This window comes from Siphateles boraxobius, unplaced genomic scaffold (assembly GCF_051911475.1).
Source record: "Siphateles boraxobius isolate OS27281-9 unplaced genomic scaffold, OSU_SipBor_1 77, whole genome shotgun sequence".
Taxonomy (NCBI): Eukaryota; Metazoa; Chordata; class Actinopteri; order Cypriniformes; family Leuciscidae; genus Siphateles; species Siphateles boraxobius.
In genome coordinates this window covers 11,348,747-11,420,835 of record NW_027509205.1, presented here as the reverse complement: position 1 = coordinate 11,420,835, position 72,089 = coordinate 11,348,747, and positions in this window count along the sequence as shown.

The following is a 72,089-nucleotide window of genomic DNA, read 5'->3' as shown; positions in this document are numbered from 1 at the left end:
GAAGGACTATAAAGCGTTAAGAGCTCGCTCAAGTACTGAGGAGCTAAACCATTTAGTGCTTTGTAAGTAATCAGAAATATTTTAAAATTGATACGATGTTTAATAGGAAGCCAATGCAGTGTTGACAGAACTGGGCAGATATGGTCATACTTCCTGGTTCTGGTGAGAACTCTAGCTGCTGCATTTTGGACCAGCTACCATAATGGCATTACAATAATCTAGCCTTGATGTCATGAATGCATTAACTAATTGTTCTGCATTTGTCATTGAGAGCATATGACATAATTTAGATATATTTTTAAGATGGAAAAATGCGGTTTTACAGATACTAGACACGTGACTTTCAAATGAAAGATCATTTTGTCCGATTTAAAAATTTTATCATCAAGAGTCATTCTTCTCCTACCCGTTTGAGTCAAACCGCATAGGTTATTATAAAGTGTGGGAGTTGCATGACAATCTTAATGTGGCCAGGCTCCAAGATATTAAGTTGAAATATTTCCTCTGTCCTGACAAGAATGTCTTCATTGCCATGCCACTTATCCATATGACTGTGGCGAACAGGACGGCCGAGGGACGTGAGAGAACGGCGCGAGGCCGGTGGTGCGATTGATAATGACAAACAGGGAATCACATGACAGACATGACATTAGGCTTGTTCGACTTCATGCAGCTCTGCGCAGACCGATCGGTGGCTGACTTGAAGCAGTGCATGCCGGTTAGAAATTTTGTCCAACTTGATGCAGCGCCGACGCCACATGACTGTGACGTATGCCATTAAAATAGCGCGAGAGCGATTCGAGAGCAGCCGCATGAGCTCTGATGACAACACAACTGTTCCACAATTGGCCGGATTCACCGCATGACAACGATCACTATTCTCGTGCACTGACTCGTTCACTAAGCCGAACAGCCAATCAGAGTTCTCTCTCTCACCGACGGCCCGAAGCCGATTCAACGTATCGCTGTTACAAAGCCGACGAGGACCAATTTCAGCCCACGGTGCGGAACACACTGAGAAAACTTAGTCGGCCGACGCACAAAAACTGCCCGACGGCCGACCGTCGGCTTGGTGTGTTCCTGCCTTTAGAGTCAAAACAGGGGCTTGGCCCAACTTGTACTGAGGGAACTTCTCCTGAAACATACTCCGTTGCATCAGAGTGACTTGTGAGCCGGTGTCCAACAGTCCTGTACACTCAATGTCTTGAATCATGACACTCACCATTGGACAGCCACCAATGAAAGAAGAAATAGTCCTTGAATTTTCTGATGATCTTGCTGGCCCCACCGCCTGGACCTCTGCAGCAGGGCAAACTAGTTTAAATCCCCATTAGGCAGCACACTTTCCTTGCAATACCCCGATATATGTCCTGACTGTTGGCCCCTACTGGCAGATCAGCCTCCCCTCTGCACATCCCACATATTCGAGGAAGGCTGCCCCCCTTGTCGCCTAGAAAAAATATTTTGTGGCTGGAAATGTACATAATTAGGTTATGCATGATTTGATTGTGCGACTGGACTAGACTAGTTCAGCTCCTTCATCACCTCCTGTGTCAATTCTCGCATCTGTCCTTTAACTTCCTCCAGAATTTCTCACTTTAATTCAGCTTTCCAGTCAGTCCCCTGTGAGTGAGAATCAATCCTACCAGGCCCACTGACGGCAGCACAAACCAGTTCATACCTTGGTTGACTGTATTCTGCTTCCAACAGTAAAGCCTCTTGATGCAGATCTGCAAACGTTCCTTCTCGATTTCGCCGTGCATACGTTCTCAAGGCTCTCAAAAAGGTTACATCCTCCAACCCCTACAACAACAACTGCTCTTTCATTTGATCTTCAACAAGGACCCCTTCTGGACTACGTTGCTGCAACCTGCAATAAAGCTCTCGTAATCGCAACACAAATGTCTTAAAAGACTCATCTTGCCTCTGTCTGCAACTGAAAAAATGTGATCTAAGGACCGGAAGAGGGATCTCTCCAGCATACAAGATGTCTAGATATTCAAAAATCTTATTGGCTTTATCCATATCTCCATCAGGCAAAACAGTTCCCCCGGATTTAATCGGCACACTGCTAGATGAAAGTCAAAACTTACTCACAGCACGACTGGATAGCAACCCTGCTATCCAGTCTAATAAATTCACGGAAGAAGAACCACGTCAATTTTCACTCGACTCCTCAGCACTCAGGGTAGTTCCTCGCAGTCGGTCATCAACCCGTCTCACACACTACTACTCCAACAGTGCTCCATGAATCACCGCCTCTGTGTTTTCTCGTCTACAGTGTGGTACAGCCATAAGCCATCTCACCGCAAGTGAAACACTCACTTCCCAATGCAGGCGCAAGTCGTAAACGTGGTTCCTCCCGCTCTCGCTCTTGTTGTGTTGACTTCAGTTGCAAATGCACGGTGCTGCCCTCCTGTCCCAGTCACGGTTATTGCACTTTTATAGGGGAAAATATTCACCGCTCTACCTCATGATTTCCATTACACGAGAGTAGATGTTAAAACTTCATGCTGATTTGTACTCGGCTTTCGCCAAGTTAACCACCAACTAAGACATAGCTGACATAGCTGCTTTCCTGGTGCTCGTGTTCTTGATGTCGCTGCACAGATTCCCGAGATCCTGAACGGTGACGAGCGCGTCGGAGCTGTGGTCCTACACGCCGGGACGAACGACATCAGGCTGCGGCAGACGGAGGTTCTGAAGAAGGACTACAGAAGCCTGATCGAGACGGTTCGCAGCACATCGCCTGAAGCAACGATCATCGTGTCTGGACCGCTTCCCACGTACCGACTAGGACAAGAAAGGTTCAGTAGATTATTTGCTCTAAATGAATGGTTAATGTCATGGTGTAATGAACAGAAACTGCTCTTTGTAAATAATTGGAATCTGTTCTGGGAGCGACCTAGGCTCTACCGCGCTGATGGCCTGCACCCCAGCAGAATCGGAGCGGCTGTTCTGTCGGACAACATCTCCAAGACGTTACACACCATATGACTAGTAAGTCAAAGTCCAAATCACAGTCTTTGCTGTCCCAACTTAATTGATATAAGTAGTGTAGAACATTATATAGAAACTGTGTCTATTCCTCGCTTAGTGAGGCCAAACAATAAATCTAGTGTAGGATCTAGCAAAAATCTTATTGTAATTAAACCAGAAAATCTAAATATCAGTGAACAAAAACAATTTCTAAAGCTAGGTCTTCTAAACATTAGATCGCTCACACCTAAGGCGGTTATTGTAAATGAAATGGTCACAGATAATAGTTTCGATGTACTTTGCCTTACTGAAACCTGGCTTAAACCAAATGATTATTTCGGTCTAAATGAGTCCACTCCACCAGGATACTGTTATAAGCATGAGCCCCGTCTGATCGGTCGTGGCGGCGGTGTTGCAACAATCTATAGAGATATTCTTAATGTTACTCAGAAAACAGGTCACAGGTTTAATTCGTTTGAAGTACTTGTGCTAAATGTTACGCTCTTAGATGCAAGAAACAAATCCATATTATCTCTAGCCTTGGCTACCCTATATAGACCTCCAGGGCCCTATGCTGATTTCCTAAAAGAGTTTGCATACTTTCTCTCAGATCTATTGGTCAATGTCGATAAAGCAATAATTGTTGGAGACTTTAACATACACGTAGATAATACAAATGATGCGTTAGGGACTGCGTTTACAGATCTATTAAACTCCTTTGGGGTCACGCAAAACGTCAGTGGTCCCACTCATCGTCTAAATCATACACTAGATTTAATTATATCATATGGAACCAATCCAACTGATATAAATATTATACCGCAAAGTGATGATCTCACTGATCATTACATGGTAACTTGTATAATACGTACTGCTGAAATTTGTCACGTTGCGCAACGTTATCGACCAGGCAGAACAATCCTTCCAACCACTATAGATAGATTCTCAAATAGCTTACCTGATCTATCTCAGCTGCGCAGTGCACCCAAACAAACAGATGAACTAGAGGAAATGACTAGCAGTTTGAGCACCATGTTCTCTAGTACACTAGATATTGTTGCACCAATTAGATTAAAAAAGGTAAGAGAGAAAACTAAAGCACCATGGTACAACAGTGCTACGCATGCAATCAAGAGAGAAACTCGTAACTTAGAGCGTAAATGGAAACAAACTAATTTAGAGGTCTTTAGAATCGCGTGGAAAGACAGTATGTCACGTTATAAAAAGGCTCTAAAAGCAGCAAGAGCTGAGCATCTCCGCAAACTAATAGAAAATAACCAAAATAATCCAAGGTTTTTATTCAACACCGTGGCTAGACTAACAAATAAACAAACATCACCAGAGCAAAATATTCCATTACAATATAGTAGTAATGATTTTATGAATTACTTCAATGAGAAAATAGAAAGCATCCGAAACACAATTGTAAATATACAATCCTCTATGATGTCTTATGATTCAGCCTCAATTATGGCCCCTCTAGAACAACTACACCGCTTTACAACTATAGGACAGGAAGAGCTAAATAAACTTATCATTGCATCGAAACCAACAACATGTTTATTAGATCCAATACCCACTAAACTACTGAAAGAAGTGTTACCTGTAGTCGAAGAGCCTCTTCTTAATATTATTAACTCGTCTTTATTTTTAGGTCATGTTCCAAAAATATTCAAGCTGGCAGTAATAAAACCTCTCATTAAGAAACCGCAATTAGATCCAAATAACTTAGCAAATTACAGACCCATCTCAAATCTTCCATTTATGTCTAAAATACTAGAAAAAATTGTGTCCGCTCAATTGTGCTCTTTCTTACAAGAAAATGATATCTATGAAAAATTCCAGTCGGGATTCAGACCGCATCATAGCACAGAAACTGCGCTAGTTAAAATTACAAATGATTTACTTTTAGCTTCTGACCAAGGCTGTATCTCAATACTAGTTCTACTCGATCTAAGCGCTGCGTTCGACACTATCGATCATAAAATACTCCTGGATCGACTACAAAACTACACTGGTGTTCAGGGACAGGCATTAAGCTGGTTTAGATCTTACTTATCAGACCGTTACCATTTTGTCTGTCTAAATGGGGAAAAATCAAAGATAACGTCAGTAGACTATGGAGTACCGCAAGGATCGGTGTTAGGCCCTCTGCTATTCTCAATATATATGCTGCCACTTGGTAATATTATAAGAAAACATGGAATTAATTTCCACTGTTATGCTGATGACACTCAATTATATATCTCATCACGACCAGATGAAAACACTAACTTATCTAAATTGACAGAGTGTCTAAATGATATAAAATGCTGGATGACGTGTAATTTCCTGCTATTAAATTCAGATAAAACGGAGGTATTACTTATTGGTCCAAAAAACTACCCACAAAATCCCTTACAATACAACTTTAATTTAGAAGGATGTCCTGTTACTTTATCCCCTACAGTAAAAGACCTGGGTGTTATACTAGACCGCAACTTGACTTTCGAAAATCATATTTCATATATTACAAGAACAGCCTTTTTCCACCTTAGAAACATTGCTAAGCTACGCAACATGCTATCAGTTTCTGATGCAGAAAAGTTAGTTCATGCATTCATGACCTCGAGACTAGATTACTGTAATGCTTTATTAGCTGGCTGTCCTACATCCTCAATCAACAAGCTACAGTTAGTGCAAAATGCAGCTGCTAGAGTTCTTACTAGATCAAGAAAATATGATCATATAACACCTATTTTATCATCTCTACACTGGTTACCTATTAAGTTACGTATCAATTACAAAGTATTCCTACTGACCTATAAAGCCCTAAATGGTTTAGCTCCTGTGTATTTAACAGACCTTCTATCGCCATACAATCCATCGCGCTCTTTAAGATCACTAAATTCGAGGCTTCTGGTCATTCCTAGGATATCTAAGTCCACTAAAGGAGGGAGGGCGTTCTCGCATTTAGCTCCTAAACTCTGGAATAGCCTTCCTGATATTGTACGAGACTCAGACTCGCTGTCCCAGTTTAAAACTAGATTAAAGACGCATCTCTTTAACCAAGCATTCACTTAATGCTTAACCTTTGATACTGCTGAATCAGTTCGAATGCATTAACATTATGAACATCAGCTATGCTAATTATTTCCCATCTGCCTTTCTGCTGTTATCTCGGGACGCTAGTCCCGAGGTAAATAGCGTTCGTCAGCTCCAGTTTGTATCCAGCCTCTCACGGAGACTTCAGATGCCCCAACGCCTGTGAAGAGACGACTCGACGCCTGTGAAGAGACGACTCAAAGCCGGCGATATGTTATGCCATAAATTAATACTTGATTAACTAACTGTATTTTTCTATGTACATTTCCGAAATGCAATTTCTGTAAAGCTGCTTTGAGACAATGTGTATTGTGAAAAGCGCTATACAAATAAATTTGAATTGAATTGAATTGAATAGCTTTAAAGTAACCTATGCTTCTCAATCCATTTACGCTTCTTTCCATATGGTGATGTAAATCTCCTATCTAGTGTTAACACGCGTCACACAACGGCTGCAACCACAGTGCGGTCTCCCCATGACAACCGTCTGGATTGAGCTGAGTAGGGGACATCTATAGGGTCTTCAAGTGGGCACCTTCCGTCCTCAGTGTTTTGTCGACTAGCCCACGACACCTCAAGAGGGCTCGACAGTGACTCTGGCGTCCCAGAGTCACACCCCTCCGTCCCCCACTCAACTCAGCCCAGCTTACTGATCTCTACATCCCTCCTGCTGCTGAGACCTAACCACAATCTCACAATCTCTCCGCAACCCAACCATACGCGCCAACCCGTTTGACTAAGGCTGTCAAGCCCCACTGGTGCATTAATATGCAGTTTCAGTGGCAACCTTTCCGTATGGCATACCACCTACCGCAAATACAATATCTGCCCAACCACCCGTCATTCACGCAATATACACAGGAACGCAATGACTGTAAATACTATACAACCTATACAAATAAACCAACAGACTCTTCAAGTTTTCAAGAATTCTACGAAACCATAGCTTGGCGGCCTGTACACAGCCAGCTAGAATCTTTCCGTCTCAACCACAGCCAGTTGCTGCTCCTTTCTGCTGCTTCAGATAAGTTCTTTACTGTGCGACGCAACTCTTGGCCACTGAATCCGACGTCTCTGAGGAACCAGGTTGTAGAGTGTGCCACAAAACCTCGACAACCCACTCCCACTGGATAAACCTGGACTCTCCATCCTCGCTGTTCTGCTTCAGTGGCCAGATGAGCATACCGCAGTTTCTTCCTCTCATATGCCTCATCTACCGCATCCTCCCATGGCACTGTTAACTCTATCAGTTGAACAATGCGTGCTGATCCAGACCACAAAACAATATCTGGTCGTAGGTTAGTGGTGGCAATCTCAGGTGGAAAAATAAGCCGTTGATCAAGATCAGCCAGCATCTTCCAGTCCCTAGCAGCTTCCAGTTGTCCTGGGCGAGAATTGGTGTTAGCACCTTTTCTTGGTGGTTGCTCACCTGGGCGGAGGAATATTGTCTTCTGCGTGTAATGTTTTGCTAGAAGAGGCGGCAACTTATTGGTCATACTACGCTTGCCTTCCAATGCTAAAGCCAAACATGGCAATACTTGGTGTAGCCATAATCAGATGATCAGCGCAATCATGTGGATTTAATCAACTAGATTCTAATTAAGTAAACACTCCTCCACTCTTCAGATTGTGACAAAAACAGATGTCATGGGACTTTTTAAGTTACCAATTCACACACGAAGCAAATGGTGCTGGGACTTAATTAAATTACCGATGCCAGAAGTGCCCCCGCGGCGTTTCTCTCTGATAAGTAATCACAGGATCCTCTGTCTTACCAGGGGCGCCTCTCTGGCCGGAGATCCCGTGGTGTCCCCTCTGCACGACACCTCACCAACACAGACAACCTTGTGTAATCGAACCACACTGGTCATTGTTATCCAGACTTAAAACTCATCAAATCCGAAGGACGCACACACATACACGGAACTGAAGACGATCAGGAGTCCAACGCGTGACTGACCACGCGACGAACTCTGAATACACACATACACACACACACACACACACACACAAAGAGACAATCATTCTGAACCACGTGTAGTTAAACGTAACGTTTCAAATGTACAAATGTTTTCTGGTTGTTTTCAGGATTCCCTTGTGACTTAATTGATATAACTGTAAGCTTTTATGATATGTGAGCAGTCTGACATTCGTTTAATCACGAAAAATCACGTATCTGCATTTTACTAGCCCTAGGAATGCCGCGAGTGGAATGATTGGGATCAGAGAAATCAAATAAGATCGAATCACTAACCCAAAATGCAGTATGAGGCATACTTTATTAAATCCTAGTTTAGAAGTGTATTATTACTAAATTTGTGGTCTCTATGCACATGACCCAGAAGGCGTTTACTTCGCGAACCACGAGGTTTGCCGACACGCCTCCTCCCAAACGATTGGATCAGACGCGTACGAAAGGCGTGTCTCGAGCGCCTTCAAAACCAGGAGCGCCATGTCTCCTCTGTGCTAGCAGTCCTACGCCAGAGAGAGGTTCCCTTCTTCAACAAGAACTCCAACCGGAGCTCTTCGTTTGCTTTCTAAATTTCGTTTTAATCTAAGTTTTCTTTCTGTTATCTACCTCAGTTGATAGTTTTCCTTCGTTCAGTGCACTCACGAACGAAACGAATTTAAGATTAAGCATCCGTCGTACGAGCTGAAGAGATCGCAACATCTACCTCCGTCCAGCGAAACTTCAGACATTCAGCCTACGTTTCCTTTCAAACCAGCTGCACAAAAGGGGCCATATCAATGCAAGTATAATCTAAAATAGAATGCTGTTTTTAAGGTTGTCTAGAACTTCCTAAAAAACCTTTGGGTCTCATTTTGAAGTAACTGTTTGAACTGTTCTGTCCTGAGAAGATTTCTCTTTCTTTCTCTCTCTCTCTCTCTCTCTCTCTCTCTCTCTCTCTCTCTCTCTCTCTCTCTCTCTCTCTCTCTCACCCTCTAACTTTCTCTCTCCAATATTTCGTATTGCCATCATTTTCTGTTTCGTTGTAATTGTTTGTTTTGCTATGCATATTTACTCCTGCGTGATTTTAAGTAGTTTATGTAATCTTTAGTCTTGTTTTATTAAATTCCATAATCCTTTGAATTGAATCTGTCTCATGGTTCCATACTTGAAGTCCCTGAAAATGTCGATATAAGCTCCAAGCTCTATTTGGTTTAACTATTAAGTATCTAAAGTGCCTGACACGAAAATATCCTTCCTTGTGGCCACAGGAAAGTGTGTTTTCGTTGTGTACCGGCAAGTAAATTGTGATAAAGGAAGTCTTCTCCTACACGTCCGCTGGACGAACAGGTTGTGTGATAACTGAACTTGAATGATATCAAAATTTACTCGCATAATTTATATGAATTTACCGACCTATATTAATAATTAATACGAACAATCGTGTTAATTGTTCATATACGGTGAGGTTTAGTCTATTCCCTATTTGGGATAATTTAATGTATGTAGACAATGAATATTCATGATCTGATGAATATTATTCCCCATTTAAGCTAATAATTTCCCCAAAACAAGTCATTGTCGCTACATATTATGGTGGAAGAACGGGGCATTTTCAAACTTCATTTTGAGACCAATATTCAGATTCATATTCATGTGTGTTTTGAGAGTTTAATATTGCGTACGTGCGTCTGCATTGTGTAACGTTATAGTCGACTCAAAAACTGAGCAAGGCAAAAGCCATGCCACACCGATAGTGCTGGAAAGAGGTCTAAAGCATTTCTTTTTAACACTACTGGATGTGATGAAAACGTCTCAGGTTACGTATGTAACCCTGGTTCCCTGAGAGGGAATGAGACGCTGCGTTGAGACGCGGTGGGAACGCTCTGCGTGATTGCGTCGTGAAGCACGTGTATAATCAGTCCAATGGAAGAGCCAGACGTCATAGGCGGTGACGTCATAGACCAGGAAGCTATAAAGCACACCAGAAAACAGACCGCGACAGCTTCTGAAAAAGCCTGAAGCAAGTCGATCAGGGCATGCAGGAAGTATGGCGGGAGAACGCAGCGTCTCGTTCCCTCTCAGGGAACCAGGGTTACATACGTAACCTGAGACGTTCCCTTTCAAGGGAACTCGAGCTGCGTTGAGACGCGGTGGGAACCCCATACCCACTACGCCATAAGACAAATGCCCGTTCTGTGTGAAGTCCTTGCGCACACTAGAAGCAAGCAACCTAGCCCCGGGAGTGGAGAGGTGTAGGTCATAAAATCTGACAAATGTATGAGGTGAGGACCAGCCTGCCGCATTACAAATATCCTGAAGGGAAACACCCGAAATTAAAGCCTAGAGGCAGCCATACTCCTAGTAGAATGGGCCTGAACAGCCACAGGTGAACGCTGTCCGGCCGCTTCATAAGCAAGTGAGATAGCCTCAACTACCCACTTGCTCATTATCTGTTTAGATGCAGGGCAACCTATCTTAGGTTACCCGAAGCAGACAAATAATTGTTCTGATAAACGCCACTGAGCAGCTCTGTGGACCTAAGCATCCAAAGCCCGGACAGGGCATAGCAGATTTAAGATTTTCCTGATCTGGGGTATTAAAGGTGGAGGACAGAAGGCCTGGAGCACAAATGACCCGCACATTTAGTAGGGACCTAGAAATACAACCCGATCTGGGGTGAAGAAATACTACCACCAACCAGGTGCAAATCCAAGTACGTGCAGGCCTCAGCCTCATGTACCACGGAGAAGACGAAATTAAGGATCTCTCCTCAGAGATAGCCCAGCAAAGAAACATTCATTACAGAAATCAAGTACTGTACCAAAAGGGCAGAAACGAGATTCAGAAGGCGTTCTCTGCACCAGGCAGAGAACAGCATATTAGTCTTCTCGTGGAGGGAGCTCTAGACTGGAGTATGGTCTCCACGACCTCGGTCGAGAAACCTGAATCTATGAGCTGGGCCCCCTCAGAGGCCGAGCCCACAGTATCCACAACTCCAGAGCTCCCAGGAGCAAAGATATGGGGAAAAGCGTATAGGTGTAGTGGCAACCACACCTATTACATTACATCCAGTCCAAGCGGAGCTGGATGCGTGAGGGAGAAACACAAGGGCAATGCATTGTACAAGCGATGTGAAAGGTCGACTTGTAGTTTGACCGAAGTTCTCCCTAAGAAGCTCCACCACCTCGGGGTGAAGTCTCCATTCCCCGGGCCACAGCCCCTGCCTCAACAGGATATCTGCTCTGATATACGAGACCATCAGTGTGTTGTCCGGACCCTTCGCCGACCAACCACTCATGATTTCCCCCGACTTGTGAGGGAAACATCCGTCGATAGCATTATGCGTCGACAAGAAGCCCCCAACACTGGGCCTGGGCGAGGAACCAAGGTTCTTCCACATGACCGAGGCACGAAGGCATAGCCGCGTGACCTTGATCATGCGAAAACGGATTTCCCCTCGGAGAAAACCCCTTGGTCCCGAGCCACCACTGCAGGGGTCTCATGTACAGAAGGCCAAAAGTAACTACGTTGGACGCAACTGCCATGAGCCCCAGCCAAAGACCGTTCACCGAGCGGCCACTCATGACCGCCCCCCATCCTGTGAGGGAAGCATCCGTCGATAGCGTGACGCGTCGACAAGAAGCACCCAGCACTGGGCCCTGGGCGAGAAACCAAGGCTTCTTCCACATGACCGAGCCAGAGCTGCATCCACGCATATTGTAAAAGGTGTGGGGTGATAACCTAGGCCGAATGGAAGAACCCGATACTGGTATGCTTCGCCCCTGAAAGCAAACCTCAGGAACCTCCTGTGATGAGGATGGATAGATAAGTAAGCGTCCTTTAAGTCTATTGTGACAAACCAGTCCACGGACTGAATCTGTGACACAATAATATTTAGCGTAAGCATAATATGCTGTTTAATTGACGCAGGTCTAGAGTAGGATGCAACCCCTCATCCTCTTTCGGAACAATGAACTAATGGCAGTAAAACCCTGACTGTCTACAGCTCCTTTTGCAGAAGTGTCAGTACTTCCTGCTCCATAACCAAAGCCTGCTCGGGGTCCACCACAGTGGGGAGGACCCCTAGAAATCTGGGCGGACAAGAACCGAATTCTGAACCCTTTTCTATAGTGTGCAGGACCCACCGAGAAATATGTGGCAGTAGTTTCCACGCTGCCAGAAATTCTACTAGGGGAACCAGTCTCTCAAGACTGGCCTCTGGATTTGGTTGAACAGTCAGTACGGTGCCCTGAAGCGGCGAACCGGCAGGGAACAACCGAACTGACCGTTCTACGACCCTCCTCGGAGGATCGTATGGGGACGCTGACACCTCGGTGCCCTGAACGGCGAACTGGCAGGGAACAACCGAACTGGCAGCGCTGCGACCCTCCTCAGAGAGTCGCACCCCAGAGGGCGCCGAGGAGAAACGATTTCTCAAAACCGTCCCTGCCCCGGAGGAGCCCTCAGAAGCTTTATTAGAGATGACAGTCCTCAGATCTTGCCTCCCTTTAAATAAGTTAGTTCCAATGACCCTCCTCGGAGGATCATTGGAAAAAGCAGGCACCTCGGCACCCTGAAACGGCGAACCGGCAGGGAAACCGAACTGACTGCTCTACGACCCCCCTCGGAGGATCGTTTGGGGACACTGACACCTTGGTGTCCTGAACGGCAAACCGGCAGGAAAACCGAACTGGCAGAGCTGCGACCCTCCTCAGAGAGTCGCACCCCAGAGGGCGCCGAGGAGAAACGATTTTCTCAAAAACCATCCCTACCCTGGAGGGGACCACCCTTTAGAAGCCTGATAGCCTCGGCATCAGGGCTTCCTATTGTCCAAGCTTTTTTAGAGATAAAATAGTCCTCAGATCTTGCATATCTCTAACTGGCTAGACTGCTACCGCCACCCAAGTCCCCTTTGATTGTGGAGGAGCCCAAATGGCGATGCTCGCTGTGCTGCGAGGAGCTTAGTAGACTGAGACTGCTCCGCCCAGCAGTCTCAGGAACATAGATTGGTGAGGAAGAAATCTCTGGAACGCCGCTGAACGGTTTATTCTTAGTTTTTTGAAAGCGGAGCATCCAGAAGAACAGATATAATTTTATCTTATTTTTCTTTACTTTTAAATCAGAAAAACGTATATATATATATATATATATATATATATATATATATATATATATATATATATATATATATATATATCAGTCCGTGGCCACCAGCAGGAAAACAACCGAACTGGCCGTGTGCGACCCTCCTCAGAGAGTCGCCACCCAGAGGACGCAGAGGAGAAACGATTTCTCGAAACCGTCCCTCCCTAGTATAGTTTATCTGTTTTTGCACGACGCAATTCTCGAATAGCGTCAGTGCTGACAACCTCACATTCATCCATGTCTTTATAATTTACCCACCAGCGTTGCCTAATAAAAAATTTTATTTAGATGGCTGGTGGGTAACGTCGGGGTTAAAAATTATGACGCCGACTCGGGAGAGAGAAAGCTAGCAAGCGTCTCTTTAACCCGAGGCACTGTCATACCATGATACTTAATACCCATAGCATTACTATAGTTAGACGTAGGGCATTAAACACATAAAATAGAAACCGACTTATTCCACGATCTTGACACCTCAGTGTGGTGAGGAGATAGGGAAAAACTGCAGTCCCCGACGAGGAGGCTGAGATACAGAGTTTTTCTGTTTTTAGATTTATTTCATCTAATAAACTCCTTATTTTCACTCTCATAAAGTTCAGCTGGCCAGAAAATATTTAACTAGCAACAGCACTAGATAAACCTCCTTTTAAAGCTCCTCTTTATTCAACAGAGTTATGAGCTGACTTATTTATTAATTTATTGAAAACTCAAACATCTGCCTTTTTTTAATATCTTTATTTGTTTTGTTCTCTTTTTCTAAACAAAACACTAACGATACCAATTCCTCGGAACTGGAAATCGCCAGCACTGGATCTGGCAGGTGAAAGCTGAGATAGGGTGGAGCCCGTCCCAACCCCCGCTGTCAGATCCGTTTGCGAACCCCAAAATGCGAGTCGCCGCCGTGCATCGGCAACAGCGGGACCCGCGCGGGGAGCGCGAACCGAACCGTCCTCCTCGAAGAACGCCCGGCGGGAGCGGAGCGTCCTCACGGACAGTTTCTCGCAATGCTCACAGTCAGCCCCCTTGAGAACTGACTGTGGCATGCTCCACTCCCAAATAGTAACAAAAAGCTGATGTGTGTGTCCCCACCCGTGATATAACGTGGGCAGGGAACAACACAAAAGCTGCTTGCTCTCTTTTGCCATAATATATATATATATTGCAACTTGACAGACAACAATAAATATGACAAGGACAAAATACACAGATCGCTTGCTGAAGGCAACAGAAGCTGTCGCGGTCTGTTTTCTGGTGTGCTTTATAGCTTCCTGGTCTATGACGTCACCGCCTATGACGTCTCGCTCTTCCATTGGACTGATTATACACGTGCTTCACGACGCAATCACGCAGAGCGTTCCCACCGCGTCTCAACGCAGCTCGAGTTCCCTTGAAAGGGAACTGCAGTCACAATATTTTAAAAGGCCCAGGTTAAGGAAAAGAAAAACATTTCTTTCGTTTGCCTGTGGTACGTTAATATCGTTCGAAGTCCTGTTTGAACGAAGAAATCTTCACTCAGGCGTATTACCGGTATATTTTGTGAACTGCGGGAGCGAGAATCCTCCCGTCAGTAAAAGATCCTTATTTTATATCGTTAGCAACGATAACTTCGGGTTTCAAAACGCTGGCTTAGCTACCCGGTGGAAAATCCCGTTTCATTTTCTGTGCAGACCGAGCACAAAGAGATCCGCCGTGATCTTCGTAAAGTATACTTGTCGAATGTGTGTATACTTGTATCGTGTAGAAATCTGTATTCTGTACGCGAGGAAACTTTGGATTTCCTTCACTCTATCACTCTTCTGCTCAAACTCACTCGGTCTACCTTTCACTATTTCTATCTGTCTCGATGACTCAGTTCTGTTTTATTTTTATTTTATTTTTATTATCGTACTAATAAATTCAGTAGTATGGTGATTTATTATCAGAAATCATTCTGATTCCTCTGCAAAACAAACTCTTGTTTCTCCTTCCCCAGTGTATCTAGAGTTGATTTGAAACAATTATTATTATTTTATTTTTATTTATTTTGTTTTCCTCCACTATAAATTTCTCACATTTCAATCATTAATAGCCCCCTGAAAGGAAAGACGCCACCTAGTGGCAGATACCCTTCTCAAGCCAGCTATCAGCCTTCTACTGAACTTAAACTGTATGAAATCATTTTCATTTATGCTTTTCCAGAGGATTATTTTATAATCATTACGAATGACTTCAGTGTTGTTACGATTATTATAAGAAATCAGTCTAATCCTCTTTCAATCTCCCCCAGGCTCATTTGGATTTAAGTTAAACCAATTTTGATTTAAATTTAAATTGTGTCAAACAGTCCAGGTGAACCACAGAGAGGAAGTGCGCCCCCTTGAGGCTCCAAACCCACTACAGCGACCTACCGCTCCCATTTCCGGCTTCCACCTGCATTGAGTTATTGCTAACTTCCAATCGGGTTAGGTTATTTTTCAATAACTACCATCCTGTCTAATATATTTCTGTGCTATCATCAGTTGGCAAAAGCCGTTCATCTTTTATTTTAGTTTTCCTGTCCAGGTAAATTAGTTTTTCTAATTTTGTTACTACCTTACCCCTCCTCAGGTTTATTGTAGTTTCTGTTTTACATACCTAAATTACTCAATTTGGTTTAAGAAGGAAAATCTTAATTCCCTTTAAGCTCCCTTGTTCATTCCATTTTTTTGTTGTATAGGTAAAAACCTCAGCATCTGCGGTGAATTGTGGGAGTCCTGGTTGATCTCGGTGGGCGAGTCTGCTGACTGGCGTCGCCGACACTGACCGTGCGGTGACTCTCGAGTTCTTTCATCTCTGCCACGGTTTGCGGCACGCAGTAAGTGACATCAGCAATCTGGTGCTTTGTAGGGTCAACCATCAAGCCATCGCACAAGTCAATTGTTGGGAACGGTGCACAAACCATAGGCGAAAGCGCCACGCCAGTTCGCTGGTGGGTTCTGGGCCCCGCCCACCTTTGCAGTGCGGTCGGCCGGTTGATACCTCGGAGATTACCAGGTTGTGTTTACATGTCACGCGCTGTTTGAGAGGGCGTAACCGTGACCAGAGCAACGAAGAGTCCGGAGTCACGGCGGTCAAGTGTTTGGCGGCGCCGGAAAGTTTGACCACGCTTGCTGGGTCCAGCTTGGTTCGACCTCAGTTCACCTCAGGTAAAAAAAAAAAAAAAACTGATTTGTATAAAACCCTGACACTTAATATAAGCCACAGAATATCAGACATTCCCCCGGATAGACTTTCTAAGCGTTTGGTTACCTCTTTCCCCCTAAGACACACCCTCTTAGTTCTTAGAGGTTACGCTACAGAGCAGGTCAATTCACTTTTATTTTCACTGCGATATTTTGATTTTGCTTTCCCCTCTCAATCTTCTTTTCCTTTGTTACGTTTTGTTCTGTTGTGATTTGTTTCTTTCAGAGACCCCAAGGAAGTTAAACAATAAGAGTGACAACCAGGCAGCCTCTATTTTCGGGTCCCACGCTGACCTGCATAAATTGGCCCACCTAACTGTCTACGGCAGTTAGCCAAAATTTCTATAGACGGCACGGCCGTACTACGGCTCGTTAGCCTCAAAAACAAAACAAAAGCTTGGATTGGCCCTTTTTGTGTGTGTTGTGTTTCTCTCGCCCTACAGTGAGCAAAAATGTCACGCGCTTCCAGTCCTGCGGCCCATTGGAGCAATCTGGATGCTTGGTTAGGAGCCATGACAACCGGCTGCCTGCCCAAGGACGCTGGCGACCCAAAACCCCTGACCCGACAGGAACTGGACGCCGAAGTAGACCAGCTAATGTCCAATGACCCCACGCAGGCCTACAGCTCAAAGGAATGGAGCCGGATAATCGGAAGCCTAGCTCACAACTTAGCGGCACAGGCACGCTTGGCGGAGGAGGACAACGCCAATCTGGAAAAGGAAATTGCAGGACTAAAGACTCAACTAAAGGAGGCCCGCAAAAAGAAGGACCACACGCAGAAACGTCTGGATCAGCTACTTCAGGAGGCTGAAGCCAAGGACGAAACGCGCCCAGAATTACAAGAGGAAGTGGAAAGACTGCAAAAGGCCTTGGAGGATCTGCGCACGGACACAGACAAGAAGTTGCAGTCGGAAAAACGGACCATGGAGGAACTACAGGACAAACTGCTACATGGCGACGCTCTGCTGAAAAGAGCAGAGATTGAATTAAAGGACAGAGAGGCCAAAGCCAAGGCCTGTGAAAGACATTTGCAAGCAGCCCGAGCTGAAATTAACAAGCTTGTCCAACAGAGACAAGATCTAAAAGATGAACTTGACATTGTCCACAGAGAACTGAAACATTCTTACAGACTGCAGGGCAACCTGGAGGGGGGAACACCCATCACTCCGTCTCCCCTTACCAGCGAGCCTGCACGTTTCAGCCAATCCCCCAAAGCTGAAGGAGGGGAAGCAAGCCCACGGCGCGGCACCACTCTAGCCAGCCGCTACGAGCTCCCACCAGCTGAAGAGGAGCAGGGCCCCAGACCGAAGGGCAAGGCCATCGGTCACCACACGGCCCCCAAAGAACTGGACAAGCTTGCTAGAAACATCCCGACTTTCACTCCCAATCCAGCAGGAGGTCACGATGTACACTCTTATTTAAAAGACATTGATTTTCACTTACAAACTGTGGACAAAGCCACTACTTGGGATAAGTTGTATCTTCTCAGGATCACTTCAAGCCGTGACGTGAGAAGCTTCCTCGACCGTCAACCAGAAACTGTCAAGATGGACTACCAGCAATTGCGGCAAGCTCTGATTCGTGAATTCTCCGATCCAGAATCTGTCATGAGTCTGGTAGTCTCCTGTCTCCCTCTTCTGGTCACACACACCCATTACCTCACGCACCTTCAGTACTCTCAGCTGTTTCTAGTTATACCCTCATTACACTCACTCCTTCACACCTGTTCTCTCTTCTCCCTGATTGTTTGTGCTATTTCCTGCTCTCCCTTTTCCCTGTTTCTTTGCCAGATTATTACATTCTCTACACATGCAAGAGACAACTTACTACCTGCTGCATCCATCCTGTCCGAGTCCTGTCCGAGTCCTGTCCGAGTCTTGTCCGTGTTCTATCCGCCATCCAGTCTGGCTCAGGTCGGTCTTTTATTTGTTCTCTATTAATCTCTGCTCTACACTCTGTCCAGCCCGCCTGCTGCAGACGATCGCCCAGAGCATTCATCTCTACTATCTGTAGTACGCTCATTCTCTCGAGGGGATCAGAGAACAGCGTCCGCCGGTTCCTGTTCACAGACTGTTTGCTGCTGTCTACTTTAAGGAGAGACTCTATTATTTTCGTTATTGGAGCGCCAGCATCTACGGCTACCTTTCTGTTGTTTATCTTGAGGGATTTTTCTGTTGGACTGAGTTTATCTCTCGCTATTAAAGAGACTGTTATCTGCAAATCGCTTTTGGGTCTTACCTTTCCACATTACAGAATAATCTGGCCAAACATGGACCCAGCGAACACGAGCCCGATTCATACAGCCGTTGAACTGCAAGGAGCCATGCTTGGCAAACATGATGAGGAGATTACCGCTGCACGTCACGCGGTTCAGACACTGACTGCCCAACTCACTGATCTGTCTCTACAGGTGCAGCAGCTCAGGTGGGATCCTCCGGTTCCTCCAAGGTCATCAGAAGCACCAGAGCCCAGAGTAAATAACCCCCCATGTTATGCCGGTGAGCCCACTCAGTGTCGTTCGTTTCTCACGCAGTGTGAGGTTGTTTTCTCCCTTCAGCCGACTACTTACTCGAGGGAGCGAGCCCGGGTGGCTTACGTCCTCTCCCTCTTGACCGGACGCGCTCGTGAGTGGGGCACCGCCGCCTGGGAAGCTGAGGTAGAATTTACCACTTGTTTTGATTTATTCAAGGAAGAGATGATACGTGTGTTCGACCGTTCTGCTCATGGTGAGGAGGCGTCTCGCATCCTTTCATCTCTCCGCCAGGGAGGACGGACTGTTGTGGATTATTCTATTGAATTCCGCACCCTGTCAGCCACCTGTGGATGGAATGAGCCAGCTCTTGTCGCACGTTTCTTAGAGGGGCTGAGTGCAAACGTCAAGGATGAGGTAATCGCCCGCGAACTCCCTACCCGTCTTAACCCTCTCATCGAGTTAGCCATCCGTGTAGAGAAGCGGTTTGATCTCCGCCGTCGCACCAGAGGATCGGATTCCTTCACTCAACCGGCTGTTTCGACTATCTCCGCTCATCTTTCCACCAACCCAGAGCCAGAACCTATGCAGCTTGGTGGTCTCCGCATTTCTGCCAAGGAAAGGGAACGCCGCGTCATCAATCGTCTTTGCATGTATTGCGGGGCGGCCAACCATTATGTTTCTACATGTCCGGTAAAAGCCAGCGCTTGCCAGTAGAGGAGGGATTACTGGCGAGCGCTACCTCTCTGATCTCTCCATCGAAGTCATGCACCATCATTCCTGTAATCCTGCACTGGTCTGACTCCTCCGTTTCTTGTAACGCTTTGATAGACTCTGGTGCTGAGGGGAACTTCCTTGACGAGACTTGGGCACTTAAACAAGGTATTCCTCTGAAGAGACGCGAGGAGGCCACTCCTCTTTTTGCCCTAGATGGTAGTTCCCTTCCTGAGGTTCATCTGCAGTCCATTCCCTTATCTCTCACTGTGTCAGGCAACCATCACGAGTCTCTTTCTTTTTTAATTTTTCACTCCCCTTATTCCCCAGTTGTACTAGGACACCCCTGGCTAGTTAAACACAACCCTCACATTGACTGGTCCAATAATAATATCCTCTCATGGAACCTGTCTTGTCATGTCGAATGTCTATTGTCTGCTAATCCTCCTGTTTCCCCCGTCTCTGTGTTTCAGGAGGAGCCGGGTGATTTGACTGGGGTTCCGGAGGAGTATCACGATTTGCGGGCGGTCTTCAGTCGTTCCAGGGCCACTTCTCTCCCTCCTCACCGTCCCTATGATTGCAGTATTGATCTTCTTCCCGATACCACGCCACCCCGCGGCAGGCTTTTTTCCTTGTCTGCTCCCGAGCGCGGCGCGCTAGAGAAATACCTTTCTGAGTCGCTTCGCGCTGGTACCATAGTTGCTTCCTCCTCCCCAGCCGGCGCAGGTTTTTTCTTTGTTAAAAAGAAAGACGGCTCTTTGCGCCCCTGTATTGACTATAGGGGTCTCAATGACATCACTGTTAAGAATCGCTATCCCTTGCCGCTGATGTCATCCGCCTTTGAGTTGTTGCAGGGGGCAAAGGTCTTCACTAAATTGGATCTGCGTAATGCATACCACCTTATTCGCATTAAACAGGGAGACGAATGGAAGACTGCGTTTAATACCCCGTTAGGTCACTTCGAATATCGGGTTCTTCCGTTCGGGCTGGTAAACGCTCCCGCTGTCTTCCAAGCCTTAATTAATGACGTCCTAAGAGATATGCTTAATGTCTTCGTCTTTGTGTATCTTGACGACATTTTGATCTTCTCCCCCTCTCTCCAGGTTCACGTACAACACGTACGCCGAGTCCTTCAGCGCCTTTTAGAGAATCGTCTTTTTGTGAAGGCGGAGAAATGTACCTTTCACGCTCGATCAGTCACCTTTCTCGGCTCCGTTATTTCGGCAGAGGGCATTGGTATGGATCCCACTAAAGTGCAGGCGGTCACCGATTGGCCAGTTCCTGATTCTCGTGTGGCGCTTCAGCGTTTTCTTGGCTTTGCGAATTTCTATCGCCGTTTCATACGTAACTTTAGTCAAGTAGCTGCGCCCCTTACTGCTCTCACTTCTGTCAAGTCGCGTTTTAAATGGTCAGAGTCTGCTCAAGAGGCTTTCGATCATTTAAAGTCACTATTTACATCCGCCCCCATTCTTGTGACACCAGAGATTACTAGACAATTTGTGGTCGAGGTCGATGCGTCTGAGGTAGGCGTCGGAGCCATTCTTTCCCAGCGCGTTGCTGCGGACGGCAAGATTCACCCTTGTGCTTTCTTTTAACACCGTCTCTCGCCCGCGGAACGCAACTATGATGTCGGTAATCGGGAACTACTCGCCATCCGTTTGGCTTTGGGAGAGTGGCGACAGTGGTTAGAGGGGTCCACCGTTCCATTTGTTGTCTGGACTGACCATAGAAACCTAGAATACATCCGCTCCGCTAAGCGTCTAAACGCCCGACAGGCGCGCTGGGCTTTGTTTTTTGGTCGTTTCGATTTCACGATTTCCTACCGCCCAGGTTCTAAGAACATAAAACCCGACTCTCTCTCTCGCCTCTTCGATTCCACAGACGTCCCCTCGACTCCCGAGGTGATCGTTTCGCCAAGTCGAGTTATTGGTGCTGCTATCTGGGGAATCGAGAGACTAGTTAAGCGCGCTCTGTCCCGCTCCGTCGCTCCGCGTAACGTTCCTAAGAATCTTCTTTTTGTGCCTGTTACTACTCGTATGGCAGTACTTCAGTGGGCTCACTCCTCTAAATTGACTGTCCACCCCGGCGTTAGGGGCACACTCTCTACCGTTCGTCAACGATTTTGGTGGCCCACCCTCAAACGAGATGCTCGACGCTTCATTGCCTCGTGCACCGTTTGCGCACAGACTAAGTCTAGTAATTCTCCACCAGCTGGTCTCCTTAGACCTCTTCCTATTCCGTCTCGTCCGTGGTCTCATGTCGCTCTTGACTTTATTACTGGTCTTCCCTCGTCGGCCAATAATACCGTCATCCTGACCGTCGTGGATCGATTTTCTAAAGCCGCACACTTCATTCCTCTCGCTAAACTTCCCTCTGCCAAAGAAACAGCCCAGATAATGGTCACTCACGTGTTCAAGATTCACGGTCTCCCTTCAGACGTCGTTTCGGATAGGGGTCCTCAATTCACCTCTCAGTTCTGGAGGGAGTTTTGTCGTTTAATCGGTGCGTCCGTCAGCCTCTCTTCTGGTTTTCACCCCCAGACTAACGGTCAGGCTGAACGCACCAACCAGATCGTCGGTCGTCTTCTGCGTAGCTTAGTCTTCCGCAACCCCTCAACTTGGGCCGAGCAACTGCCCTGGGCCGAGTATGCCCATAATTCTCTGCCGACGTCCGCTACTGGCCTTTCTCCGTTCCACTGCTGCTTAGGGTATCAGCCTCCTCTGTTCTCCTCTCAGGACGCTGATTCTAATTTGCCGTCTGTAAAGGCTTTCATCCAACGTTGTAAGCGCACCTGGAGAAGGGTTAGATCAGCCCTCTGTCGTTCGAGGGTTCGCACTCAGAGAGCCGCAAACAAGCGTCGTGTCAGGAGCCCTAGATATATTTGTGGCCAGAGAGTGTGGCTTTCCACCCTCAATTTGCCTCTCCAGGCCACTTCCCGCAAGCTGGCTCCTCGTTTCATCGGACCTTATCAAATTTCTAAGGTCATCAGTCCTGTCGCCGTCAGATTGAGACTTCCCCCTAATCTTCGTCGTGTTCACCCCGTTTTTCATGTCTCTTGCATCAAACCAGTCGTGCGCGCCCCTCCTCGCACCCCCCCTCCTCTCCCGCTTCGTGTCGAAGGAGCCCCTATTTACACCGTTCGCAAGCTCCTTGATATGCGTCGTCGGGGTCGTGGACACCAATTCCTAGTGGACTGGGAGGGGTATGGCCCTGAGGAGAGAAGCTGGATTCCTTCCCGGGACGTCCTGGACCGCTCGCTCATTGATGATTTCCTCCGTGCCCGCCAGGCCCCTCCCTTGGGAGCGCCAGGGGGCGCTCGTTGAGGGGGGGGTACTGTCATGAGTCTGGTAGTCTCCTGTCTCCCTCTTCTGGTCACACACACCCATTACCTCACGCACCTTCAGTACTCTCAGCTGTTTCTAGTTATACCCTCATTACACTCACTCCTTCACACCTGTTCTCTCTTCTCCCTGATTGTTTGTGCTATTTCCTGCTCTCCCTTTTCCCTGTTTCTTTGCCAGATTATTACATTCTCTACACATGCAAGAGACAACTTACTACCTGCTGCATCCATCCTGTCCGAGTCCTGTCCGAGTCCTGTCCGAGTCTTGTCCGTGTTCTATCCGCCATCCAGTCTGGCTCAGGTCGGTCTTTTATTTGTTCTCTATTAATCTCTGCTCTACACTCTGTCCAGCCCGCCTGCTGCAGACGATCGCCCAGAGCATTCATCTCTACTATCTGTAGTACGCTCATTCTCTCGAGGGGATCAGAGAACAGCGTCCGCCGGTTCCTGTTCACAGACTGTTTGCTGCTGTCTACTTTAAGGAGAGACTCTATTATTTTCGTTATTGGAGCGCCATTATCTACGGCTACCTTTCTGTTGTTTATCTTGAGGGATTTTTCTGTTGGACTGAGTTTATCTCTCGCTATTAAAGAGACTGTTATCTGCAAATCGCTTTTGGGTCTTACCTTTCCACATTACAGAATCAGACCAAGGTATCATAGCGGCAATGGACCTGAAACAAGCCCGGCTCGAAACGCCACAAGCGTACTACGGCCGCCTCCGACAAGCCTACTTCGGATCACGCAATGAGCCAGGCATGGAAGAGGACTGGAATTTCAAGACCCTGTTTCTGCGGAATCTCCACCCTACCCTCTCCCATCATCTGGGAGTCTTGGCTGAGCCAAGGACTATGTCAATTCAACAATTGCGTGACTTGGCTCACAAAGCATACACCAAACAAAGAACTATCTCTGAAAAGACTGTGAGAAACCCCACAATCTGCCCCGTCTCTGAGCGCCGCTCAGAGCTGCCCCTAGAGGGCGCACAGCACCCCACTTACAAACCTGTCAACAGAGAGTCAAGACCGTTTCAGGCCAACAGAGGTCAGCGCGGTCGTGGGGGTGCTCGCCCAAGGCAACAGAACGACCACTCTAGGCAATTCTGGGACCGGCCCCGCCCCTCCCACAACCAAACGGAAGGGGGCACCTGGGAAGCCGGCCGGCAACCCAGAAGGAGCCGACCTCCATCTCCCCGAACACTAAGCCCAGAGAGCCGGTCGAAGGACCCCTCTCGACGTGACACTGATAAGCTGCGGTTGGAGCCAAAATCCAACAAAAACAACACAGCCACGGTTGAAGCTGCAGAACTTCTGAGCGTGCTGAGAGAGTTTCTTCAAAAGAAACCTCGCAAGGATGACAAAGATAAACCAGACACCGCATGACTAAACCTTAGGCCTGAAGCCAACTCCACTCCCAACGTTCCTCCCACTGACAGCCCCACAGACACTGTCAAACCACAGACTATGGAACTCGCTGTTACATCACAAAGTGACAGCTCCACTCACTCCCTCCAACTGACAGCCCCCCAGGACACTGTTTGTCTGACACAGACTAGTGAATTCATCGTTGCATCACCAACTGACAACACCCCTCACTCACTCCGGCTGACAACCGCACTTCCTGAACAAAACGCTGCACTTCCTGAACAAAACTGCAGCAGCGCTCACACAAAGGTACCAGACAGTGCTGTCTTGTTGATCTGCACCCACAACGAGCCACACGACACATACCCGCACTGTTTATCGATCAACACGCAAGACCCCACACCAAAACTCCTGGGGAACCTGATCGAAAAAGGAGTGGCACGCAAACTCTACCTAACCATCACTTTGGAAAAGGAGGTGAGAATCGAAGCCATGGTGGACACCGGCTCCGATCTCACGCTAATTTCGGCTCAACTCTTTGAAAGACTCAAATTTGAAGCTCTAAGACAAAATCGAACTCTTAACTTCCACACTTGTGAGCTGAACGTGCAGTCATACAGCCAAAATGACATTCAACTAAGAAACGTAGCTCCCATTCACCTGGCAATTGGTCCTATGAGCCTAGTACACCCTGTCTACGTTTCGCCAATGAACATTTATCCATTTCTCATAGGCAAAGACCTGCTGGATCGATTCGAGCCGTTACTGGACTTCAAACACCTGCAAGTTTGGGCTCAGGTGCGTGAACCCCTCCCCCTCCAGCCACACATGTCTGCTCAGCCAGAATGTCAGGTCACAGGGTTCACGGGAATTCCCTCAGCCAGACATGACGACCCAGTCACAACAGCTGATCAGGGGTCAAGTTCACTACTCTGTACTTTCAAAACCAGCCGAGGCTCTGATACCTACTGCCCTCAGGTCAGGACTGACCTACAACTGCAAGATATAACCACAACAGACATTATCCTAGCACTATGGGCAGACAACTCAGCCATCAGTCTCTCATTATTCAATGCAATCATTGACAAAACACCGGACCTGCCTTATACCAGCAAATGCACACGTTTCCCTCTCAACGCACATCCATCTTCCATGATAGCTGCAAAAGGGATCTGTGCTTTGAAATTAAAGTGGAATAACCGGTGCCTGACCCATTACTTCCTGATCCTACCGGATCCGGTCCACGATGTCTACATTGGAGCAGACGTTTTGCTTCGTCTCAAAGCTCATGTGGACATGCTCAATGAAGTGGTATGGGCCCCAATGACTTTACAACCACCTGTTCAAATCGATCATGAAAATCTACTGTCAGGGCAGACCATCCCAGAAGTCTGCACCCTAATTAACGAACAGAGAACAGTGATACAGGCCTATACTAAAGGGGTCACTGTACGGCTCATCATGCGACGTGGCCAAACCTTAAACCACAAGCTGGCTTTCTTCCAACCTTCACCTGAATGTGGAAACCTGGGACTCACACTCGAAGCCACACCCCTCACAGAAGTGTCATCTCGGGTAGTCTACATTCTGTTCAACAACTGCACAGCAACGAACATCAACATCCCCAGATCCTACAGGCTAGGATGGCTAGTGAGCCACGACTTTCATGACTTTGAACTTGTATTACCTATCATCGGGCCCATCCCACCTGCACTGATACCTGAAGGGCACACTGACAACACAGTGTTCACAGTACCCTTCCAACTCATTGCTATCACATCTGTCATGTCAGTAGCCAAAGACCAAATGTGCAGAACTGAGCTGAAAGAGGACCAACACCTCGCAGTGTACACAGTCACTCACCAGCCTGTCAGTGAGACTAATGCACCTGCTACACCTTTAAAAATCAACCCGACCGATGACACACCGACAGAGGAGCCATATCAAGGCTTTGAATCTCAAGTGCAGCAAATTCTACAAGATGCTGATGCGCTTCAGGACGACGCAGACCGCCAAAGCCTAAGACAAGTCCTTTATAAGTTCAAAGACTCCTTTGCCAAAGACTCGTTAGACTGTGGCCTCACCCACCTCCACACGGTGCGCATCCCCACGCATCCTGAGGCTCCTCCCACTTTCGTCAAGCAGTACAAAATTCCCATTGCCTCGCACGAACCAGTGCAGGAAATCATCGAATCCATGCTTGAGAAAGGTGTCATCCGTCTATGTAACAGCACCTACTCTGCCCCCATCTGGCCCGTTCTCAAACCGAATGGGAAATGGCGGCCCACCATTGACTATCGAAAGCTGAATCAACAGGTGCCATTATCACGGTGGCCCATGACACAGCTGGAACAGGAAATACCCCGAATCAGAGGAGCAACCATCTTCTCTACACTCGATGTGGCCTCTGGATTCTGGACTATTCCGGTGTACCCAGAAGACCAACACAAGTTGGCATTCACATTTGGCAACCGACAGTTCACCTTCAACAGATGCCCGTTCGGGTATGCCAACTCACCAGCTGAGTTCAACATCTTCCTGAACAAAGCCTGCCCAGACGCCAGGATGAGAGGTAACCTGATTTACGTAGACGATGTTCTCATGAAGAGCACGACGGTGGCCGACCACCTGAAAGAAATAGACTATGTTTTGAACCAGTTGTCCGCTGCTGGCGCTAAAATAGCGTTACACAAGGGACAGTGGTGTCGTACCAAGGTTAACTACGTGGGCCTGCTCATCAGACCCCATGGCATTGAACCACAATCAAACCGTATCCATGCCATTCAAAACATCAAGCCTCCCACTAACGTCTCCGAACTACGAAGTTTTCTAGGGGTATGCAATTACTCTCGACAGTTCATCGAAAACTATTCAGACATCGCCAGGCCCCTCACGGCTCTGCTGAAGAAAGATTGCCCTTTCGTCTGGTCAGACGCTCAACAACATGCCATGACAGAACTAAAAAGACATTTATGCACAGCTCCTTGTCTCGCTTACCCCGATCCTCAAAAGCAATTCTACCTGGAAGCTGGGTTTTCTGACCAATGTCTCAGTGCTGGCCTATACCAACGGCACGACCAAGACAAAAAGGTGGTCGCATATGCCAGCAAGACACTTCTCCCTCCAGAATGTAAATTCTCAGACTGCGAAAAAGCTTTGCTCTGCACAGTATGGGCCGTACAGCGTTTCTCCAACTACATTGGAGCACAGAAAGTTATAATAGACACTTGCCACCAGCCCGTAATGTTCCTCAACAGCCAACGCATCCGAGATGGTGTGGTAACCAATGCACGCATAGCCACGTGGTTAATGGCTCTCCAAGGACGAAATGTTGAGGCCCGATACGCACAAAATCACAAGTCGGCGTTGGGAAACGGCCTGGCTGCATGTCAAAACTGCTCTGACAACTCCACTGCTGCGATGCTGGACACACCAGAACCCCAACAGCCACAACTGACCTGTCACAGGTACTTTGACAAGAATGTGTGCGAAGGCATGCCCACAGCTTATGTCGACGGATGCTCCTACAACCACGAGGGCATACTACAGGCAGGTGCAGGGGTACTGTGGGTTGACAACCACCCATGCCCACCACAACACTTCAAACTGGGCCCCCAGTCATCACAATATGCAGAGGTAGCAGCAATTCTCATAACTCTGCGAGTCGCATCTGCCCATAACATCAGAGACCTTCTCATCTGCACAGACTCTAACTATGCCAGACTCAGTTTTGTATGCCATCTCCCAATCTGGAAACAAAACGGTTTCAAAACGGCAAACAACAAGCCTGTCAAACACCAACACCTGTTCCAGGAATGTGATAACATCACAAAAACACACGATGTCACCGTGTACTGGAAAAAGGTAAAGGGACATTCCAAACTACCAGGCCAAGACAAAGACCTTAATGACCACACCGATGCGCTTGCCAAAACCGGCGCCCTCCACGGTGAGCTGTGGTCTCCCCCAAACCCCTTACCCACCCCCGCCGTTGCGGTACTCACCCGCAGCAAACGGCCCTTAACTACTACTACACCAGCTTCACAAATGCTATCGCTAACTCCGCAAATTTCCAATAACGATATTGCGGATATGCAGGCCACAGACACTGCCATAAAGACAATTCTTGACCACCTCTCTGACCCCGCCTGCCACCCGATCTCACCATCTGACATCGATGCTGACTCATACCTCAGACATCTACATAACTCCAGACATAGGCTGCGTGTGCTGGACAACATTCTATGGTTTGGCCCTGATGACACCACACCGCCTAGACTCGTGGTGCCACTGTGCCAAAGGGGGGTAATGCTAATGCACGCCCACAACACACCCTATGCTGGACACCACGGTACCAAAGCCACGTATGAGACACTTAGACAGGTGGCATACTGGCCAGGCATGCAACAAGATGTGGCAGAGTATGTGAGAGAATACTTGGTCTGCTGTCAATTCCAACCATCAAACCCAAATCACAGAGCCCCACTGCAACGCAGAGGAATCACGTTCCCGTGGTCAGACCTCCAAATTGACTGGGTAGGACCTCTGCCCAGGTCAACAAGAGGCAACAAGTACTTTCTCACGGTGGTGTTTCAGTTTACCAAGTGGGTAGAGTGTTTGCCAGCACCTAACGACACTGCCCAGACAACAGCATATCTCCTGATGAACCACATCTTCTCCCGGTTCGGATTGCCACTAAGAGTCAACTCAGACAGAGGTACCCACTTCACTGCCGAGATCATGCAAAAGATCTGGAGATGTCTAGGGGTACAAGCTAAACTTCACATTAGTCAGCATCCAATCGCGTCTGGTCAGGTAGAGGGATCGAACCGAACGGTGGTCCACATGCTAAGAAAGTACGTATCGGCTAATCAGAAAGACTGGGATGTGAAACTCCCCCTCGTGCTGATGGCCCTCCGAGCCACACCACAGGAATCAACACGGGTGTCCCCGTTTGAACTCATGACCGGGCGGCAGATGACCCTGCCATTACACCTGCTGTATCAACCGGGAGACCACAACCTCGTCACCGCCTACACCACGTCCCAGTACCTGGACGAGCTCCATAAACACTTGAAAACAACTTTCGCTTTCGCCCAGCAACATCTGAAAACCAGCGCTGAAGGGCAGAAAGCATATTACGACCAAAAAGCATCACACCAGGAACTCAACGTGGGCAACAAAGTCCTGTACTACAGTTTCGCCCTGCCACCCAAGGGGTTGTCAAAGAAGTTCATGCCCCACTGGACGGGACCTCACGAAATTGTGAACAAACTCTCCCCCGTTGCATACCAAATCCAGCTAAAACGGGGACAGAGAGAACCAGTTCTCAAATGGGTCCACCGCAATCAGATTAAAAGACATGTGGCCTCTAGTAGGGACAGACAGGAAGGGGCCAATGAAAACTAAAACTCAACCGCCGTCATCGCAGGGAAAAGATGTCCCACACAACCCGGGACAAACCTCGCTGACCTGTGCCTTCTCTCTTTCCCCTTTTCCTCCATACCTCTCTCTCTTGCCTGTAACAGGATGCTGCTGTGGATTGCCATCATGTGCCTTCAGTCGACCAGAGGCCAGCCGCCAGCCGACGTCATCTCACCAGGACTGGCCTCGGGCATCGTGTTGAGAGAGCAACCGGGACTTCTGATTACTAACTGCCGAACGCACACACAGAAGGTGTACGTGCGACTCGACCCTCGAAATGTCTACCGTATGCACTACCCAAGAGCGGTAGCCCAGTACAGCTGGGCAGGTGCCCGATGGACAGAAACCGCCCTCAACCACGCCGAAGCCGATGTCGAGCACATGCTGAACCAACTTGAGAAGATGACCGTCACCCAAGCTGAATTGGGAGGACACAACAAACGTTCCAAGCGGTTCCTGGGAGCATTGCTCGGAGCCGCTGCCGCCGTAGGCACGCTGTTCAACATTGGTATGTCCAGTGTCAACGCTGTGAACATAGCCACGGTGCGACGGCACGTGGCCGAAATTCAGACTGAACTTCCACAGTTAAAAGAACAACTCACCACACAAAGTGCATACCTGCAAACCATTGGCAAGACACTGAGAGGAACTGTGACAATCCTCAACACTCATAGCGTCATGCTAAATCAGACTGTGAGCTCCATGAAGCAGCTGTTCACAGTGTTCCAGAATGACTTTGCCCAAACACAGTTGGTCACGGCATTAATGACCGACATGCTCCGAGAAATAAGTTCCTCCATTGACAGCTTAGCCATGGGTAGGATCCCGCCATACCTGATACCCCTAAGCCTGGTGCAAACCGTGCTGGCTTCCGCCATAACAACACCCACTGACCCATTACAAATCCACCTTGCATACTCTTTGGGCAGTGCCATTCCACTGTATGTTGACCCTGCACAGCGAGAGGTAGGCTTCCTCTTAAATCTACCCATCATAGAGTCAAGCCGGATCTACCGACTCAAAGACATTGTCAACGTGGGATTTTGGCAGAGCAACACTTATTTTAGGGTACGGACACCTTAGGTGCTAGCCTACCACGACAGCAATACACAGCTGTACTTAGCCCCGAACCTGCACATGTGTACCCTCACCAAAGACATTCACTATCTCTGCCCTAGCAAACCGTTCCTCAGAGACAACACGGATGGGATTTGCGGCCTGCAACATCTGGCCAGCGACGCACGCTGCCCTGCAGATGCGAAGCCTCGCAGCCAAGTCACCGAGACGCAAGCCGAGATTGTAGGGGACCGGTGGCTCGTCAACACTCCAGTACGGTCAGCGACACTGACCTATGACCAGCACGACACCGCTACACGTGTCAACCTGCTGAACCAAACCATTAGGATTCAGGTCCCACGAGGAGCCATCCTCCACCTGGACAACCTAGCCTTGTACCACCTTCCGAGTGAAGAATACCAATCCGAGCTAGAGATTCCATCCTTCTTTAAGGATCGCAACTTCACTTTCGATCCAGAACTAGAAAAATGGATTGAGGAAGGGGGGTCACAGATCATCGACATCGCTCCCCTTGACACAGCCCTCCAAGCATTGTCCAGAATGCCCATCCTGAACGCTTCACCTGTCGTCCAAGCATGGACCGCCGCTGACACCGCCCTGTGCATTTCAACAATCATCGGCCACACCCTAACCCTGGGCCTGGCCTACATCCTGTACCGACGAATCAACGAGATGCGAACCTCTACAGCCAAGCTCACAAAAGCTGTGTCTGTAGGTTTCCGGAGAGGCCCCCGGAAAGAGGACTCCCCATCAGAGAATGCTGCGGACCTCATCGAGCTGAACCCTCAGTCCTAACAACCACCTGCAGCAATCTACCTACATGATTTACCTGCCACCTGACCAATGCGGTCGTGATGGTTCAACGAGGCCCACCCACACGGGTCCTGCCGAACCATCAAGGGGGGGAATGTAGCCATAATCAGATGATCAGCGCAATCATGTGGTTTTAATCAACTAGATTCTAATTAAGTAAACACTCGTCCACTCTTCAGATTGTGACAAAAACAGATGTCATGGGACTTTTTAAGTTACCAATTCACACACGAAGCAAATGGTGCTGGGACTTAATTAAATTACCGATGCCAGAAGTGCCCCCGCGGCGTTTCTCTCTGATAAGTAATCACAGGATCCTCTGTCTTACCAGGGGCGCCTCTCTGGCCGGAGATCCAGTGGTGTCCCCTCTGCACGACACCTCACCAACACAGACAACCTTGTGTAATCGAACCACACTGGTCATTGTTATCCAGACTTAAAACTCATCAAATCCGAAGGGACGCACACACATACACGGAACTGAAGACGATCAGGAGTCCAACGCGTGACTGACCACGCGACGAACTCTGAATACACACACACACACACACACACACACACACACACACACACACACACACACAAAGAGACAATCATTCTGAACCACGTGTAGTTAAACGTAACGTTTCAAATGTACAAATGTTTTCTGGTTGTTTTCAGGATTCCCTTGTGACTTAATTGATATAACTGTAAGCTTTTATGATATGTGAGCAGTCTGAAATTCGTTTAATCACGAAAAATCACGTATCTGCATTTTACTAGCCCTAGGAATGCCGCGAGTGGAATGATTGGAATCAGAGAAATCAAATAAGATCGAATCACTAACCCAAAATGCAGTATGAGGCATACTTTATTAAATCCTAGTTTAGAAGTGTATTATTACTAAATTTGTGGTCTCTATGCACATGACCCAGAAGGCGTGTACCTCGCGAACCACGAAGTTTGCCGACACGCCTCCTCCCAAACGATTGGATCAGACGCGTACGAAAGGCGTGTCTCGAGCGCCTTCAAAACCAGGAGCGCCATGTCTCCTCTGTGCTAGCAGTCCTACGCCAGAGAGAGGTTCCCTTCTTCAACAAGAACTCCAACCGGAGCTCTTCGTTTGCTTTCTAAATTTCGTTTTAATCTAAGTTTTCTTTCCGTTATCTACCTCAGTTGATAGTTTTCCTTCGTTCAGTGCACTCACGAACGAAACGAATTTAAGATTAAGCATCCGTCGTACGAGCTGAAGAGATCGCAACATCTACCTCCGTCCGAACGAAACTTCGGAAATTCAGCCTACGTTTCCTTTCAAACCAGCTGCACAAAAGGGGCCATATCAATGCAAGTATAATCTAAAATAGAATGGTGTTTTTAAGGTTGTCTAGAACTTCCTAAAAAGCCTTTTGGTCTCATTTTGAAGTAACTGTTTGAACTGTTCTGTCCTGAGAAGATTTCTCTCTCTCTCTCTCTCTCTCTCTCTCTCTCTCTCTCTCTCTCTCTCTCTCTCTCTCTCTCTCTCTCTCTCTTTCTCTCTCTCTCACCCTCTAACTTTCTCTCTCCAATATTTCGTATTGCCATCATTTTCTGTTTCGTTGTAATTGTTTGTTTTGCTATGCATATTTACTCCTGCGTGATTTTAAGTAGTTTATGTAATCTTTAGTCTTGTTTTATTAAATTCCATAATCCTTTGAATTGAATCAGTCTCATGGTTCCATACTTGAAGTCCCTGAAAATGTCGATATAAGCTCCAAGCTCTATTTGGTTTAACTATTAAGTATCTAAAGTGCCTGACACGAAAATATCCTTCCTTGTGGCCACAGGAAAGTGTGTTTTCGTTGTGTACCGGCTAGTAAATTGTGATAAAGGAAGTCTTCTCCTCCACGTCCGCTGGACGGACAGGTTGTGTGATAACTGAACTTGAATCATATCAAAATTTACTCGCATAATTTATATGAATTTACCGACCTATATTAATAATTAATACGAACAATCGTGTTAATTGTTCATATACGGTGAGGTTTAGTCTATTCCCTATTTGGGATAATTTAATGTATGTAGACAATGAATATTCATGATCTGATGAATATTATTCCCCATTTAAGCTAATAATTTCCCCAAAACAAGTCATTGTCGCTACATTGGTCATGGCGCCAAAGTCCATCACTTATTAGTTCATTGAATTATAGGAAATAGAGGCGTGGCTTGGGAATACTGCTTGCAAACATAACAAAAACACAGCAATCCACACTAAAACAAAACACAGCAATTCAAGGTGAACGTGCATATATATATACAATGCATTGTGCAACACATTTGCTCCACAACACTTCCTTATTAGAGAGAAAACACAGGTGCATCCTTTACAGAAGTCTCGTGTGTTTGACATAAATGACGTGCAGTCGTGCATATATCTTTTTTCTGTTTTTTTGCATGCTTGTTATTTGCATTTGATTTATTGTTACTGAATCTAATAAGATATATTAATTTAAAAAGTTATTAGTGTTGAAATAAACCGCTCAGATAGCAAGGTGACATAGTGACATGTGGTGTTTTCATCCAAACCATAATTTTGACTGAGATTGAAATTTCAAAGTTTGATTTATGTTGAATCAATATTGAAATTTTGATAAAAGCCAAGAGCCAAAATGGGTGATGTCGACATTGAACTAGTATTGATTTGTAGTTGATGAGCATTGGTGCTTCTTATTTCCTTAATTGTGTATCCTTTATTGAGGAGGCTGAAGCTCAAGAGCATTATACATTTGCTCAAAAGATTTGCTCATTATACATTCTGCACCCCTTTCAAATATGTAAAATAATTTTAAATCTTCAGTTTAAATGAACCATAAATGTAACATTTTTAAATTTACTTTCTTTGAGATTTATAAATAAAAAAAGTAGTAATTAATCAAGTTTTACAAATATAAAAACAGAAGTGCACACAGGTTATAATAAATAAACAAATAAGTAATGCTTGAGTGAGGAAGGATATTTCAATTTATAAATAAATTTGTTCAGTCTCCTCCATCCTCATTTTATACCCTTTTCGTGCATGCTAGGTTGGAATTAGGATATAAGGAAAGGAAACAAAAGAGAGACTCGAGGATGCACATTAGTTTCATTGATAAGTACCCATGTGTTTTTGTTTTCTCGTTAAGAGAAAAACACAGATGCATCCTGGCCAATGTTTGATGAACGGCCTGACATTCTCTTGCACAATTTCAATCATCTACTATTATTTTTATGCTCCTTTTTTGTTGAATCTTTATTGGCTAGTTTTTGTGTATGTTTGAAATTGTACTGTTACTGACCGTAATTAAATACATTAATTTATATTAACATGTTTGTATAAGTCCATTTTCCCTACCAATTAAAAAGTGCATCATGAGTTTGTCTTTAGCCTTGATTAATAAAATTCCAACAATATTTAGCTGATCTCTAGAAGCCCATGAGCATGAATATTAAACTTTCCATAGCCTATGTTCCCTTTCAGTCGATAACGTCAGACGTAGTCGACGGTCGACTGAAATGGGATCTCGCTAGAGAGCCTATCCTCTTCGAGTACTATTGAACGAGCCAATGTAATTGGCGTGCGTGATTCGCATCACACACTCCGCCCCCGCGGCGCGGTTATAAATACGGAAGTGGATGCACGCACTAGTTGCCTTTCGCTGAGGAGCCGATCGTTTGATGTCTCTGAGAGTGCTGTTGTCTACAACGAGCGAGTGTGTCGGTGTTCTTCAGGAAGACTCTCCCAGTGCTGGTGTTCTACAGCGCGAGTGCAGCGGTGATCGCGAGCTTTGAGCTCTCAACTGCTGTTTTAACAGCAACAAATTTCTAAATGTTTGTGTGTGTTGATGGCTGGTTAGAGGGCGGAAAAGTGAGTGCTTCACTGTTTCAGTTCTCTGTTCAGTGTTGCCGCGGTCATTCCCCTGTGTGCTCCGGCACTGGTGACGGTCCTATTTTCTGAAAGAGCAACGTTTGCGTCTTTTTCAAGATGTCATTCCGCCCGTGCGTTTCTGGGTGCGGTCGTTCCCTGTCTCTCTCTGATACCCCTTTTCCACCAAAGCATTTTGAGAGCCGGTTCGGAGCCGGTGCCTACTCACGAACCGGTTCTTTGTGTTTCGACAGCCAAAGAACCGGTTCTCGGCCAGGAAAACTGGTTCCAAAGCGGCACCAACTCTTTGCTGGACTAGAACCAGAGAACCGTTCTTTTACCACCGTGTCATGCTTACGGCGGGGCTGGAGGCGGGTTTAGATGTGTCCTAAACATATTTTATGACCGCAAAGCCAGGAGAAACATTTGCAGAAACACGATGTAGTCCACCATTGTAATTATTATGCTTGAAGTTGGCGCAAGCGTTTCTAGCTTTTTTTAAATTTTATTTTTTTATTGAAAACATTATGTAAGCAAAGAAGAAAACAGTCAAAATATAGAACAAATAAACGGAAAGAAAAAAAGACACAAGACAGAGGTACATAACTAATCAGAAATGATTACATATCAAAGGAAAAGATTAAAAGACTTACTTATTTCAATTGTTTTTAAAGCCTTCATGGTACACAAGTTAGAGATAATCCCAAAATAATGTACTTGCTAGCGTTTCTGTATGGCGACGTACACAGTGACGTAAAGACGTCGTTCGCTGGGCGCTCTAGTCAGTGGGAAAACAAACCGGTTCTGAGAAGGTTCGCAAGTTGAACCAACTCCGAACTAACTTTGAACCAGCACCAGTTCCGAACCAGTTCTTTTTTGGTGGAAAAGGGGTATGATGGTCACAACTGTTGTGTCACGTGTGTGGGCTTACAGCACGCTGAGACAGCTTTTGTGGACAGCTCATGTTTTCACTGTGGGAACATGACTGTCGCAGTGTTGAGGGTGAGACTCGCCTTCGTTCGCGGAGAGCGAGTCCCCATTACCATGCCCCACCCTCGGGTGCTGTGTGGGATGGGTGACCGGAGGATAGTGTTGGATGTCCCGCCCGGTAACCATTCCCTGTGGGCTCCTCACTCCTCCCTTCCACTGCAACCACTGGAGCCTCCTGTGTTGTCTGCTGGTCCATCTTTAATGGGTGGGCCAGCGGTTTCACTCGGGGCTCCCCTGGAGGACAGGACGCCGATTGCAGCATCGGAGGGTGAGCTGACTTCTAGAGATGATGGCTCGGCTGCATTGTCTCCCTCCGGGAGTTCAATGTTGCCCGAGCCGGATCCAGAATTATCAGCTATGCTGAAACGGGCCGCCGAGGCTGCCGGGCTCGAGTGGAACCTCCACCGTATCCCGTTCAGTCTCGGTTGGAATCTGGAGTTTGGTATCTTGGGGCGGGCCGCGCTGGTTCTCAGCTCGCCGCCCCAGTGCCTTTCTTTCCCGAAATGCATGGAGAGCTTATCAGGTGGTGAACAGCATCTTTCTCTGCCAGAAACTGCCTGAATAGCTTTTCCCCCTCATTACCCTTGATGGAGGAACGGTGAAGGGTTGCGAGGTGTCCCTCCATTGGAGCGGTCTGTCGACACAGGTGCACCTGTGTCCGGCGGCTGCCGCCTTTTGGGGGGATCCTCGCAACCCTTCACCGTTCCTCCATCAAGGGTAATGAGGGGGAAAAGCTATTCAGGCAGTTTCTGGCAGAGAAAGATGCTGTTCATGCTGTCCTCGGGGATCCTTGCACAGCACACTAACACCACTCTCTCTACTTTGCTGCCCCACCTCATGCTCGGCTACCCCGCTCAAGTCAGTGATAATCATCACATTAGGTGTTGAGCAGACGTGATCCTGAAAATTCAGTGATATTCATCACACCGAGTGTTGAGCAGTGCTCCTGACTTGTGCGTGCTTATCTTATCCTGCTGGCGAAGGATTTGATATAGCCGCTCCTCCAGCCGGTACGAAGGGCAGTTGTAAACTCGTTCTTCGTGCTACTAGGTGGTGGGTCGTGACCATCTTGGCCCAAGATTGGTCTGCAGCTCCGACCTGAAAGACATGTGCTTAAAAACAGATCTCTACCTTCCGCACCGCAGGCCATCCTGTGGGTTGCGTGTAAGGGTGGAGTATCAGTACAGTGTCCTTCCCTTCGAGTGCTCCAGAGCCCGTTGGGTCTTCAGGTCAACTGGAAGAGAGTAATCTCGCCCACGGACTGAGTATCTCTTTTTCAGTTTTGGAGATGGACTTGGTCTAACACGTCTCTCCAATGAGAATGTGTTCAGCTGGTGCTTGAAGTGAGAAAGGGTCCCACGGAAAGAACTTTCAGAGGCTCCTGGGGTATATGGTAGTTGCAGCGATTGGCTTCCTCCATATGTGACCGCTTCAGCGCTAGTTTCACGATCGAGTACCGAGGTGACCGTGGCAGAGCAGCTCACCCTGTGTGACTATAGTTCATCCCGGTCTGCTGCCAAACCCTCTTCAACAGAGGGGCCCTGTACAAAGTGTGTTTTAACGGGGGCCTGGGCGACCCTCGACTACACGGGCATTCGTGCCTCGTGTTGTTAGACATTGCGACCGTTGCGCAAGCTTCCCTTGCATGTCACAACTCACCCGTGACCTCCTCCTTGGAGTCAGAAGCTTCTGAGGACGCTTTGTTCCACTCTTCCCGCTCTACTCAATAGTGCCGCCATCGAGCCTCACGACAGTTATAGCCAGGGCAAGTGGAGACTTCATCCCCAGGGTCCAGCTGGGTCATGACCATTCCGGGGCCGCTCAGTTGCCCCTCCGGTTTCGTCTTCCTGCCAGTGTTTGTATAAACCGAGCGGACTACCCTTGGACAAACACTGGCTCTCAGCTGCCCCAGGGGCCCGCAGAAATGCGTTTAACCCCAGTTAGCCTTCTAAAGGCGACTGCGACTCATGGTCGCCTTGCGCCTGCTCAAGTCAGTGAATTCATCACACTTCATGTTGAGCAGAAATGCTCCTGAAACTCAGTGAAGTTCATCGCACTCAGGTGTTGAGCAGCAATGCTCCTGTAGCTCAGTGAGTTCATCACACTCAGGTGTTGAGCAGAAATGCTCCTGTAGCTCAGTGAATTCATCACATGCAGTGCTGAGCAGAAATGCTCCTGGTGCTCAGTGAAGTTCTTCGCACTCAAGTGTTGAGCAGAAATGCTCCTGAAGCTCAGTGAACTTATCACACTCAAGTGCTGAGCAGAAAATGCTCCTGAACCCCAGTGATCTTCACATGTTGTGTTGAGCAATGCTCCTGTCTTTTTGCGCCCGTCGCTTGCACCTACGTGCCAAGTCAGGAGAGGAACAGGTCTTCATAGATCAAGGTTATTATAGTTTTGCATTTTTCATTAGTTTTTATTTTTATTTCGTTTTGACTTTTTGTTTTCAAATTCAGTTTAGTTTTAATTAGTTTTTAAAGTGGGTTTGCTAGTTTAGTTTAGTTTTTAGTTTTTGAAAATGCTTAGTTTTAGTTTAGTTTTTATTAGTTTTAGTGTTAGTTTTAGTCTTTTTTTGTAATTTTGGTTATTTGTCAGGGGCAAGATTCAATAAGGTCCGAAAAAAGTATTGTGTAATAATAACTCAACAAAAACATCATACAATTTTAGAAATATGTATTCAACAATAACACCAGTAGCTACATAAAATGTACATATGTGACCCTGGATGACAAAACCAGTCATATGGGTCATTTTTTTGAAATTGAGATGTCCATTTATGTTCGCGATTGTGCTGCATTCACTCACAAAAAAAAATGTTTTATACATTTACGGTAGGAAATTTACAAAATATCTTCATGGAACATGATCTTTACTTAATACCAGAACCAGGAAGTACGACCATATTAGCCCGGTTCTGTCAACACTGCATTGGCTCCCTATTAAACATCGTATAAATTGTAAAAAAATTCTGATTACTTACAAAGCACTAAATGGTTTAGCTCCCCAGTACTTGAGCGAGCCCTTAACGCATTATAGTCCTTCACGTCTATTGCGATCTCAAATTTCTGGCCAGTTGATAATACCTAGAATATCTAAATCGACTGCTGGTGGTAGATCCTTTTCCTATTTAGCACCAAAACTTTGGAACAATCTTCCTAACATTGTCCGGGAAGCAGACACAGTCTGTCAGTTCAAAGCTAGACTAAAAACACATCTCTTTGACCTAGCATTCACATAACACTCTATAGACTTCTATAATTCAATATTAGGCTGCTTAGATTAGGTCAGCCGGAACTGGGAACACTTCCCTTAAATCCTGATGTACTCTTTACATCATAAGAAGAATGGCATCTACGCTAATTTTAGTGTCTTTGTTTATCCCGAGGTTTTCCCGCAGCCTGCCGGATCCAGGCCGTTTCCAGATCTGACGAAGGACTTTCGCCTGGACCCGATGACAATGCAGTGCTGAAGTGCCAACTAGCCTCTCCCTATGGAGGATCCCTATACCACTCTACAGATAAAGCGTTGTGTATTTTTTTGGTTCGCGTACCTACCCGAAGTAATAAGATAAAATAAAATTCTGCATAAAAATTTATAGACAAGACAAGTAGTTTGTTTAGGCATGGTTTGTAAGGAATTACAAACCTGCGCACATATATTAAAACGCACATAATTATAGAATCAATTCTTAATGCGCATGTGAACGCCATCAGCGTCTATCACAGGTTTGCGTTTAAAGTCTGTTTAGAGAGAACGGTGTTGTCTTAGCGGCCCCTAATTTAATAACAAATGATCATTTAGACGGAAGTGAATCAATCAAAACTAACTTTAGCTGGAAAAAACATTTTTCAAGAACCACTATAAAACCAAACCAATCTCTGTTACCTTAAATTATATGTTAATCTCTGTAAAGCTGCTTTGAAACAATCTATATTGTTAAAAGCGCTATATAAATGAGAATGACTTGACTTGACTTGACTAATATCCTAGTGATTTTTGGCATAAAAGAAAAATTTGTAATTTTGACCCATACAATGTATTGTTGGCTATTCCCACAAATATACCCGTGCTACTTAAGACTGGCTTTGTGATCCAGGGTCACATATGAGCACAAATATGTAAATAGTCTACACAACACTCCACAGTAAGTGCAACATTTGTAAGTGACGTGTGCCAGGAAAAAACCTAAATAGCCAACAGACTAAAGAAGACACACATGAACGGCATGTATCAACACATTTATGAGCCACACAAGACATTGCTAGGAGCTCAATCTCTTTACCTCTACAAAATCCACACGCCATACCAAAAATCTACGTTACACATCTTCTATACATGAATATCAGTCACATGACCTCTTACGTCATCCGCTCTTTTTCCAGTTGACTGCCGCCATCTTGAGTACCTGCCGAGTACTGTCTACAATACTGACGGCATTAGCTAGGAAGCAGATTTTCTCTGTTTGTTTCACTTTATATATAACCAACTTTGTTTATGTAAACCCTGTGTGTATTTGACAGTATTCGTGCAATAAGACTGGAAAGATAACTTTGTTCAGTAACCTGTTGCTGTTGTTAGACAGGCTTAGTGCGCGTGCGCTTCGGGTGTACGCGCTCAGAGCGTACATCCGAAGCGCTCGTTAGAACCGCGCATCAACACGTGAATGACTTGTTAGCACATGCAAATAATGAACTTATGTGAACTGCATTGTCCCGTTCCTTTGCGTTAACATTTGATGTGAATATACGAATGCACGATACTACGACATTTCTTCAAAAGCAGATGGTGGATATATTTTAATCCACGATCATAAATCGTGATATCGCACACCCCTAAGCTAGCGTAAGCTCATTATCATTTACATCCACTCACCACAGACAACATGAACACTGCACAGAGAGTTTGCACACATAAACCACTGTTATAACATAAAAGCAAGCAGCTGCGTGCATGGTTGGGCATGATATGATTGTATTGGATTTTGACTGAATGCGCGCAAAGTGCGCTCCCTTAATAATTCCTAAAAAGCTGACATCAGTTAATCGCGATCTCACATCTCTGTTAATATCAATTAAGCTGACTGCACAATGAATCTTTCATAATATATACACTTTGTTTGTTACAATTAGAGGATTTGTCAGCATACAGAGCTCTGAACAAAAAGTCTGTTTTGAGCAGTGAGGGGAGTCTATCTTAAATGCTTCTGATTGGCCTTTGCGTTGAAGAAATCAACACATTTGTCTGTGATTGGCTACATCGCTCAACGTCTGCAAAAATGTATTAGTTTTTATATGTTTTATTCATAGATATTTCTAGTTTGCGGGAGTCCTGCGAATCGTTTTATTCTCCCTGCAACGCGCACACACACACACAGAGAGTGCATTGCCGCTCGCACACGGCCATCAAATCTAGTCCCGCGCCGCACTCTTTTGCATTGGGAGTTGAAGGAATACAACTTTGCAAATGTTTAATTTAGTTTCATATATAAACTGAGAAAGTTCTGTAACTTGAATTTAGCATTCAGCTGTGGAGCACGAAACTCCTGTTTTATTCTGTGTCTCTATATACAGCTGTCAGACGGGTTTTCTTTCTATTGTAAGTTAAATGAAACATATTAATGGAACTCTTGGAGACTCTCGCAAGCTTTTGTCTTAGCAAGAGATAGTCCTGTCACTCCTGTTCTGGAGTCTCAGGGTTTGAATAAGTTTTCCCCTCTCTCTTTTAATACCGGTTCCTAAACCTGTATATGAGTTTCCACCATCACAATGTAATCCCTCCCTCTTATAATGTATATATATTACAATGTTTGAAACAAGAAGTCAGACGATGTTGGTATGACTGCAGCGACAAGCAATAAAAGAACTTCTGCTTGGAAAACTTCCTCCGTCTCCTGGTCTGAGCTTCTAACTTTTCTACAAAGAAAAAGTTCACTACAGATGGTGCCGTGAGCCGGATAGTATTTAACTTCACCTGAATCCAGATTGGAATTCAAGCTCAAAGATCTGACTGCATTCCAGAGAGAATCTTACCTGAATCCAGAACTGAAATCTCCACTCAACAAAGACTGAGTTCCAGAACTGAAATCTCCACTCAACAAAGACTGAGTTCCAGAACTGAAATCTCCACTCAACAAAGACTGAGTTCCAGAACTGAATCCTGAAACTTCAAAGCTCAACAAAGAACAAACTTTTTTTGACTGAGTTCCAGACGGAATCCTTTCCGTATAAACAACGATTTGGTGAGTTTCACTCTATTCAAAGAACCACTGAAGACCAGTACAATCCTCTGCGCCGTCAGAGAACAGTTATCAGACAGCTGCAGTGTCTGACTAACAAAGTTACCCTTTAAAAGTTTATTTTAAAGATGAAAGTATAGCCTCTACGTTGCTAGAGAAGGTATCCTCTAAAGTTAGGGAAGGTTAACATTACCTGTTAATATTGGTGAACCTCTGTTCAAACAGGGATGTGTTTATCCTCTAAAAGTAAGGAAGGTGAAAGGTCCTTTACATTTCCTTTTAGAGAAGATTAGCGTAGCGTGCTAATATTTTGTGTGTTACCCTTTGCTCTGGGCAAGGAAGGTTAACTGTGTTATCGAGTGTAGCCTCTTTTGAGCAGAGAAGATTTAGTGTTTTTGTTTGTTTTATCCTCTAAAAGTTAAGAAGGTGAAAGATCCTTTGCATTTCCTTTTAGAGAAGATTAGCGTAGCGTGCTAATATTTTGTGTGTTACCCTTTGCTCTGGGCAAGGAAGGTTAACTGTGTTATCGAGTGTAGCCTCTTTTGAGCAGAGAAGATTTAGTGTTTTTGTTTGTTTTATCCTCTAAAAGTTAAGAAGGTGAAAGATCCTTTGCATTTTTCTTTTAGGGAAGATTAGCGTAACATGCTAATAGTTTGTGATGTGTTGGTAACAAGGAAGTTTAACAATAGTTGATTTGTGTTAACAAGTGTACCCTCTGTTGATCAGAGAAGTTTTAGTGTTTTTGATTGTGTGATAAAGAAACATCACAAAATGGTTAGAAAAAATGCTCGGCTGGTTCCAACAACGGAAAAAGGTGGTCTTGCTACTCCTTTGTGGTCAGATAGCGAATTTAAAACACTGTTAGGAGAACAGATGGATCTAATAGTCACTGAAAAAGTTAGACAAGAACTAACACAGAAATATGAGATTCATCCAGATAAGATTTGGTCTGTAGAAGAGTGTAAAAAGGTTCTAGGAGCAAGTGTTCGCAAGAACAATGTGGAAGCAATTATCTGTTGTCACAGAGAATTTGGTTTAGCAGTAGCTACACAACAGTCTCAGCATAACTCAGAACTAGAAAAAGAGAACAAAGAGCTACGTGCTAGAATTTCTTCTTTGACTAAGAAATTGAACCGCAACAAACCTATAGAAAAAAATGATGTAGAAGAAGTTAGTCAGCCGGATAACATTTACCCTGACTTACGAGCGTTCTTTGAAACAGATGCGGCTCTTCGCCCAGTAACTGATGTGCCTGTAAATTCAGTAAATGTGTGTGGTGCTAGAAAGAGATCGCAGGGAATTGAGGGAACTGAAAGTGTTCCTCCCAACTCTTCTGTTGTCCAAATCCAAACTGTTGCAAAAGCACTTGGACCTAAAGACATAGAGCGACTGTCCCAGAGCCTACCTTCAGCACGTAAACAGTTTTCTGAATTTAGAAGAACATTAATCAGCAAAATGCTTCTATATGACATGTCGTTAACAGAGGTCACACAGTTAATGTCACAAATTTTAACTGAAACTGAATTCAACAGTTTTGAATCTGCCGTGACTTCTGAACTACAACATGCCAGTAGAAGTGATATGAGAGAAGGTGTTTTGAAAATCCTAAAGAATATCTTAGGGCCCAAAATAGATTGGTCTAGAATTACTAGCTGTGTACAAAAGAAAGATGAAAATGTGTGCGAATATACTGAGAGGTTTTGTCAGTCAGCTGTAACGTACAGTGGAATAGTGGATGACTCTGAAAGTGTGCTTGATGACAAAGGACCACTGATTCGTTTCTGGTCAGATGGTCTTGTTGCTGAATACAGAAGAGCTTTGCCATTCCTAGATATAGCTTGGTCTAACAGAACTCTCAGAAGTAACTTAGACAGTTTGGCAGCATGGGAAAGAGATGCTGATGTTAAAGCCAAAGTGAGAGTAGCAGCAGCAGCTACATTTAGCACAACGCCACCAGTAAACAGGTGGTCTAAAAAAGATGGCAAATGCCACTACTGTGGAAAATTAGGACATTGGGAGAAAGAGTGTAGGAAGAAGTTGCAAGATACAAAAAGAAATGCTATGCATAATTCTGCTCCTTCTCAGCCTGCATACAACCTTGAAATAGTTCCGCAAGTGTCCACTGAAACTTTAGGACAGCTAGTTCAGGCTCTTCTAAGAGCACAAAAAGACCAGGAAAAAAACTAATTGTTGGGGCTGTGAGTAGCTACCTTTCACCTGTAATCCATCATAATGACAAAAGAATTTTTGTGAAAGGTAGCATACAAGAGAAAGAAATTGATTTTTTGCTTGATACAGGTGCAGAGATTACAATAATTCCTACAAAATTGGCTAAAGGTTTAGACATACCGTACAAGAAAACCAAACTTTCTTTAACTGGTGTAGTAGGTGAAGATTCTGTTTTGTATGAAACCCCGCCCATAGAGGTACAATTTGGCCCTAAAACTCTGACTACAAAACTGCTATGTGCTCCATTAAACACAGGTGCAATTTAAGGCATGGATCTCCTGAGACAGGTACATCTAACTTTAGACATGTCCTCAGAATCTACTAGCATTCAAATTTCCTCAGCACAAGTTTCTACCAATAATGTAATCCCTCCAGAGTATGCTTTCTTACAGAATCATCCAATTTGGGCTAAAGACAAGGATGATTGTGGTTTGTTGACAGGTGTAGAACCAATAAAATTGACGGGGACTCCACCTCCGGTCACCAAACAATATCCGATCAATAAGGAAGCTATACAGGGGATCAAACCTATTGTAGAAAAGTTGCTGATGCAGGGAGTGCTAGTTAAAACCAATAGTCCCTGTAACTCGCCCATATGGCCCATCAAGAAATCCAATGGGACATGGAGACTTACAATAGACTACAGAGTAGCCAATAAAAATATTAATAAAATCACCCCTCTAGTGGCAGATCCTTCCACAATTTGTAATGGCATACCATTAGAGAGTAAGATTTTTTCAGTAATTGATATGTCGAATGGATTCTTTTCTGTACCGTTGCACTCTGACAGCCAGCCATGGTTAGCTTTCACAGTTGACTATGAGCAATACCAGTGGACACGTTTGCCACAGGGATTTCAAAACTCCCCAACCATATACCATCAGGCTGTCAGACGTGATTTGTGTGACCCAGCATGTCCGGTAAAACAGTCCACTATGATCCAATATGTCGATGATATTTTGATTGCCTCAACAGATCACGAGGTACATCAAACTGAATTGGCATCATTGTTGGACTATTTGCATAAGAAAGGACACAAATGCAGCTTTCACAAAGCTCAAATTGCTAAAAAGCAAGTCACATTTCTGGGTCAAACAATTGGTGCAGGAAATAGATCCATTACACAGGATCGAGCGGCTTCAGTCAAAGCCATACCCCCGCCTACTACCATTAAAACTCTCCGATCATTTTAAGGAACAGCAGGTTACTGTAGACCTTGGATTGAAGACTATGCCTCAATTGCACAGCCGCTCTATCACTTGTTGAAAGGCCACGGTAAAGATTCTGATACTGTTTGTATGGAAGAATGTCACCTCAAAGCGTTCAATGATTTGAAGAGAGCACTATGTCAAGCACCAGCATTAGGAATTGCCCAAACTGATAGACCATTTGTGCTTTATGTCCATGAACATTTAAGCTTCATGACTGCATGTCTAATGCAAGATCATGGGGGCAGTTTACGCCCAATTCATTACTATTCTGGTAAACTTGACATAGTAGCTCAAGGTATGGGCCCATGCCTCAGAGCAGTACAGGCAGTGCATCTAGCGCTTCAGGCTTCATCAGGAATGGTGTTAGGACAGTCTGTAAACGTAAGATGTCCACACGCAGTGTCCGCATTAATGAATCAAGCAAAAGTCACTTCTGTCACTTCCTCTCGCTGGGGAAATTGGTTAGCAACTCTCACAGCCCCGAATATTGTCTTACAGCGTGCACCTGTCACGAACCCATCCTCATGTATGATGTCTGCAATGACTGAGAATTTGTTAGAGGATAAAGGAGAAATGACTCACGATTGTGTTACGCTTATATATACACCTACGAGTGTAGTAAAAGAAACTGCCATAGAGAATTCAGAATTTGAGTTGTTTGTTGACGGTTCAGCTCAAGTAATTGAAGGTAACAGACGAGCAGGTTATGCAGTAACGTCCACCACGGAAGTGTTAGCTTCAGGATGTCTTCCAGATCATTTTTCAGCTCAAGCTGCAGAACTAGTAGCCCTAACAAGAGCATGCACGCTAGCTTCAGGATCAGTTGCTAATATCTACACAGATTCCAGATATGCTTTTGGGGTAATTCATGATTTTGGTGTCATTTGGAAAACCAGACAGTTTCTAACTTCTGCTGGATCCCCCATTAAGCATGCTGAATTAGTGAAAGATCTAATGTTTTCCATGAAACTTCCAAAGAAATTAGCAGTGATCAAAGTGAAAGCACATCTCACAACTAATACTACGGAAGCTAAAGGTAATGCTCTTGCTGATATAGCAGCTAAACAGGCTTGTTTCTATGCAACAGTACAAGTGTGTTCAGGTAGTGCAGCACAGAAGACAATTATGCCTCCTGAATCAATAATTGATCTGTACAAAGACGTTCCTCTGAATGAAGCATGGACATGGTTAAACAAAGGAGCCACAGTGGATTCATCTGGTTGCTGGACCAAAGGGGGAAAGTATGTTGCTCCCGAATCACTGTTGCCATATTTGGCTCAACAAATACACAATTTGGGTCACAGTGGTCCAGCAACGATGAATCACAGGTTCTCAAATCAGTGGTGGAATCCAAAATTCAGAAATGTAGCCACAGAAACAGCCAAGAGGTGTGTTACATGTCAGAATATAATGATGTACCAGCAGCCACTACACCAGCAGCACATACCCCAGCCCCACCAGGACCATTTCGTCACCAGCAAGTTGATTACATATCATTGCCTCGTTGTAAGGGAAAAACTGATGTTTTGGTAGTAATAGATAAGTTCTCAAGATGGGTAGAAGCTTATCCAACAGGGCGTGCTACAGCTGCACATACTGCTAAATGTCTTGTCACTGATTTCATTCCCAGATGGGGATTACCAGATTGCATTGACTCAGATCAAGGAACACACTTCACAGGACAGATAGTCAAGGAAGTGTCTAGAATGTTGCAGATTAAGTGGAACCTTCACTGCCCATACAGGCCACAAGCATCAGGACAGGTTGAACGATCGAACAGAACAATCAAAACCAGACTAAGCAAAATGCATCAGGAAGGGGTACCATGGGTCGAAGCACTGCCAGCAGTACTGTGTAGTATGAGAGCATCACCTAACAGAACAGTAGGACTGAGCCCTCATGAGATTATTACTGGACGCCCCATGCAGATGCCAGGTGTGATTGATCTTAGAAATGCTGATGTACACATTGCCTCAGATGCCCTGATTGCTTACTGTGAAAACCTAACAAAGGCGGTACAGAGTGCCAGAGGGAGAGTTGAGTCATGTTGGCAGACTCCACCAGAAGGTGGACACACAATCATCCCAGGTCAATGGGTCATGATAAAGTCATTCAGAAACAAGCCGTTAGAACCTAAGTGGCATGGGCCACATCAAGTGATGTTGATTACAGCAGCTGCAGTATTGTGTCAGGGAAGGAAAACCTGGACTCATGTGTCACACTGTAAGGTTGTTCCTGCTCCAACAGGGATAGGATAGGACACGAACCAGTGAGGAGCCGAGGGAAGAACCGATTGCAACAGGCGTCGGGGGCCAACCCTTCGGTGAAGATTCCCTCATAGGCCCTATCCTAGTCCATCCTTACCTCACTGTTCCTTAGGTGTCAAAGGCTTAAGAAATAGGGAAAGATGGAACAACAATAGCAGACTCGGAAAATTTACCACCCTAGTGTTTGAACCAATACTGCTCTACTGTCGAGCAGACTCAGAAAAGTACAACCCTAGAACAAATACTGCTCTCCTGTCTTTTGTTTTCTTTCTTACTCTGTGCAGATACCACTGATGACTTCCCGAGACCCATACGCACTGACCTCGTCATCTGCGTATGAAGCCACAAGAAAACCTCAAGAAACAACTTGACCCACTTCCGAGACAACTATCACAAAAGGATAAAGAAAAGAAAAAGAAAAAAATACACAACGCAGAGACTACGAAACCTTCAGTCATCCATCGACATGATCAAGATTGTCCTACTACTACACATCATGAAGATCGCACAAAGTCCGGACTCCAGAAACAACATATTCTTAGAGCTGATGAATATGTCAAAAACGCCTTGTTTGCTGGAAAGAACGTTTGCAGGTCACATCCGAAGATGGTTGCATTCCAGGACTCACTTGTGCACAAACATGATGGTCCAACAAGACATTCTTGATCTTTCAGCAAAATTACACCAGATGACTGAAGATAATTCTTCATGGTTCGGAAACTTGATTGGTAAACCCTGGCTGTGGATAAAGGAAATAGCAATTATGTTGTTGTTTTTCTACTGGCGTACTATCTATGCGTCCACAGTATCAAGTGTTTTATTCAACATATGAATCACGCCTCTCACGAGAAAATCACAGTTCCTACCAGAAAAGACTATTATCCGTAAGAACTTCACAAACCCTGATTGCATGTTTGTTTTCTGTGTCAGCATGCAATTACAGAAAAGCAAACACAGAGCGCATTATGTGCCTGTAACTATCACAAGTTGCAAGAATGAATTTTTAATTGTTTAAATTTTGTATATAGTGTGGGAGTTATTTAGAACTCCCAAAGGGGGAATTGAAGGAATACAACTTTGTCAAATGTTTAATTTAGTTTCATATATAAACTGAGAAAGTTCTGTAACTTGAATTTAGCATTCAGCTGTGGAGCACGAAACTCCTGTTTCATTCTGTGTCTCTATATACAGCTGTCAGACGGGTTTTCTTTCTATTGTAAGTTAAATGAAACATGTTAATAAAACTCTTTATTACTCTTTAAACTCTTGGAGACTCTCGCAAGCTTTTGTCTTAGCAAGAGAGAGTCCTGTCACTCCTGTTCTGGAGTCTCAGGGTTTGAATAAGTTTTCCCCTCTCTCTTTTAATACCGGTTCCTAAACCTGTATATGAGTTTCCACCATCACAATGTAATCCCTCCCTCTTATAATGTATATATATTACAATGTTTGACACAAGAAGTCAGACGATGTTGGTATGACTGCAGCGACAAGCAATAAAAGAACTTCTGCTTGGAAAACTTCCTCCGTCTCCTGGTCTGAGCTTCTAACTTTTCTACAAAGAAAAAGTTCACTACAGAGTGCACATCTCTACATCAAGGGCCCAGCCCGAGGATAGTGACGGGAAATATCGGCCCGCAAGTTCGGGCTCGGCCAGAGAATAAGCTCTAGTTGCTTTGCAACTGATGTATCGATCTTGCCGAATCAGGTACTCAAGATGGCGGAAGACAAGTTTTAGAATTGAGTGACGTCAGTGAGGAGACATTGGTGACATCATCTGATATTCATGTATACAAAATGCACAACCTATACAAATCCCACAGCTGTACAATTTTCACACCCATACTAAATTTACCCTATACAATACTCATCTGGATTGAAGCAGCAAACATTCAGTGTTAGAGAAAAAAAATGACATAACATTATTTCGCTTTAGCTAATATTTGAATCACAGCTTATATCATGTTTTGACATCGACAACCCAACTGCATTTTACCTCAAACTTTCTAAAGAAGCCGCAATCGCTTCTCGGGTCGACATTAACACACTGACAAAATTGTATTCAGAATTTAAAATATTTGTTATACTACTTTTTAATGTGTGATTGTGTAAAGGTGTTCACGAGATACCAACCTTTCGCGAACTTGCTTTCAACGAACACTCGTTTTCATGGAGACGCGGTGTGCACGGAGGGGAGGGGCTGTGTGTGTGTTTTTGTGTGTGTGTGTGCGTGCGCGCGCGTGTATGTGAGAGAGAGAGCAGGGAAAGGAAATGCAGCTGAAAGAATACGCTGCGTTTTTTAAAAATGAATAACGAAACGCAATATGTGGCGGCCGGTGCGGCGGCCCAAGACATTGACAAAGACGAAAACTAAGGACATTTACTCTATAATTTTATTTTATTTTAGTTAGTTTTGCCAAACACACATTACAGTTTTAGTTAGTTATCGTCTTTTTGTAATGCCTCGTTTTTATTTTTATTTCAGTTAACGACAATGTTTTTTCCCACCTAGTTTTCGTTTTTTCGTTCGTTTTCGTTAACAATTATAACCTTGTCATAGATGCCCCTTATTGGCCCAACTAGACCTGGTTCCCATCGACAGCCTTCCTGACTCCCCCTGAAAACTCTTTCAGGGACGGGGCAAGATGGCACCCGCGTTCTTCCCCCGGAGATTCCGGGCGGTCTTACATCTGAACGCGGAGGTTCAGGTGGCTATCACAGGGACATGTGATAATTACCATCACTTCTGCGAGCACCCCCTAGAAATGGGTAGCGTGCTTACGCCTTTAGAAGTGGAACCTAGTCGTTGAGTGCGTCTTCTCTCCAGAGGAGATCCTGAAAGCTTTTGATCACTTCAGTGCTCTCTTTCCTGCAAAATGGGTTGGAGTAGGCTGTTTTCCTTCACCCTCAAAATTATGTTGCCTCGGTGTTTAAACGACGCTCATCGTGTTGCAGAAGTGTGCAGAAGCACGTTCTGATCGTCAGGTTCCTGAGGAGCAAGGTCTTGTAAATCCTTGCGTCCCTCTTTATCCTCTTGGGCCTTGTCCCTGGTTTGAATGCACTGCAGAGACCGCCCCTGAGCCACTGCAGGCAGTGAGTTAAAAATTCTGTTATATCAGTTCTCCTGCTCGCGTGGTCTCTACTAGAGGGTAGGGATTTGCTCGCTTTCGGTCAACGTATTGTGCCTGGAGTCTGGGCCGGCTAACTCTCACAAGCTGAGACCCCGGCTCGGATTGTGCCCAAGGTTCCTACCTCTCCCGTAATAGGAGCAGGTGGTGAGCCTGCAAGCGCTGCCCTGGAGGAGGCAGATCCAGCCCTGGCTTCTCTGTCCGTTCGCTTGGACGTGTACAGAATACAAGCCATAGACATCAGACCAGCTCTACAAATATTTGTTGGAACTCAGCAGAGAGGGAAGGCTGTTTCCATGCAAAGTTGCACTTAGTGCTTGCCTTCATTTCGGTAAAAATCCGAGATGCAACATGTCCACTTAGGTGTTGAGCTCCTCTATGATGAGTGTAAAGTGCTCCGCCTGGGCGTTGACGATATGCTTTGCTAAACAGATTCTAGAGTTGGGGGCTGGACGACACCTAGTTGAACCGCTGCTTCCCGTGGGCTCCCTTCTCATGAAGCCAGTTTCACCGTGAGCCCGGTTCAAGTGTCGGCTTGCTGCGCCATTCCCCTCCTATGGACTGGATACGTGTGCCTTTCTACTCCAGTTGAGTTCCCTTAAAATTGAACCCTGTTGAGTTCCTCCACACCCCTCCGACGTCGGACGTGCGGAACATCTGGTGTTAGGCCTACCACTCGTAAGCAGTGTGGAACCTGTGTTAGGCTGGGTCCATATGTTGCAGTCCCTACGGCACCCCATATGTGTATTCTAGGGCTAGGTCTATCGATATCGGTTCGTAAAAATCAGAATCGATTAAAATCGAGAAATCGATATTTTTTACCCAGCCCTAGTGTATTCTTCCACGATACGGCTCCCTGCGGCGAGCCCGTGTCTTCCCTCGGCAGAGTCTCTCTGCCGTCACTGTCCGGTGTGTCTCCCCCGTCTCAGGCTGGAGCCACCCCAGTGACATTCCATATGTTAGACTGCCCGGTTTCCGCCCAGTTCATATGTATATTCTCCACGTTACCTCCCTCTAAGTTGGATGTGGCTTCCGCAGCGTCCCTTCCTTCCAATGTACGGGGAACGCTTTCCCAGTGGTCCTCTAGGAACAGCAGTGACTTCCCTGGCCTAAGCCCTGTCCTTCCCCGCCTTAAATTTGCGGGGGCATCAGGAGGCTTTGGTTTAGGCACTGGAAGGTGGCAGCGTTAGTGGCGTGTTCAAAGGGTGATCCCATTTCAGTCGACCATCGACTACGTCTGATGTTATCGACTGAAAGGGAACGTCCTGGTTGCGTATGCAACCCACCGTTCCCTGAAGGACGGAACAGAGGACGTAGTCCCCTTGCCACTACCGCTGGACCACCGCTGACCTACTCTCGGCTCCTCAGCGAAAAGCAACTAGTGCGTGCATCCACTTCCGTATTTATACCCGCGCCGCGGGGGCGGAGTGTGTGATGCGAATCACGCACGCCAATTACATTGGCTCGTTCAATAGTACTCGAAGAGGATAGGCTCTCTAGCGAGATCCCATTTCAGTCGACCGTCGACTACGTCCTCCGTTCCCTCCTTCAGGGAACGATGGGTTGCATGATGGGCTGCTGAGACCTAACCACAATCTCACAATTTCTCCGCAGCCCAACCATACGCGCCAACCCGTTCGACTAAGGCTGTCGAGCCCCATTGGTGCGTTAATATGCAGTTTCAGTGGCAACGGTTCCGTATGGCATACCACCTACCGCAAAACACAATATCTGCCCAACCACCCGTCATTCACGCAATATACACAGGAACATAATGACTGTAAATACTATACAACCTATACAAATAAACAAACAGACTCTTCAAGTTTTCAAGAATTCTACGAAACCGTAGCTTAGCGGCCTGTACACAGCCAGCTAGAATCTTTCCGTCTCAACCACAGCCAGTTGCTGCTCATTTCTGCTGCTTCAGATAAGTTCTTTACTGTGCAACGCAACTCTTGGCCACTGAATCCGACGTCTCTGAGGAACCAGGTTGTAGAGTGTGCCACAAAACCTCGACAACCCACTTCCACTTGATAAACCTGGACTCTCCATCCTCGCTGTTCTGCTTCGGTGGCCAGATCAGCATACCGCAGTTTCTTCCTCTCATGTTAACTCTATCAGTTGAACAATGCGTGCTGATCCAGACCACAAAACAATATCTAGTCGTAGGTTAGTGGCGGCAATCTCAGGTGGAAAAATAAGCCATTGATCAAGATCAGCCAGCATCTTCCAGTCCCTAGCAGCTTCCAGTTGTCCTGGGCGAGAATTGGTGTAGGCACCTTTTCTTGGTGGTTGCTCGCCTGGGCGGAGGAATATTGTCTTCTGCGTGTAATGTTTTGCTAGAACAGGCGGCAACTTATTGGTCATACTACGCTTGCCTTCCAATGCTAAAGCCAAACATCGCAATACTTGGTCATGGCGCCAAAGTCCATCACTTATTAGTTCATTGAATTATAGGAAATAGAGGCGTGGCTTGGGAATACTGCTTGCAAACATAACAAAAACACAGCAATCCACACTAAAACAAAACACAGCAATTCAAGGTGAACATGCATATATATATAAAATGCATTGTGCAACACATTTGCTCCACAACACTTCCTTATTAGAGAGAAAACACAGGTGCATCCTATACAGAAGTCTCGTGTTTTTGACATAAATGACGTGCAGTCGTGCATATATCTTTTTTCTGTTTTTTTGCATGCTTGTTATTTGCATTTGATTTATTGTTACTGAATCTAATAAGATATATTAATTTAAAAAGTTATTAGTGTCGAAATAAACCGCTCAGATAGCAAGGTGACATAGTGACATGTGGTGTTTTCATCCAAACCATAATTTTGACTGAGATTGAAATTTCAAAGTTTGATTTATGTTGAATCAATATTGAAATTTTGATAAAAGCCAAGAGCCAAAATGGGTGATGTCGACATTGAACTAATATTGATTTGTAGTTGATGAGCATTGGTGCTTCTTATTTCCTTAATTGTGTATCCTTAATTGAGGAGGCTGAAGCTCAAGAGCATAATACATTTGCTCAAAAGATTTGCTCATTATACATTATTTCTGCACCCCTTTCAAATATGTAAAATAATTTTAAATCTTCAGTTTAAATGAACCATAAATGTAACATTTTTAAATGTACTTTCTTTGAGATTTAAAAATAAATAAAAAATAGTAATTAATCAAATTTTACAAATATAAAAACAGAAGTGCACACAGGTTATAATAAATAAACAAATAAGTAATGCTTGAGTGAGGAAGGATATTTCAATTTATAAATAAATTTGTTCAGTCTCCTCCATCCTCATTTTATACCCTTTTCGTGCATGCTAGGTTGGAATTAGGATATAAGGAAAGGAAACAAAAGAGAGACTCGAGTATGCACGTTAGTTTCATTGATAAGTACCCATGTGTTTTTGTTTTCTCGTTAAGAGAAAAACACAGATGCATCCTGTCCAATGTTTGATGAATGGCCTGACAATCTCTTGCACAATTTCAATCATCTACTATTATTTTTATGCTCCTTTTTTGTTGAATCTTTATTGGCTAGTTTTTGTGTATGTTTGAAATTGTACTGTTACTGACCGTAACTAAATACATTAATTTATATTAACATGTTTGTATAAGCCCATTTTCCCTACCAATTAAAAAGTGCCTCATGAGTTTGTCTTTAGCCTTGATTAATACAATTCCAACAATATTTAGCTGATCTCTAGAAGCCCATGAGCATGAATATTAAACTTTACATAGCCTATGTTTCTGTTACTCTTTGCATTTACTCCAAGGCCTTCAGTATAAGGAGTTAAGGCTGATGAGGATGGATAGTTAGAGAGGTGAGAAGCACACCCTTAATGATGGTGACATTGATCATACATTGAGTTGCTGTCCACGGCATAACTGCTTGACATAAGATCTGATTTTATCCTGTATCTCCTGCTTGCAGCTTTATCAGGTAAACATTCGTATTCCTGAAAGAGTATCAAATGTGCTGTATGTAACTGTTCATGGTAAAACTCAAAATCAAAGACATTTTCATGTGATATTTAAAGAGATTATTTGGTTTGCATTAGGTAAATCTGCAGCTTTAAAGAAATTGATTGCTTTAATTGAAAATAAACAAGCTGTTCTTACAAGCTAAACTCAGAACACTTGTCACTTGCTACAGTTTCTTGGTAAATTAGTTGCCAACATAATTTGTCAACTGAAGTAATGCATATTATAGCTGTACACAATTCCTGGAAGCTAAAAACATCACATTTCATGCATGGCCAACATACTCACCGGACATGTCACCCATTGAGCATGTTTGGGATGCTCTGGATCGGCATATACGACAGCGTGTTCCAGGTCCTGCCAATATCCAGCCACTTCGCACAGCCATTGAAGAGGAGTGGACCAACATTCCACTGGCCACAATCAACAACCTGATCAGCTCTATGCGAAGGAGATGTGTTGCACTGCGTGAGGCAAATGGTGGTCACACCAGATACTGACTGGTTTTCGGACCCCCAAAAAATGAACGGATTATCTCGGCAAAGGAGAAGTGCTCACTAACACAGATTTAGATAGATTTGTGAACTATATTTGAGAGAAATATGCCTTTTGTGTACATAGAAAAAGTCTTAGATCTTTGACTTCAGCTCACGAAAAATGGGGGCTAAAAAAAAATGTTACGTTTATAATTTTGTTCAGTGTATTTTTATCCAACCTAGTAAGCCTGGTATGGCCTTATGCAATTCTGTTGAGGTACAATGTTGCCTTGAGGCAACACATAAGGTTTTTGTTATGTCCTCTAAAACATTTGATGATATATGATGTAAAGTTCTTGAAAATACTCCTTTACTTGCCAGTGGAGGTGACTCATATTTTCTGTAGGTGATCAACTGGATGCAAATTAGTGAAAATGCATTTTTCATTGGGGAAAATATGGAGCCATGTGATCTGTGCACGTGTGCTGAAATAAGACACATAATGGACCCCTGTGGGTCATGTGACAACTGTTTTGCACTTTCAGTGATAAGTATTTGAGTTATTCTCCCATGAGATAGGCTTGACCAATAAATGGGTGCTCATTTTATTAAAAATAACTTAAAATAGACTATGTTGCCTGGAGGCAACACTGTACCATAGAGCAGTGGTTCTCAACTCCAGTCCTCGGGACCCACTGCTCTGCACATTTTGTATGTCTCCTTATTTAACACACCTGATTCAGATCATCAGCTCGTTAGGAGAGACTCTATGATCTGAACTGAGTGTGTCAGATAAGAGAGACATACAAAATGTGCAGATCAGTAGGTCCGGAGGACTGGAGTTGAGAACCACTGCCATAGAGGGTTAAGGAGGTTTCTGGCCATCCGGGGTCCAGTGAAACAGATTCGCTCGGACAGAGGGACCAATTTCATTGGAGCTTGTAAAGACCTGCAAATTCCTTCCAATGTTCATGAAAAGGCGATAAAACAATTCCTGTCAGATCATGGCTGCATATGGACTTTCAACCATCCGCATTCGTCGCACATGGGTGGTGCATGGGAAAGGATGATTGCCATTGCTCGCAGGATTTTGGACTCTATGCTTCTTCAGATGGCATCCTCTAAACTCACGCACGTGGGAACTCTCCACCTTCATGGCTGAAGCTACTGCCATTATAAACAACAGACCACTGATACCTGTGTCTACTGATCCAACAGATCCTTTCATACTAACACTTGCCACATTACTTGCCCAAAAGACTGGTACTAGCTCAGTTCCACCTGGGGACTTTGGAAAGCCTGACCTGTACAAACAACAATGGCATACCGTGCAAAGCCTCGCAAACACTTTCTAGGACAGATGGCCAGAAACAGTACCTTTCAGTACCTTAGTAGTAAACAGTACCTTTCAACCCTACAGCCTAGACGAAAATGGCAACATCAACAGCCCAACGTCTCCAAAGGATGCATAGTTCTGCTCAAGGACTCTGAGTCAAAGCGTAATGATTGGCCCCTGGGTATCATAAAAGAAACTTACCCCAGCCAAGACGGTCGAGTTCAAAAAGTACAAGTAAAAAATCATTAGGAAAGATGGACCCAACAGTCAGAGTGACAGAGACAGAAGACAGAGTGGTGCAGATGAAGACTGTGACAGTAATAATGTTGTTAAATATAAAATTAAATGTCTCCTCCAGTTCTCCTCTGGCCAGCGAACGAACTGTGTATGATTATGATTCAGGCAGCATTACAGGTCAGAAGTCAGATTGAATCGGAACATTATATTATGCAGTTCATCTGGTTGAAAATCAGTCATCATGCGCGTATTGGGACGAGTCTTTTGAGGATCAGTGCCGATGGCTGTTGTGTCGATGAGCCCTTCACAGGGGAGAGTCTAGTTGACACAAGCTCTGCTGACACTTCAGGGATGCGTTGTGGCCGTGTCTAGGTGCAGGTCCAGCATCTGATCTGGATACGGCCCGGATCCGGCTGATTACATTAAACCTCCGAATAAACAGAAAGACTAAAATTAGCGTAGATTCCATTGTTTTTATGATGTAGTGAGTACATCAGGTATTAAAGGGGACATATCATGCTAAATCCCCTTTTTTAGCCCGTAAATGCATTTTGTTGTATATTTGGAGTGTTTATAAGTACAGAAAAGTTGAAATATGTCTCTTCAGGTGCTTCATTGATATCTTTATATTCTGTTTTGGTCATATTTTACAACCTGTTCCGATTTTTCTATTCTCTATGACGTTTTTTGAACAATTACATCACAGTATTTGCAGCGGAACTGCCAAATAAGGACATCGACTACCTGCCCAACACTTCGAGCAATCCGCCATTTTAATTTCTCGCTGCGATTTCTTTTTTTTGTTTTTTTTTTTGTACAAGCTCAAGGATGCAGAAATTACGAGAGGGTAAGTCAAAATGTTCGGTTGTTTGATGTAGTAACCCACACACTTCATTACACCGTCTCCCAGCAGAACCTCTTCGAAGTGCCTGGTTGAGTTTTATTTTTCATGGAAAATGTACACACATCTGTGGTTAAAGTAATTTTTGTGTGCACGAACGAAGCACTTCAAGGATAACTACTTCAGCAACCTCCGCCAGTATAAAGAAGGACTTGCCGATAGACTTCGTCTGATTGAGGGGTCAATTCCTTCTATCTTTGGAGACGAACAGAGCACTTCGGTAAGCTGTAAATAACGTTTTTACGTGCAATAACAACGTGCTTTTCTTTAATTGTTTATAATACAACTTATATTTTGTTTGGTGAGTGTTAAATAGTCGTTGTAAAACATGCAGTATTGTAGTAGTGGGCATGGATGGAGAAGTTACTGTAAATACAGAAACATACCATTGCGATACATCCATATGAAGACGTTGTTCTGCAGGTTCGTTGTTTCATCTCGCTCCGGGTCCGGCTCTGGCTCGACATGTAAGGCTTGATGGACAAGTCTTCCGTTGTTGACATTTTGTTAATAACGTGTGAATAAAAAGTTTCTGTGCCGCCATATAATCGTATCTCTGCTATCAAACTACAAAAATGGTTGACTAAACTAAAAAAAAGTTGAAACGAGTGTCACCTCTGCAACCTGGAGAGGGGGCGGGGTATGAAGTGTCTCATTTGCATTTAAAGAGACTGCACCAAAACGAGTTGCTCTCAGACGCACATCAGAAAAGGGGTAGAAAAGGGGCCTGTGGAGCTATAATAATGAGGAATTCAGACCCAAGCATTAAAGTTCTGCTTTATATAGACCACAAATGTAGGATTTATATGTAAAAAGGAATGATTTAAAAGCATGATATGTCCCCTTTAAAGGAAGTGTTCCAGGTTCCGGCAAACCCTATTGATTTAGCCTAATAATCATTTATTAGGTGGTGTGGGTGGTGATGGCGCAGTGGATAAGACACATGCCCTTGGTGTGAGAGACCCGGGTTCGAATCCACTGTGAGACACCAATGTGTCCCTGAGCAAGACACTTAACCCCTAGTTGCTCCAGAGGCGTGCGACCTCTGAAATATAGCAGTTGTAAGTCGGTTTGGATAAAAGCATCAGCTAAATGAATAAATGTACAAGTATTTAACTGATTTGAATAAAAGGAATGTATAGTGTTCTATTTGGTTGCCAGGTTGAAGAGATGTGTTTTTAATCTATATTTGAACTGATAAATTGTGTCTGCTTCCCAGACAATGTTAGGAAGACTGTTCCAAAGTTTAGGTGCTAAATAGGAAAAGGATCTACCGCCAGCAGTCGATTTTGATATTCTAGGTATTATCAACTGGCCGGAATTTTGAGATCACAATAGACGTGAAGGACTATAAAGCGTTAAGAGTTCGCTCTAGTACTGAGGAGCTAAACCATTTAGTGCTTTGTAAGTAATGTTTAATAGGAAGCCAATGCAGTGTTGACAGAACTGGGCTAACATGGTCATACTTCCTGGTTCTGGTAAGAACTCTAGCTGCTGCATTTTGGACCAGCTGTAGTTTGTTTATTAAGCGTGCAGGGCAACCACCCATAATAGCATTACAATAATCTAGCCTTGATGTCATGAACGCATTAACTAATTGTTCTGCATTTGTCATTGAGAGCATATGACGTAATTTAGATATATTTTTAAGATGGAAAAATGCGGTTTTACAGATCCTAGACACGTGACTTTCAAATGAAAGATCATTTTGTCCGATTTAAAAAGTTTTATCATCAAGAGTCATTCTTCTCCTACCCGTTTGAGTCAACCAGCATAGGTTGTTATAAAGTGTGGGAGTTGCATGACAATCTTAATGTGGCCAGGCTCCAAGATATTAAGTTGAAATATTTCCTCTGTCCTGACAAGAATGTCTACATTGCCATGCCACTTATCCATATGACATAATTAATTGGTTGTAGATTACAACATGCTTTTGCTGTTGTAAGAGAAGCTTGTACTTAACATAATTAGTTCCAGCTTTTTATTTTTTTTTCTATATCTCCAAGGGAAAGTTTAAATTAGTATTCTTTTATTGTAGGAGAGTTATTTTGTTAAAGCTACCACTGTGTAAGATTTTCTACAATCTAGTGGTGAAATTGTATATGACTACCAACTTGTAAGGATCCACTGGAGGCAAGTTGTTGAGAGAACCCAAGTGCAGTTTATTTCAAAGAGGATCAAACATGAAACAAAACAGACTAATGACAAGACAAGGGGCACCTGGGAACAATGAACAGACGATTAACCAATGACAAGATACATGGAAGGTTCACATGACAAACAGGGAATCACATGACAGACATGACATTAGGCTTGTTCGACTTCATGCAGCTCTGCGCAGACCGATCGGTGGCTGACTTGAAGCAGTGCATGCCGGTTAGAAATTTTGTCCGACTTGATGCATCGCCGAAGCCACATGACTGTGACGTATGCCATTAAAGTAGCGTGAGAGCGATTCGAGAGCAGCCGCAGGACTCAGCCAGTGCAGATTCTCAAGAGCAGCTGCATGAGCTCTGATGACAACACAAATGTTCCACGATTGGCCGGATTCACCGCCTGACAATGATCACATGTGTTTCGTGTTTATTCTCACACCTTTAGTTCCACGAAAGCTCTCTATTTGCAGCTCCTCCCCGCCTGCACGCGGCAACTCTCGCCGATCGGTTACATCCAGCCGCAGCCGATGTCGAACACACCTATTAACAAACCAAAACGTGACAGAGACAAGACCAAATCGTGACAGATCCCCCCCTCTAAGGGCGGCTCCTGACGCCTGGCAAAAACAAAACAAAACAATTTCAGGAGAGTTGTGGAGTGGAGGAGGTCTAAGGGGAGAGATGGTGGGCCAGGGAAGGAAGGACGGGCCTGGGTCGTGGCATGGCATGGGCGGACCTGGGCCGTGACATTGTGTGGGCGGACCTGGCAGTGCAGGTAGCCAGGGCAAAGCCGGAAGTGCAGGAAGCCAGGGCGGAGCAGGCTGTGCAGGAAGCCAGAGTGGAGCATGCTGTGCAGGCGACCAGAGCGGTGCAGGCGACCAGGGCGATGCAGGCGACCAGGGCGGAGCAGGCAGTTCAGGTGGACAGGGTGGACCAGGCAGTTCAGGTGGCCAGGGTGGACCAGGCAGTTCAGGGGTCCAGGGCGGAGCAGGCAGTTCAGGGGTCCAGGGTGGACCAGGCAGTTCAGGTGGACAGGGTGGACCAGACAGTTCAAGCGTGCCATGGCGGCGCCGCCTCCATGGTCCCATCAAGGGGCCTACTGCCTCATAGCCACGCGACTCTCTCTTGCACATTAGAGAAATTACCGTATAGACAGGAGGAGAAGCTTGCAGGCAATCTTTTACTGTCTATGAGGCAATCGGGGGGACATGGATGCATAAAGTCAAGGGAGAAGCCCATAGATAGAGAGTCCATAAAAGCAACAGGACAAAATATTTCAACAACGTTTTTGAGGAATTGGAAATAATTCGGTATGTGGCACAGCTAGAAGATTCACAACTGTCAGACAGGTTGCTCACGTCACATTTATGTCGTCAAGTTCAGTTTTATTCCTTTTCCACCAATGCTAACCAGGTGCTGGTTCTGGGCTGGTACTTATGCCAGTTCGGTGCTGGTTCTATTCGCCAATTATCTAAGAGCCAGCTCGATTTCCCAGAGACTGTAGTGCCAGAGTAGGGTTACCTCCGTTGTCCTAGCAACGCGTCACGAGAATGAACGCGTCATTTCAGCAATGGAGAACTACATACCTTTGCTCATAAAGGGAATTATAAGTTATGAAATGAATGTTGTGTGTTTAACATAGGGTGACCAGACGTCCCGGTTTGACCGGGACACACCCGATTTTGAGTTACGTGTCCATAGTCCAGAGAATAAACTGTCGTGTCAGGACGCTAAAATGTCCCGGTTTACACCAACCACTGTGAAATTGTCCCGCTTGTCAGCGATTACATAGCCGACGTGGTCTAATTATAGCCCAATAACTAGCTAAACCCATGTAGAAAGACTAAAAGTGCCCAGCGGATGATTTTAAAGCTAACGTTAAAAAGTGACCGTTGTTTTAAAAATGGCGTCCCAAAGTTTTTGTTTTCGAGCGTTACGATAACCCCGCCCCCACACCTAAAGTAACCGGTTCTTATCTCTAGACCAGCGCAAAGTTGGTGCTGAGTTGTGTAGGATTACAAATTTTATTTAAATGTTTAATTTAGATTTCCAATACAATAGTAAAGTTTATAAATGATGAGACCAGGAAATCTTTGCAAACGGTAGGTGTTCCCAGCAGGATATTCCTGACTGTCCCATCTCAGTACGAGAAGGCTAGGCTTTTCCTGTTCTCATTGTTTTACCGGGTGAAGAGTCATGCTGAGCAAGTTTGAACACCTGCTATTTTATTACTGAGACCGTTTGTCTTGGAGTTCTCATCTCAGTACGAGAAGTCTATGCCTTTCCTGTTCTCGTGTCTCATGCTGAGCAGGTTCCACAATCTGTATACCTTATTTACATTTGCTTTGTTTCAGAGAAGTCTTCACCTATATGTAATCCCTCCCCCTTGAAATGTATATAAACTACTATGTAAAGTTCCCTTAGTTAGACGATGTTGGAATGACTGCAGCTACCGACAAGCAATAAAGAACTTCTGCTTGGAAAACTTCCACCGTCTCCTGGTCTGAGCTTCTAACTTTTCTACAAAGAAAAAGATCACTACAGATGGTGCCGTGACCCGGATAGAATTAACTTCACCTGAATCCAGAAATTGTGCCACACAGCTGGCTGAATGGAAAGAAGCTTTATCCACCCAAAGACACAGCCAAGGTACGGGCTGCAGTTAAAGAATATGAGCTTCCTACTGACGAATGGTTGACCTATGAACCTGTTAGACACCTTGTAAGCCGAGGTAAGTGTATAAATTGAAATTAAGCATAAATTAAGTTTAAGGTGGAATTAAATTGTGTACTTTACAGTTATTATACTCACAATTTAACTCAAATTTACAGACTCACAATTGGGCTGGGAAGATGGTTAAAAAGCAGTCAAGGCAAAAGAGGGCATTCAAGGATACTTTCTTGAATATGTATATATTTGGTGAGTTATTACTATCAATGATTTGACTTGTCCTTTTGCCTTTTGTGTTCCCATAAATCTACCATACTCCGTCGAATATTTCCCTTTTCCAGTCCCTCCATTAATGTATTCAATTGCATACCTTTTATATCCTGTTGTTTTTTTTAATATATATTTTATTAACAGTAGCTCTTACAAGATGTTAATTGTGTATAGGAAGGATCCACATTGATACATTGAAAGTGGTATATAACAAAAGGAATATACACATGTATAACCCTACAAATACACCTTACAAGGATGATGATTTTCAATTTTAAACATCAGAAGATAAAAAACAAAATTAAAAAATTAAAAAAACATGCTAAGTAAATAAAATCAATACAAAACAAAAAACACAAATATTGCACGAACTTTACCCATCCCACCCCCCACCCTCTTCCCATATATGGTTCTCAGTTTCCTTTCATTTATATATATATAAACAGTCTATATATAGTTTATACATACCCCCATTTGTATACATACATACCTATGTTAATCTACACATTACTCACAACAAATGCTTCAATGAGGAAGTTTCCAGAGAAGGCAGAATCTCAATGAAGGGGCCCCAGATTTCTCTAAAGGCTCCATGCTTACCTCTCACATTATATAATATCTTTTCGGGTGTGCAGTAAGATATAAGCTCATTAATCCAATGTCTTACTGATGATGAATTTTCAGATTTCCAGTTAATCAGAATACATTTTTTTACTGCAGTGCTCGCAAGTAAGATAAAGTATTTCTTGTAGTAGTTCGCATTAATAGAACTTGTGTCCCCCAGGATCCATAGTTTAGGGTCCTGATCAATTTGACTTCCTATTATCATTGAGGTTAATTCAATGACACGTTTCCATAATTCTTCTATCATTGGGCAACTCCATAGCATGTGTATAAGATCACCATCAGTCACTTTACATCTCTGACATTTGGAGGAAATGATGCTGTCAATTTTATGTAACCTGTAGGGAGTGTAGTATGTCCTATGGAATATATTAAATTGAATTGGCCTGTGTTTTGTGGAGGTTAGCACAGTCTGTGCTTGTTCTAATAGGTGACGCCAATCTGCCTCATAAATACAGTCTAGATCTTTTTCCCATTTCCCTTTAGTAGATGTTTTATCATAAACCGGTAACTTTCCATTGATGATACCGTATATAGAAGATATTATTCCTTTTGCTGATCCGTGTAATTTGTTACATAGGTGGGTTTCAAGAGGAGTTTCTTTTGGGATATATGGAAATGTTTCTTTGGATTTCTCCTTAACCCAGTCTCTAATTTGTAGGAATTTGAAGAAACTATTTTTGGAAAGGCTAAATTTTTCATTTAGTTGTTGGAAGTCAGCAACTGTTTGAATTTCTCTTTCCCTCCATCCCCGCAACACTGAGTCAGCTATGTGGTGTGAGAGGTTGGGATTACCCCATAAAGGTGCCCTTCTAAGAAAATAAATATTTGTATAGATAAGTGAGTGAGATTCTTGCCAAGCAGCAAATGTGTTCAGTATTATTGAGTTGTTTGTGAGTGTAGCTAAACATTTTTTTGTACCTATGAATGGAATATCCTTTAAAGGCATAGACTTCATCTCATGTTGTTCTATTGGGACCCATCTAACCTCATTGTTCTCTGCATGCCGCCAGATCCAAATCGATCTGTACTGCGAAGCAAGATAATAATTCCTAAAACTTGGTAAGTTGAGTCCTCCCCTTGAGTATGGAGCCTGTAGAGAAACGAGTTTGACTCTAGGGTTTTTTCTTTGCCATATAAAAGGGGTTAAAATTTTGTTAAGCTCTTTGAAGAAACTCTTGGGAACATTCATCGGGAGACATTGAAATAAATAAATAAACTTAGGTAAAATGTTCATTTTGATAGTATTAATTCTGCCTATGAGAGACAGTGGAATATCAATCCATCTTTGAACGTTAGGCTTGGTTTGTTCCAATAGTTTTATATAATTCTGTTTAAATATATGTTCATCCGATTTACCAATTTGTATACCCAAATATTTGAAACCAGTGCTGAACCATTTTAATGGGCCGGTGAGAGCTCTAATATTATTGTCCTGTGTATTTAGTGGTAAGATCTCGCTATTAGTGTAATTTAATGAATATCCTGAGACTGCACTATATTCTTTGAGGCATTTTAATAGAGGAGGGACTGATGTTTGTGGATCTGTTATATATAATAGGAGATCATCTGCATACAGAGAAAGTTTATGTTCATTTGTGCCAAATTGAATTCCTGCTATGGAGGTGTTAGAGCGGATGGCAATGGCTAATGGTTCAATTGCAAGTGCAAAGAGCAGAGGGGAGCTTGGACAGCCTTGCCTGCACCCTCTGGATAATGAGAAAGTGTTAGATAGAATGTCATTTGTTAAAATATTAGCTTTGGGGGCATTAAAAAGTGTTGTAACATATTGAGTGAATTTCACTCCAAAGCCCATAGCCTCTAGAGTCTGAAATAAAAAGCTTGGTTTGATCCTGTCAAATGCTTTGTTTGCATCCATGGACATTATTAACATAGGATTTTGATTTTTTTTAGCGGTGTTCAGTATGTGGAGCAGTCGCCGCACATTGTCTTCTCCATACCTGTTTTTAATAAAACCTGTTTGGTCAGAATGTATTATCTTTGGTATAACGTCTTCCAGTCTGAGAGCAATTAGTTTGGATAGTATCTTATAGTCTGCGTTTAAGAGGCTGAGGGGTCTGTATGAGTCACATTTCTGTTTGTCCTTGCCCGGTTTTGGAAGCAGTTTGATTGTTGCGATTTCCAAAGATTCTGGTAATTTTTTATTTTCTAGAGCTTCTTTAATCATGTTCGTGAGTGGAGTTAATACTTTTTTTGAAAAGGCCTTATAATACTCGACAGGAAAGCTGTCTGGTCCGGGAGTTTTGTTATTTTGTAAAGAATTAATGGCTTGGAGTACCTCTGTTTCTGATATATCTGAATCAAGCAGATATCTATCCTCATCTTGCAATTTGGGAAGGGTTATTCCATCCATGAACCTTTTTGCTCCAATATTATCAGCGTCCTGCCCAGTTTTATATAAATTTTCGTAAAAATTGTTTGAATTCTGCATTAATAGATAGCGAATTATCAAGGAGTCTGCCGTCCTTTTTAATTTGCCAAGCCAAGAGTTTGCTTGTTTTGTTCACGAATTCATAATAGTGATATCTAGTTCTGGCCATAGCTGCTTCCTCTTTGCTGGTGCATAAATTATTATATTGCATCCTTGTTTTTGTTAGTGTGTTAAGGTGTTCTCCCTTTTTGGTGGCAATGTATTCCTGTTCCTGCTTTTTAATATCTCTTTCTAATTTGGTTAATCTCTCTCTAATTTGTTTTACCTTGTGGGCACTGTATGATAAAATTTGACCTCTCATATAGGCTTTAAGACCTTCCCAAATGTTGGCATGTGAAGAGGAATTTGTATTGGCATCAAGAAATATTTCAATATTGGTAGTCATATATGTAATAAACTCAGGGTCTTTCAACATGTAATTTTTGAATCTCCACCTGCGGGTTGTGGGCTGTGGAGTATCAGTCAACCAGGAGAATTTGATGGGGTTATGATCTGAGAAGGTAGCTGCTAGATACGTGCATTCTATCACTGTGGCTTTCATAGCTAGTGGCACCAGGAACATGTCAATTCTAGAGTGTGTATTATGCATAGGTGAAAAGAAAGAGAAATCCCTCTGGTTTGGATAAAGATTTCGCCACACATCAATTATGCCTATGTCTTTCATACCTTGGTTTAGTGCTATTTCCGCCTTTGATAGTGAAGATGTTTTGGGTAACGATCGATCCAAAAGAGGGTTTAAGACCAAGTTAAAGTCTCCACCCACAACACATTGACCCCCAATTGTCGCCAGTTTCATAATCAGATTGTTAAAAAACAACGCGTCATCATAATCGGGCCCATATATATTCACTAAGGATATCTTCCTATTTATTTCACAATCTACAAGCAAAAATCTGCAGTTTTTATCCTTTTCAACTGAATTTAATTTAAAGTTCAGATGTTTATTGGCGCCTCTTGCTTTTGAGGAGTAGGAAGAATAGAAAACATTACCCACCCAGTCTCTGCGCAGTTTTGAATGTTCAGAGTCAGTGAGGTGGCTCTCTTGGATAAAGGCAATGTCTACCTTTTGCCTCTTTAAATATGTCAACATTGGTTAAATATGTCAACAACTTAATTGGTGAGTTGATCCCTCTTATATTCCAAGATATACATGTTAATGTACCCATAATATAAGTTCTTCATATACATGTCTCAGAAAGATAAGTATTATTATATTCGGCTCTACGGATGTCTGTATACATTCCTACATTGAGTTTAGAGGTAGTAAAAGACTGAATCTGAACCTGAGAGTAATTTGGATGTATGTAAGTTTTAGTTTTGGTGAGAAACCATATAAAATCCCAAAACATTAAAGTAAAAACCTGCCTAGTAAAACCCCTGTTACACAAACACATTAGGTAGGTAACTCTCTTAAGGTGGTTCCAGCAACTGCTGTAATGAAAAACTAACCACTCATAACAGTTCCCCTTCAAGGGAACTCCAGCTGCGTTTCAGACGCGGTGGGAACGCTCTGCGTGATACGTCGTGAAGCACGTGTAAAATCAGTTCAATGGAAGCCCGCTGCGACATAGGTGACGTCATTAGCCGCGTTTCCACTGTCGGGCCAGGGCCGGGCCAGGGCTAACAGCGAGCCGAGCCGAGCCAGTGGCCTCAGGCCTCAAGCCTGGACGTTATAGCCAGTAGCCCCGCAACGCTGCCCTAAACCCCGCCCCTAACATGCCTTTCTGGATCAAACGTCATATAACCCAACCCATTTCAGCGGGTATTATGAATTTATTTATTTTTTAAGTTAGGAAGATAGCATGTATATTAACTCACCGGCCGCGGCTGCAATAGTGTCTTGTCACTTGTCTCGCGAGTTGCCACTAACAGAGGGACGGTGACCCAGCACACCGTCCATCAAGTCGAAACATGGAAAGTTTCTTCTCCGAGCTCCGCTTTGTCCATTGTGCGTTTTAATCGCCTTTTATTTTTTCCCGAACTTGAAGCGTTGCTCGCTGAATGCTTAGCTTAGAAAATTCAGCAACGATGTATTTTATAACGTCCTCGTTTCTTCACACGCCGTCAAATTGGCGTTGTACCCTTTCTTCTGCCTAAATGCTCAGAAGAGCTTTGGTATCTTCGACAGACCAGTACAGGCGATTCTCCATTTCGAGCAGCGATTCTTTTGCACAATATAAAAAAGAGAAATGTGCATCTTGCCGGCTTTGCCGCAGACCATAACTTTCTCTAACACCGATAAACTCCGCCTTTTACCTTGCCCACGTCTCTAGCCCGAGCTGGCCCGCTTTGGCCCAAGATATTCGACGGGCCAGAAATCCTGGCCGTTGGCCCTGAGTAAGCCCCAATCAAGCCCCGGAAGTGACAGTGGAAACGCGACTGGCCCTGGCACGCACTAGCACGGCTCGACCGTGGCCTGGCAGTGGAAACGCGGCTATTGACCAGGAAACTATAAAGCACCCTTGAAGTCAGACCGCGACAGCTTCTGCACCTTCAGCAAGCGCTCTCTGTATATCTGTCCTTGTCTATTTATTGTTGTCTGTCAAGCCCATTATATCTACCATTATTATGGCGAGCAAGCAAGATTATAGACGTTGTGTTGTTCCCTGCCCTCGTTATATACGGGTGGGGACACACACACCGCCTTTGTGTTGCTTGTTTGGGAGTGGAGCATGCTCAGTCAGTCCTCGAGGGGGCTGATTGTGAGCATTGTATGAGTCTATCTATGAAGACGCTCCGCTCTCGCCGATCGTTCTTTGAGGAGGACGGTACGGTTTGTGCTCCCCGCGCGGGTCCCGCTGTTGCCTAGACACGGCGGCGACTCGCAATTTGGGGTTCGAAAACGGATCTGACAGCGTGGGTTGGGACGGGCCCCGCCCTATCTCAGCTTTCACCTGCAGATCCAGTGTGCTGCGATTTCCAGTTCTGAGGAATTGGTATCGTTAGTGTTTTGTTAAGAAAAAGTGAACAAAACAAATAAAAATATTAAGAAAAAGGCAGATGTTTGATTTTTCAATAAATAGGCAGCTCATAACTCTGTTGAATAAAGAGGAGCTTTTAAAAGGAGGTTTTTCTAATGCTGTTGCTAGTTAAATATTTACTGGACAGCTGAACATTATGAGAGTGAAAATAAAAAGAGTTTATTAGATGAAATACATCAAAAAAAAAAAAAGAACAGGAAAACTCTGTATCTCAGCCTCCTCGTCGGGGACTACTGGTTTTTCCCTATCTCCACACTGAGGTGTCGAGATCGTGGAATAAACCGGTTTCTATTTTATGTGCTTAATACCCAAACGTCTAACTAGAGTAATGTTATGGGTATTAAGTATCATGGTATGACAGTGCCTTGGATTATAGAGACGCTTGCGAGCTTTCTCTCTCCCGAGTCGGCGTCATCATTTTTAACCCCGACGTTACCCACCAGCCATCTTTAATAATAAATAAATTTTATTAGGCGGTACTGGTGGGTAGATGTAGTAGACATAGATGAATGTGAGGATGTCAGCATTGACTCTATTCGAGAATATATATATATATATATATATATATATATATATATATATATATGTTTATAAAAATAAAGAAAAAGAAAGATAAAAATGTCTGTTCTTCTGGACGCTCCGCTTTCAAGAAAACGAAGCCTTTCAGCGGCGTTCCAGAGGTTTCTTCCTCACCAATCTATGTTCCTGAAACTGGCATAGAGTGCAAAGAAGAAGACCTGATGCCGTGGCTATCAGGCTTCTAAGGGTGGTCCCCTCCGGGGTAGGGACAGTTTTGAGAAATCGTTTCTCCTCGGCGCCCTCTGGGGTGCGACTCTCTGAGGAGGGTCGCAGCGCTGCCAGTTCGGTTGTTCCCTGCCGGTTCGCCGTTCAGGGCACCGAGGTGTCAGCGTCCCCATACGATCCTCCGAGGAGGGTCGTAGAGCAGTCAGTTCGGTCTCCCTGCCGGTTCGCCGTTTCAGGGTGCCGAGGTGCCTGCTTTTTCCTAGGATCCTCCGAGGAGGGTCGTAGGAACTAAGCTAGTTAGAGGTAGGCAAGATTTGAGGACTGTCGTCATCTCTAATAAAGCTTAGACAAGAAGTCCTGTCGAATGAAAAAAAGAAAAAAGAGGGACGGTTTTGAGAAATCGTTTCTCCTAACGGCACTCTCTGGGGTGCGATCCTCTGAGAGGGTTGTAGAATGGTCAGTTCGGTTGTTCCCTGCCGGTTCGCCGCTTCAGGGCGACGAAATGATTGTTCAATCAAATCCAGAGGCCAGTCTCGAGAGACTGGTTCCCTTATCGGAATTTCTGGCAGCGTGGAAACTTCTGCCAAATATTTCTCTATGGGTCCTGCACATAATAGAAAAGGGTTACAGAATTCAGCTCGGTTCTCGTCCGCCCAGATTTCAGGGGGTCCTCCCTACGGTAGTGGACTCACAGCAGGCTCTGGTTATGGAGCATGAAGTACTGACACTTCTTCAAAAAGGAGCTATAGAAAGGGTTTCTCGTCCCAGCAGAGAGTCGGGGTTTACAGCCGTTACTTCATTGTTCCAAAGAAGGATGGAGGGTTGCGTCCTATTCTAGATCTGCGCCATTTAAACAGCAGAGTTCAGAAACTCAAGTTCAGAATGCTTACACTCAAACAGATTGTATCACAGATTCAGTCCAAGGACTGGTTTGTCACAATAGACTTACGCGTACTTCCAAGTATCTATCCATCCTCATCACAGGAAGTTCCTGAGGTTCGCTTTAAAAACGGGGGCGAAGCATACCAGTATCGGGTTCTTCCGTTTGGCCTAGGTTTATCACCCCGCACCTTTACAAAATGGGTGGATGCAGCTCTGGCTCCTTTGAGACTCCAGGGCATTTGCGTATTATATTATATCGACGATTGGTTGATCCTAGCTCAATTTGAGCATATGGCAGTTCGGCATCGAGATGTCGTTCTGTCTCATTTAAAGATGTTGGGGTTGCCACTCAACGCCAAGAAGAGTGTGATCCTCCCAGCTCAGAGGACCACTTTTCTAGGTTTATTATGGGTTTATCTAGGCCAGTCACTCACTGTGAAACAGTTTCAGACTGTGGGACTCATGGCAGCTGTGTCCAACGTAATTACTTTTGGCCTTCTGTACATGAGACCCCTGCAGTGGTGGCTCATGACCAAGGGGTTTTCTCCGAGGGGAAATCCGTTCTCGCATGATCAAGGTCACGCGGCTATGCCTACGTGCCTCGGTCATGTGGAAGAACCTTGGTTCCTTGCCCAGGCCCAGTGTTGGGGGTTTCTTGTCGATGCATAATGCTATCGACGGATGCTTCCCTCACAAGTCGGGAGTGATCATGAGTGGTCGCTCGACGGAGGGTCCGGACAACACACTGACGATCTTGTATATCAGAGCACATATCCTGTTGAGGCAGGGGCTGAGGCCCGGGGAATGGAGACTTCACCCCGAGGTGGTGGAGCTCCTATGGGAGATCTTTGGTCAAGCTCAGGTCGATCTTTTCACATCATA